The sequence below is a fragment of the Eucalyptus grandis genome, chromosome 8 (assembly GCF_016545825.1).
Source record: "Eucalyptus grandis isolate ANBG69807.140 chromosome 8, ASM1654582v1, whole genome shotgun sequence".
NCBI classification, from domain to species: Eukaryota; Viridiplantae; Streptophyta; class Magnoliopsida; order Myrtales; family Myrtaceae; genus Eucalyptus; species Eucalyptus grandis.
In genome coordinates this window covers 39,672,057-39,734,829 of record NC_052619.1, presented here as the reverse complement: position 1 = coordinate 39,734,829, position 62,773 = coordinate 39,672,057, and the positions used below count along the sequence as shown (strand labels likewise).

Genomic DNA, 62,773 nt, shown 5'->3' with positions numbered 1-62,773 from the left:
GCAAGTCGCAGGTTGCTGCGCGGCGAAGGCGAGTCCGGCGAGGCGGCATCAGGCTCCGAGCGGTGGTGCGAGTGGAATTGGATGGCGGAATGGCGATCGGCAGCTATGTCTGCACGAAGAAGAAGATGAACAGCTCCCCTTCTTTTCTCTTTTTTTTTTTTTTGTTTTCTCTCTCTCTCCCTCTCTCACGTCACTCTCCCTCTGCCCCTGTACTTTTTGCTGGAGGCTTTTTACTTTTTCAACCGGAAGAGAAATCCTCTTGCTCCCCCTTTCACTTGACTTTTGTGTTTTTTCCTCAAAAACTGAAACTCTCTTCTATGTTTTCTCTTCAATTTGCTATTTTTTGGACGAACAATGAAGAGAAGCTCCCCTCCTCTTGATTCTGAAGCCTCACATTTTATAGTGAAAGCGCTCAAAGTTGTTTCTGCAAGCGAGATATTCACTCAACGACTCCAACAACAAAGTGGCTCCAAAATCACACGGTAGAGTTTTTGAATTCAAAATTATTATTATTTTTTAAAATTTCCCTCTAATCAAAGATTATCTTCTATTTCTATTTTCTAAATTTAAATGAGGTGTCAACACTCTGATTAAATTCTCATATTTTCAATTTGTCTAATCAAAATCTTTTACTTTCACGGGTATTTTAATTAAGTCCTTTTGATACCAAATCCAACTAATTTCATTTTTTGTGGCCATCGGATGATGCAAATTGTGGTTTTGTGAACGTATGTGGAAAAATTTAGCAAATGTAGGTAACACGAGTATGATGTGGATGAATTTTAGCCATTATCGACTCTCACATGGACGTCTACTCTGAAAAAAAAATTTATGCATGTTACGCTACGGCGTCGTCCAAGGGCCACGTCCATTGGACTTGGGCAGACTTGGCGGTCGAAGGATTTGATCAGAAAGTTTGTGAAAATTAAAGGATTTAATTAGACAAATAGAAAACATAGAAGTTTAATTAAAAGAAGCGTAAATATGGAAATGAAGAATGAATTTTTGACTCCTTTTTTCCCAACCCAGGAAAATATCTACAGTCTACAATTCAGATGTCGACCCCGTGGGGCCTAATTCACGCACCGACTCTTATTAAACTCCATCTTCACGCCTGTGTCTTCTCCGTCTCTCTTACTCATGAGCTCGATGCAAAGAGCCAATGTTCATACGTAATTACACAAGCGTACACGAAACGCTGTCACCTCCCTCTTCTTCTTCACTTCTTGTGTTTTGAAAACAGAGCAAGAGCAGCGCTTTAGCAGACACCATCATCATCCATGGATGGAGGAGATATATACAGAGCGGGCAACAGCCTGCGCGCGACCAGCTCCACCGCGTGGACGAACCATGCATTGTTGGCGGATGTGTTCTCGAGATCTTCGCGCGATGAGGATGACGATGAGGAAGCTCTGAGATGGGCTGCTCTTGAGAGACTCTCTTGTAGAAAATTATTCACATAAACAACTAATCAATCAAGAAAAAACGGATCCATTTATAATTGTAAAATACCGAGATCAATAAATATGATGGAATTAAAGCGTACATGTTTGAGCCATTATTTCTTTTAAAGAAAAGTAGATCAATCTAATAATTCGTGATCTATCGGAATGTCATATCTTTCTCTCTATGACATTTTTCAGTATAGCAGCTTTCAATGGGATTAAAGTAATTGATAGGTATAATTTACCCTTTTATAGGCTAAAAATGGAACCTAATAAACCTTAATCAATAACCTGTCAATTGGGCCCTTCCCATTACGGGTTTTAGTTAAATACAATTACCTACATTTCACTACTTAACTAGGTCTATTATCAATAGATGCCGATACCCCATTTTAATCAGATCATTATAGGGTTCAACAAATATTAGAATATCCATTAACCCGATTATTTAAAATAGAAAATCAATTAATTAATATAAGTCCATATATAGGAAATTTCCAATATCCCTACCTTCGAGTGTCTCCAGAAAGGGATTCTGATGGTCGGCGATAGTGCTAACCAAATCAATATCTGGAACCTGGGCTTTCATAATAGGAAGAGATTGCTTGAGAGGTTATTGAGGGTCACTGAGGAGGACAGCGAGGGCTTCTTGCTGAAGCTCCGGAACCGCATTGACAGGTACAGTCTCTGTTTGCTCTGTTTTTGGAGCCTCTATTTGTGGATTTTATGAGTAAAAAGAAAAATGTTTACCAAATTTGCCACGTTCCATAATGGTGGGAATCGTTCATTCATGATTCATGTATGTTTGTCTTTTTCGCCGTAAAGTTGTTCCGGTATTGTCAAGATGTAATTAATTAATTTATTATTTGTTTTATGTTTGAATAATTGTGGTTTTGATGAGTGGTTGGAGAGTTGGAATCCATCTTCCTACGATTGAAGTCAGATTTGAGCAATTGAACGTGGCGGCAGAGAGCTTTGCCCACCGTGGTCGTACGAGTGTTCCCGTTCTTTGTCCAAAATGCGTTTAACATGTTGGGGGGGAAAGGCTAGGAACGTCAAAGTCAGATCAAGATTTTATTTCTGGTCCTTTTTTTCCGCGTCCTCCTGGAAGTTGCACATGGCACAGTTACCGGCACCTTTCGCGTTTCTGGCGTGATCCTCGGAGTGCTGTCGTATTTGCAGATGACGTCATGCATGAGGATTGGCACTCTCGTCCATGGAACCTTCCTCACCACGTGTGCTGTCCCTAGCGAATTTGGTTCTTTAGCCAGGCAAATTGGCTTTAATATGGTTATTTTAGAACTCCTGCACTAAGTTGTTAATTTCAATTTTATTACATAGGCATCCTTTTTTTCAGTCTCATCGGTACCATTTTATTTGATTAAGGCTCAATTTATTTCATGAAAAACTTTTCTAAAAAAATGAATGATTTTAAAAACATTTTTTAAAAAATGATCGTTTATATCACTTGCAAAATGAATATATTAAAATCATTTTCATTATTCACTACAATATTTAGGCAAAAGAATTGTTGATGATGAAAATATTTTTCATTAACTAGCTATTTTAAGTAATAAAAGTAATCATTTTTAGGAAAATATTTTCTACATTATTCATTTTTCACAAAACAAAATAGTCTAATTAACCATTTATTTTAATTTTCTTATCACCAATAGAATATAATATGATCTTTGTTGTGCTTTAGTCCAAATTATTTTCTATAACAACATAGATGGTTCCACTAGTTATAAGAATAGTTTGAGCTTCTTGATGTATCAATGCACCATTGTAGGTGTCTAAAACCTTTTTGCGCTACTTGGTCGATGGACACTAATCAAAGGCAGCCATGAATTGTTAAAAGTGTTGAACACATTAGAGGACGCGAAAACGATATTTGCTACAGGGATTGGATAAGAAGATGTAATTCAAAGACTATTTCAGGTGTTCATGTATCTACAGATGACGACATGCACTACGTTTCGCACCATTGTCCAAAGAACCTCCCTAGCCACTAGCGCCATTAAGGGTCTGTTTGATAACGCTTCTATTCTAGAGAATAATTTTTTTTTTAAAGAGTCTCTTTTTATTTCTATGCTTCGAAACAATTTCTTAGTAAAAGAATGCGTTTGGTAACTATACAAAATTTCTATTTTCAGAAAGAAAAAAAGAATAAGAATGAGTATAGTATGATTCACAAATATTTTTATAATGTAAAATTTCTTTTAATTTTTTTCTTATTCTTCCTTACCGTCGTCGCCCATTGCCCCTCGCTATCACTTGTCGCCAACGGTCGCTATCGCTGGCTACCGACCCCTGTCGCTGCTTGCTACCACTAACCACTGCCGTCAATTGGTTACGGTTGCGGCGGTGGTAGTCATTAGTGGCAAGAGATGGCAAGCAGTAGCGGTTGTCAATAGTAGGTGATGACGGTCGACGGTTTATGGTAGTAGTTGGTGGTGGTCAACGATTGGCAATGACAATTGGCGATTGTCGGCTAGGGTCAGCCGACGATGGTTGGCCCGCCGGCGATTGGCAAGGAGTGGCAATCAGTGGTGGTTGGTTAACGACAAGCAGTAGCGGGGGGTGGCGGCCGACAAAGAAGAAGAAAAGAAGAAAAGAGAAGAAAGAAAAGAGAAAATAACTTATTTCTAGAAATTGTTCCCGATAATAAGAAGTTACTTCTTCTTCTTTTTTTCCATTTCAAATCTATTTCCTAACCACTTTTTTATTTCGGGGAGTTAAAAAATTAATTGACATTACCAAACGGAGTTCTTTTTTTCTTTTTGTTTTTTTTTTTTTGTTTTGGGGAACAAAAAAATAGAATTTGGGAGAAACATAAATGCTTACCAAATGGAGCCTAAAACAACGCAATAACATCATGCCAATGCTGGGAAAACCAAATACTTCTATAATTTGATATGTCAATCATTTCCAATCTCATTTTTAGAGGAAATAAAAATGAGTTTTTTTTTTTTCATTTTGGAATTAAATTTCCAAGAAATGAATATTTCATATTCTCCACCTATGTGTGTGTGTGTGTGTTTTTTTTTTTTTTTTTGCCTCTTTCCACGTAATTAAAATTGCTTCCTTCTTTGATAACTTATTGTTGCACCAATTGGATGGTTAAGATTTGTTTCTTTCTCTTGCTTATAATTTCTACTCAAAACCGTATACTTTCACGAGTAATTTAATCAAGTCCCTCTAACACAAAACCCAAAAATTCCAGATGCCGCCTCACTGGGGCCCAATACTCGCTCAGTCTCTCTATATAAACTCCATTTTCACGCCTGTGTCTACCCCGTCTCTCTCTTACTTATGTGCTCGATGCAAAGAGCCAATTTTCATACGTAATTACACAAGCGCACATCAGCATTAAACAGGACACTAAACGTAATCACCTCCATCATCTTCTTCTTCTTCTTCTTCTTCTTCTTCTTCACTTCTTGTGTTTTGAAAATAGAGCAAGAGCAGCACTTTAGCAGACACCATCATCATCTGTGGATGGAGATATATACAAAGCGGGCAACAACCTGCATGCGACTAGCTCCACCACGTGGACGAACCATGCATTGATGGCGGATGTGTTCTCAAGATCTTCGTTTGATGAGGATGACGACGAGGAAGCTCTTAGATGGCCTGCTCTTGAGAGACTCCCCTATAGAAAATTATTCACATAAACAGCTAATCAATCAAGAAGAAACAAATCCATTTATAATTGTAAAACATCGAGATCAATAAATACGGCGGAATTAAAGCGTACATGTTTGAGCCATTGCTTCTCTTGAAGAAAAGTAGATCAATCTGATAATTAATGATATATCGGAATACCATATCTTCCTCTCTATGACATATTTTAGTATAGCAACTTTTAATGGGATTAAAGCAACTGATAGATATAATCTACAATTTTATAGGCTAGAAATGGAACCTAATAAACCCTAATCAATAGCTTGTCAATGAGCCATTCCCATTACGGGTTTCAATTAAACACAATTGCCTACATTTTACTGTTTAACTAGGTCTATTATCAATAGATGCCGATACCCAATTTAATCAAATAATTATAGGGTTCAACAAATATTAGAATATCCATTAACCCGATTATTTAAAATAGAAAATCAATTAATTAATATAAGCCCATATTATAGGAAATTTCCAACATCCCCACCTTTAAGCGTCTCCAGAAAGGGGATTCTGACGGCTGGCGGCAATGCTAACCAAATCGATATCTGGAACCTGGGCTTTCATGATAGGAAGAAATTGCTTGAGAGGTTATTGAGGGTCACTAAGGAGGACAGCGAGGGCTTCTTGCTAAAGCTCCGGAACCGCATTGACAGGTACGGTCTCTATTTGCTCTGTTTTTGGAGCCTCTGTTTGTGGGTTTTATGAGTAAAAAGGAAAATGTTTACCAAATTTGCCACGTTTCTTGGCACGGAGTCTGTTTGATTCCCGAGAAAAATCTTTACCAAGCAAAATCCTCATCATGCCAATGAAAATTTTGTCATCTAGAATGGTGGGAATTGTTCATTCATGATTCATGCATGTTTGTCTTTTTCGCGGTAAAGTTGTCCCGGTACTATCAAGATGTAATTAATTAATTTATTATTTATTTTAGGCCTGAATAATTGTGGTTTTTGGTGAGTCTGTTTGGAGAGTTAGAATTGATCTTCCTACAATTGAAGTCAGATTTGAGCATTTGAACGTGGGGGCGGAGAGCTTTGCCCACCGTGGTCGTACGAGTGTTCCCGTTCTTTGTCCAAAATGCGTTTAACATGTTGGGGGGGAAAGGCTAGGAACGTCAAAGTCAGATCAAGATTTTATTTCTGGTCCTTTTTTTCCGCGTCCTCCTGGAAGTTGCACTTGGCACAGTTACCGAGCACCTTTCGCGTTTCTGGCGTGATCCTCGGAGTGCTGTCGTATTTGCAGATGACGTCATGCATGAGGATTGGCACTCTCGTCCATGGAACCTTCCTCACCACGTGTGCTGTCCCTAGCGAATTTGCTTCTTTAGCAAGGCAAATTGGCTTTAGTATGGTTATTTTAGAACTCCTGTTCTAAGTTGTTAATTTCAATTTTATTACATAGGCATCCTATTTTTCAGTCTCATTGATACCATTTTATTCGTTTAAGGCTCAATTTACTTCACAAAAAACCTTTCTAAAAAAATGAATGATTTTAAAAACATTTTTTAAAGAATGATCGTCTATATTACTTGCAAAATGAATATATTAAAATATTTTCATTATTCACTACAATATTTAGGCAAAAGAATTATTGATGATGAAAATATTTTTCATTAAATAGCTATTTTAAGTAATAAAAGTAATCATTTTTAGGAAAATATGTTCTAAATTATTCATTTTTCACAAAACAAAAATAGTCTAATTAACCATTTATTTTAATTTTCTTATTACCAATAGAATATAAGATGATCTTTGTTGTGCTTACTCTGGTCCAAATCATTTTCTATAACAGCATAGATGGTTCCACTAGTTATAAGAATAGTTTGAACTTCTTGATGTATCAATGCACCATTGTAGGTGTCTAAAACCTTTTTGCGCTACTTGGTCGGTGGACACTAATCAAAGGCAGCCATGAATTGTTAAAAGTGTTGAACACATTATAGGCCGCCAAAATGATCTTTGCTACAGGGATCGGATAAGAAGATGTAAGTCAAAGAATACTTCAAGTGTTCATGTATCTACAAATGACGACATGCACTACGCTTCGCACCATTGTCCAAAAAACCTCCCCAGCTACTAGCGTCATTAAGGGTCCGTTTGATAACGTTTCTATTCTAGACAATAAATTATTTTTTTTTAAACAGTCTCGATTTTTTTTTTTTTTGTGACCCGAGAGCCCTGTACAGCCGGCAATCGGCGAGTAAACCTAGGGGAACACGTAAGCGGGAGGATCCACCACCCCCGGCGTCCCACTTAAGACCCCAAATGACTGTGAGGAGATTCGAACGCCTCCCATTCGTGAGGGGGAGAGAGTCCAAACCATGGCAGTCATCAAGGCGGTGGTTAAAAAAGTCTCTTTTTATTTATATTTTTCGAAACAATTTCTCAGTAAAAGAATGCGTTTGATAACTATACAAAATTTCTATTTTTGGAATGAAAAAAGAATAAGAATGAGTATGGTATGATCCACAAATATTTTTGTAACGTAAAATTTCTTTTAATTTTTTTCTTATTCTTCCTTACCATCGTTGCTCATTGCCACCCGTTGTCGCTTGTTGCCAACGGTCACTATTGTTGGCCATTGATTGTTGTCGCTGCCTGCTGCCACTAACCACCGTCGTCAATTGGTTGTGGTTGCGGCGGTGACGGTCATTGGCAGCGAGCGTTGGCAAGCAATAGCGGCTGTCATTAACGGGCGATGACGGTCGATAGTTTACGGTAGTAGTTGGCGGCGGTCAATGATTGGCAGCGACAATTGGCAATTGTCAGCTAGGGTTGGCCGACAATGGTCAGCCCGCTGTCGAGCGGCGAGGAGTGGCAGTCAGTAGTGGTTGGTTAACGACAAGCAATAGCGAGGGGTGGCGACCGACAAAGAAGAAGAAAAGAAGAAAAGAGAAAATTACTTATTTCTAGAAATTGTTCCCGATAATAAGAAGTTACTTTTTTTTTTTTCATTCCAAATCTATTCCTTAACCACTTTTCGATTCCGGAGAGTAAAAAAATTAATTGACGTTACCAAATAGAGTTTTTTTTTTTTTTTTTGATTTTGTGGAACAAAAAAAATAGAATTTGGGAGAAACATAAACGCTTACCAAATGGAGCCTAAAACGACGCAATAACATCATGCCAATGCTGGCAAAACCAAATACTTCTATAATTTGATATGTCAATCATTTCCAAACTCATTTTTATTTTTATTTTTTGCATTTTGGAATTAAATTTCCAAGAAATGAATATTTCATTTTCTCTATCTGTACGTTTTTTTTTTTTTTTTTTTGCCTCTTTCCTCTTAATTAAAATTGCTTCCTTCTTTGATAACTTATTGTTGCACCAATTGGATGGTCAAGATTTGTTTCTTTCTCTTGCTTATAATTTCTACTCAAATCCATATACTTTCACGAGTAATTTAATCAAGTCCCTCTAACACAAAACCCAGCTAATTTTAGTTGACGTGTGTGATACAAATAAAAGGCGAATCTCCATGTGGATTTATGTGGAAAAATTAAGCATATGTAGGCAGCATGAGTATAATACGGAAGAATTTTGGCCAATATAGACTCTCACATGGACATCCACCCTGAAAATTTTTTATGCGTGTTGCGCTAAGACGTTGTCCAAGGGTCACGTCCATTGGACTTGGGTAGACTGGGCGGTCCAAGGATTCGATTAGAAGATTTGTGAAAATTAAAGGATTTAATTGTATAAATAGAAAATATAGAGGTTCAATTGAAAAAAAAAAAGCGTAAATATTGAAATGAAGAATGAATTTTTAGCTTCTTTTTTCCCAACCCAGGAAAATTTCTATAGAGTCAAAAATTCCAGATGCCGCCCCACTGGGCCCAATACTCGCTCAGTCTCTCTATATAAACTCCATTTTCACGCCCGTGTCTACCCCGTCTCTCTCTTACTTATGTGCTCGATGCAAAGAGCCAATTTTCATACGTAATTACACAAGCGCACATCAGCATTAAACAGGACACTAAACGCTGTCACCTCCCTACTCCTCCTTCTCTTCTTCTTCTTCTTCTTCTTCTTCTTCACTTCTTGTGTTTTGAAAACAGAGCAAGAGCAGCGCTTTAGCAGACACCATCATCATCCATGGATGGAGGAGATATATACAGAGCGGGCAACAGCCTGCGCTCGACCAGCTCCACCACGTGGAGGAACCAGGTATCGATGGGGGATGCGTTCTCGAGGTCTTCGCACGATGAGGATGACGAGGAAGCTCTGAGATGGGCTGCTCTCGAGAAACTCCCTACCTTCAAGCGTCTCCAGAAAGGGATTCTGACGGCCAGCGGCGGTGCTAACCAAATCGATATCTGGACTCTGGGCTTTCATGACAGGAAGAGGTTGCTTGAGAGGTTATTGAGGGTCACTGAGGAGGACAACGAGGGCTTCTTGCTGAAGCTCCGGAACCGCATTGACAGGTACGATCTCTGTTTGCTCTGTCTTTGGAACCTCTGTTTGTGGGTTTTCTGAGTAAAAAAGAAAATGTTTACCAAATTTGCCACGTTTCTTGGCATGGAGTCTGTTTGATTCCCGACAAAAATCTTTACCAAGGAAAATCCTTATCATGCCCCTGAAAATTTTGTCGTCCAGAATGGTGTGAATCGTTCCTTCATTATTCATGCATGTTTTGTCTTTTTCGCGGTAAAGTTGTCCTAGTACTGTCAAGATGTAATTAATTAATTTATTATAGGCTTAAATATTTGTGGTTTTTGACGAGTCTGGTTGCAGAGTTGGAATTGATGTTCCTACAATTGAAGTCAGATTCGAGCATTAGAATGTGGAGGCAGAGGCTCATGAAGGAAGCAGAGCTTTGCCCACCGTCATTAATTTCTGCACTAGTATTCTAGAGGTAAGCTAGCAACCACCTAAATATGTGGAATATAAAAGCCAAAATGGCAGCTCCATTTTTGTTAGGATCCTAATTCATTGATATGGACTTCAATATGTGATTTTTATGGCCTTGGCTCTCTCACCTCGATAGCTATCCATTGAAGTGTGAAGAGAGCCCAAGACCATATAAACCACGCATCAAAGCCCATACAATATATGTGAGATTTGAGCTCATCTCTTGCAATTAGGATCATAACGATCAACCATGCTCCACAATTGCAGTGCATAGAAAGGGTTAGCTTTTGTACTAGCACTTTAGCTAGTCTCGGGCAAACACTACAATCCTTGTGTCACCACCAGTGCCACTCAGTTGCAATTGGGAGAGATGACAAATGGCTTTTGTATCCATTGATATTGACTTTAGGATAATTAGAGCCTAGAAGCAAGCTATTGAAGGCGGGGATCCTAGCAAAATATAGACCACACATCCAAAGTCCTATACTATTGAGTCAAACAATTTGCAATAAAGATCATTTGACTAAAATGATATTCAATAAATTGATTGGATGTTATGATTGGTTTCTTCATTTAACCTTTACTTTTCTTTTTGTTTCTTTCTACCCCCAAAGAGCTTCTTGAATTTTCTTCACGTACTTCCCAGTAGAAAGAAGCACTTGACCATCCTTCAAGATGTTAGTGGGATCATCAAACCTGGCAGGTGAGCAAATCAAACCAACTCAAACATCAATTCTTCAAGCCTCCAAATTCAACTAAACTGAACTTAATTTTATTTCAGCATGAGTGATTTGGTTCCATCTCCAAGCTAGGTGCTGTATTCAATGCATTAGACTTCGTGTGATTAATCAAAGGTCCTAGCTAGAAATTGTCACATTCTAGTTGGAAAGAAGTTTTCAACATGTTGATTGGATTTGTCCTTTTTCCTTTATCACAATGGTGGAAAATTAGCTTTACTTTTATTTTCCGGCAAGTTTCTTCTCATTTGGGTGGACAATTTTGCAGGATGACTTTGCTTCTAGGTCCACCTAGTTCAGGAAAGACCACGCTCTTGTTAGCTTTGGCCGGAAAGCTTGATCCTAAACTAAAGGTTAACGAAAGTCAACTTTCATCAAATTTAAGCCCTCCTTTTGTTATACATCAAAATATCATCCAATTATATTGAAAGAGAGAAGATTCTTCCTCAGACGACAGGAAGGGTAACTTACAATGGACATGTCATGAATGAGTTTGTGCCCGAAAGAACCGTGGCTTACATAAGTCAACACGATCTTCACATAGGAGAAATGACCGTTAGAGAAACTTTGGCCTTCTCTGCAAGATGTCAGGGAGTTGGATCACAATACGGTTAGCAAATTTGATACTTTCCTATTTTATGATGTCATATTTGAGTTTGACTTGGACAATTTTTCTTTTTCGAATAAAAAATTATGATTCCTTTGGCAGCATCTGCATATATGTTGTCAGAGTTGTCAAGAAGAGAGAAAGCAGCAAATATAAAATCAGATCCCGATATCGATATCTTCATGAAGGTAATTAAACAAGGAGAGGTTGGAGTTGTTTTTCATTTTTTTCAATTAAAGAAAGGAGATGAATTAAGTAATCCATAAGAAGAAACTGACGATGAAGTAATGGTTTTGAGTTGGACTCCAGCAAGCATTTTTTTTTATGTTTTTTAATTCTTAGACCAACCGAGGTGTCTGGTTTTTCTAATGCAATGGATCTAATTCCACAGGCAGCAGTAACAGAAGGTCAAGAGGCTAATGTCGTCACTGATTATATCCTCAAGGTAACTATGACAAAAATTACCACAAAATCATGCAAGCACTTGGTAGGTAGCAGAACTTTAATACACATGTTTTCTCCACAGATTTTAGGGTTGGAAGTATGTGCTGATGCGATGGTCGGAGATGAAATGTTGAGGGGTATTTCTGGAGGACAACGGAAGCGTGTGACCACAAGTTAGAACTAGAAGCATATCAAACTTTTAGTAAGTGAAAATGTTCAATTCTCTGACCTGTAATTTCTAGGTGAGATGCTGGTGGGGCCTGCCGAGGTATTTTTCATGGATGAGATATCAACTGGGCTCGATAGCTCGACAACATACCAAATTGTCAACTCCTTGAAACAATTTATTCGCATTCTTGATGGAACGGCAGTTATCTCTCTCCTCCAACCAGCTCCGGAGACTTATGATCTGTTTGACGACATTCTTCTCCTATCTGATGGTCAAATCGTGTACCAGGGTCCACGTGAACTCGTCCTAGATTTCTTTGAATCCATGGGATTCAAATGCCCTACGAGGAAGGGTGTTGCTGATTTCTTGCAGGAAGTATGTAAAAATATGAAGATTTTATTTCAACAACTTTTGTGAGATGAAAGAGACTCTCTATAGGAAGTGTCTTGCAATAACGTTATTGTTGACACCTAAATTTTGGCGATCTATTTAGTCATTTATTGCATAAAAAAATTAGGGTTAATTTTATCCTGAAAAAAATTTAATTGCATAGCTACATTTAGTTTGCATATTTTGCATTTTATTTATTGGACCGGTGGCGGATGGGTCGAATTGGTGTTTTTGAATTTTAAATTAATAGGCCGGGCTAGGCCCATGAAAGGATAAAATTAACCCAAACCCGTCGTTATTTTTAATTGATTATCTTGCGAAAAATTAAGATTTGATGCGATATTATGGTTTTTGAAAATTAAAAAAAAATCACATTGTAATCTTATTTTTTATCAATAGATGATGAAATCGGGGGAGAATATTTTTTAGATAAGGATTTTTGTGATCAAGAGGTTATAAGCAATATTCGGGAGATGAAAATATTTTTAAAAAAAGATCCTGTTTTGCGTTGCCTATAAAAGGATACGTACGGATCAATCGTGGGGGGCCTTCTCTGGGGGAGAAAAATTCAGAAAAGAAAAGAGAAGGAGAAGAAAATTTTTCTGCAGAAAGTGCAAAAGGAAAAAAACTGCAGAAAAAAAGAAAGAAAAAAAGTCAGAACATGGGAGAGAGAGTGAGAGAGAAAGGAGAAAAGTAAAAAACAGTAAAGGTTGATTTGACCTTTACTGTTCATCACCTTCCCCAAATCCGCTGCAACTCGCGGAGACCCGACGTCGGAGCTCCGACGAAGCCCGCCGCTCCTGACCTTGCCGAGCGCCACCTGTCACTGCACCACCGCCGCTCTTGGCCTCGCCCGCGCCTACGACGTCCGCAGCTCCGCCGCCACGCCTCAGCCCGTGCCTCGTCGCCGTTGCTGCTCACGCTTGCCGACCCACGACGCCGGAACTGAACGCCGAGTCGCTACACACCCGTGGGACAACACCGCTGCGACCCGCAACCCCGCTGTTCGCCGGCCACCGACGCCGCGCCCTCCTGTTGCCGCGCCGCCCGGTCCCGCGCCAATACTCCGACGCCGGCTGCCCACGTTGCTGCTCCAACGTACCCCGACGCCGGCTGTCTCCTTCGCCCGTGCCACCCCGTCTCGCCCGACTCGTGACCGCCAGTGCTCGCTGCCGCCCTTGCCGGAGTTCCCCTTCGCCGGACCGATTTTTTTTTTTTTTTTCAGGGCCCTACTCTATTCCTACTCTACACTCACTCGCAGACTTGTGTCTTGCCTCTTGCAGGGCGTGGGACCGATTGACCCGCTGCCCTTGGAGACCCACGGTTACAAGCAGGAAAAGAAAACAAAAAAGAAAAGAAAAGGGAAATTAGGTAGTTTTATTCTTTTTCTATTTACTTTATTTTATTTATTTCTTTTAAGTTCAGGAGTGATCTTTATTTTATGGATTTTGTAGGCATTATCCACAGGATATTCCCTAGAATTATTGTAATTACTAATTTGATCCGTAAGATCTCGGATCATTTTTTTTATTATAATAATTTCTGGGATTTGTCGATAGTATTTTAAGTGTTGAATCAATATAACTATTAATTTGATCCGTAAGAATTCGGATCAGATTTTAGTTATTTTGAACTCTTTGTTGTGGTAATTAGGGTTAGGATAATCGTTAATTTGACCTGTGAGACAACAGGTTATTTTTTCGGTTATTTTGATCCTTTATATGATTGCATATCTTGATTGTTTAGATTTACTGTTTAGTTGATAATGGCTTGTTTTAGAGAATCATTAAAAAAATCTAAAAAAATATTTGAATTAGGATTCAGTTTGTTTTAGAATATTTCTTGTTATCTTGCATAGCTAGGATAGGGATTTTAGTTCAAAAAAATAAAAAAATGCATTTATTTAGGACTTTAGTTGCATGTTTAATTACGTGGCAATTTTAAATTTTGAATTTTAAATAAAAAATAAAAGATAAAAAATATCATGCATATGTCATTAGGGCTTGCTCCGCACGTCATTGCATATTAGATCAATTACATGTTAGATTAAGATAATATCTTAGTTTAAATTAGGATTTAATGTGACTTAATCCTTAGTTTAAGTTAGATTGAATTTTAATCTAGATAGATTATTTTCGCATTTTTAAATAGAAATATCAAATGCACGTCATTTAGTTTTTATTAGGTTCATTTAATTAGAACTTCCTCGTCATTAGACTAAATCATTTAATAAATGTCACATGATATATAACTCGCGTGCTAAATTATATGCGGCATGTCATCTCAGTTTAAATAATTTTGTATGTCATTACATCGCATTGCATGTCATTAGAATTAGGTCATTTAGATTGCATTTAATTATTGCATTTCTTCATGTCATATAGTTTAGGTCATGCTGCCATGTCATATTAGATTATTAACATGCATTGCATAAGTCATGATTTTCATTAAATAAAGTGAAAACAAAAATTGAGTAATTGCTTGTTAATTAGAAATCATATCTAGGGCTGCTGATGTGAATTCTAATTTAACAATGCAGATGCTTTCGTTGCTCCTAGGTATGTTTTGCAATATTTAATTGTTTTCTTGAGTGTTAAATTGGTGGTATGCGCACATGTATGATCACCTCGCATGTTAGGAAGTTAGTTTAAAATCAATTCAATTGCCAAACATTTTGAAAATAAAAAGAATGGTACCGAAAGGGCATTAGAGAAATCTAATGTAATCAAGTCCCCGTACCCTTAGTCTCTGGTTCGTAGGAGTAAAGTAATTATCCTATTATTTTACTTAGGTGTCTAATCGACCTACCATAAACTGATTAGTGGCGACTCCTAAATAAAATCAATTTGCATGTTAAGAATTCAAATCTAAGTCGCGAATTGGTATGGGCTTGGGAGAGCCCGAGTTAAGTTTAGGCTTAACAATCCATTAGCCAAACCATAGGTGGCTCACCCCGAAAAATTGGGTCGCGAGGTATTTTTTACCTTTCGATAGGTAACATCAAGAAAAGATCAGCATCAGTATTGGGTACGCAAAGATGAGCCTTACACTTTTGTCACGGTTCGGGAATTTGCGGAGGCATTCCAATCATTTCATGTGGGAAGAAAGCTCGGGGAAGAACTTTCCACTCCATTTGATAAGAGCAAGAACCACCCAGCCGCTTTGACTACCAAAAGATTTGGTGTTGGAATGAAGGATTTGCTTAAAGCTTGCATTTTAAGAGAGTACTTGCTTATGAAAAGGAACTCATTTGTCTACATCTTCAAGGTCACTCAGGTAAATATCTACTTCATGCTCTTTCAGTTCGTTTTAGCCATGAATTGTCTGCTATACTTAAACTGACGTGACTTGTTTATTAGCTCACAATTATGGCGTTTATTTCGATGACCCTATTCTTACGGACTAAGATGCATCGGGATACTGTAACTGATGGAGGAATTTAAATTGGTGCCTCGTTCTTCACCGTGATCACGATCGTGTTCAATGGAATGGCAGAGCTTTCAATGACTATAGCCAAGCTCCCAATTTTCTACAAGCAAAGAGACCTCCTCTTCTATCCTGCATGGGCATATGCTCTACCATCCTGGATTCTAAAAATCCCTATCACATTTGTGGAGGTTGCAGTTTGGGTGTTCATCACCTACTACGTCATTGGATATGATCCAAATGTTGGAAGGTAAGAACTATGATTATTCTTCAGTGGTAAGATGGAAACTCTAATCTTCTTGTTTTGATTGAGACATTCTACTGTTTATATTGTGTTGTAGGTTGTTCAAGCAGTATCTTTTGCTTGCGGCCATTAGTCAGATGGCCTCTGGATTGTTTCGATTGACCGCGGCACTTGGGAGAAACTTGATCATTGCCAACACATTCGGGTCATTTGTTATGCTCGTACTCTTTGCATTGGGCGGAGTTGTTCTTTCCCGAGGTACTACGAATACTAGAGTTCAGCTTCTTTTTCTCAAGTACTAATCTTGATTTCTTTGAATTGTAGAGGACGTAAAGAAATGGTGGATATGGGGATATTGGACATCTCCTTTAATGTATGGGCAGAACGCCATAGTCGTCAATGAACTTTTAGGATCGAATTGGAATAAGGTAAAGTCTTGTAAATGCTTAATGCCACTATTATGACCTTTCATAGATATAAATCTCTAATTGACTAATTCCTCGCGTTATTCCTTATGATAGATTCCCCCAAATTCAAGTTCAAACGAATCCCTAGGAATTCAAGTTTTGAAGTCTCGTGGGTTCTTTACTGAAGCATATTGGTATTGGATAGGACTTGGGGCATTGTTTGGGTTCATCATCCTCTTCAACTTTGGGTTTACGGTGGCTCTCGCTCTTCTTAATCGTAAGTGCTTTTTGCTTTTCTTCTTGTTGAAGTTTCTATCAACAAGAGCTTGCCATCTCAAGCTTCATGTGAATGCAGCCTTTGGCAAATCCCACTCAGTAAAATCAGATGATCCTGAGGGCAACAAGAACGTTGATAGAATAGAAGGATCAATTCAGTTGCAATCTCGAGGCTCTACTCTGAGAAATGGATCTGGTATGAAGTCCTAGTAGTTGGTATCTTTTCATTTTCTATGATTTAGCAGTAGTCAAGACCTCAAAGGGGTGAACAAAAGGCTTTGGTCCATTAGGGGCTCATGTTACTTCTTTGCCTATCTTTTCTATTGGGTCTTGTAGGGAGGTCATCCAAGCCTGAGACAGCTGTTGCCGCCAATACGAAAAGAGGAATGGTGCCCCCATTTGAGCAGCACTCAATTACTTTCGATGAAATAACTTATTCAGTTGATATGCCACGGGTAATTATCTTAAGTTATGAAAATTTTGAAGATAATACTTCATTGATATATCATCATAATAAATCATAAGTGTTAAAGCTCAAATGTTCATCCAAAGTATGAGTAAGCGTTTGTTGTTATCTTGTCAGGAAATGAAGAATCAAGGTGCTCCAGAGGATAGATTGGTGCTCTTGAAAGGTGTAAGTGGTTCTTTTAGGCCAGGCGTTCTTACTGCTCTAATGGGCATTAGCGGTGCTGGTAAAACTACTCTAATGGATGTGTTGGCTGGGAGAAAAACTGGAGGATACATCAAGGGCAACATAACAATTTCTGGGTATCCAAAGAATCAAGATACATTTGCTCGGATTTCTGGATATTGTGAACAAAACGATATCCATTCACCTCATGTCACTGTCTATGAGTCCTTAATTTACTCGGCATGGCTGCGTTTGCCCCCTGGCATGGACGACCAAACCAGAAAGGTTTGCTTCTAATACCACAATATATTTCTACCAGGATTGCCTTCTTAACTTAAATCAAATTGTGGAAGTGCTTGCTGCTTTCTTGGCTCTGTAGTTTAATTGAGGATCAATTTAATTCAAATCACTTATAAGGGACAAAAATGTTGTAGCTGTTTGTTGAGGAAGTTATGGAACTTGTGGAGCTAAATCCGCTGAGACAAGCCTTGGTTGGTTTGCCTGGTGTGGATGGTCTATCCATCGAACAACGCAAAAGGCTGACCATTGCAGTTGAACTAGTCTCAAACCCCTCCATCATTTTCATGGACGAACCTACCTCAGGGCTTGATGCAAGAGCTGCTGCTATTGTCATGAGAACAGTTAGGAATACAGTGGACACGGGGAGAACAGTCGTATGCACAATTCACCAACCAAGCATTGATATATTTGAAGCTTTCGATGAGGTGAGTTATGTCAGTCAACACATTCAAAATACGAAAGGTCTGTTTGTAGCACACTTAAACTTAGAAGATATGCATTTTCACTTGCTCTGCAGCTTTTCTTAATGAAGCGAGGGGGACAGGAGATATATGTCGGCCCTTTGGGTCGTCATTCTTCTCATCTAATAGAGTATTTTGAGGTACAGAATGTTTCACTCATATAATATGGCTTCAATTGTACTTTTCTTTCCCTACGTGAATCACCATGGTATCTTCAAAATGAAGGGAATCCTAGGAGTTAGTAAAATCAAAGATGGCTATAATCCAGCAACTTGGATGCTCGAAGTTACAAGCCCAGCACAAGAACTCGCTTTAGGTGTCGATTTTTCTGATCTATACAAGAACTCAGATTTGTACAGGTGGGTTCATCGTATATATTAAGGTCCATCTTTAAGTCTTGCCATTAACTTGTCAGATGTCGATGGGAAAACGCATTTTTGTGATTTTCAGGAGAAACAAGGCTTTGATTGAAGAGTTGAGCATACCTCCTCCAAATTCTAAGGACCTCTATTTCCCGACTAAGTATTCTCAGTCAACTTTCATCCAATTGATGGCTTGCTTATGGAAGCAACGTTGGTCTTACTGGCGGAATCCGCCGTACACGGCTGTTCGGTTCCTCTTCACCCTCATCATTGCCTTAATGTTTGGGACTATGTTTTGGGACCTCGGCTCTAAAACGTAAGTTCTGCCTAGAGTGTCAATATCTACCTCGTTCATTCTCGAAGTTGTGTGTTTCTAAATGTTAAGTTCGCAGGACCCGGAGTCAAGATTTGATGAATGCAATGGGATCTATGTGTTGGAGAAATCTCTCTAGAGTGTTTTGAAGCCGACAAAACATTTCTATCAGTCTAGTCTGGAAGCTGTGCAGACCCTTATACTTAGAGTCTAAAGACTTTCAAATCACCAGACTCAGCACACAAGACTCAAGACTCAAGACTCAAGACTATTCTCATTGACAATTTCTAATCTAGTGACGAAAGCGATCTAGAGCTAAAGTGTTTGATTAAGGATTTGGTCTTATCGACTGGAGAAGATCTCTTGGCTGGATTTGATACAACGGATTAATTATTCGAAATTAAGATCATTTGAAGATCCGATGATTGACGAAATATTCTTGGAAGGTTCTATTCTTGGAAACCAAGATCCTGATTGTATGGGCAAACATGATTGATGGGCTATTGACATGTTCCTTTAATAGCTCGAATGACCTTCTTAATTGATTCTGTCCAACGGGAAAATTTGAAGAATTTCTTTGGTAAGTGCCAACGGATATGATGGCATAAAAGAGTATAAAAAGAAGACGTTCCAGTTATTCTAGTAAGTGCTCGATAGAGAAATTCCAGAGACTGAAGCTCCTTGATTATTAATCGATTCATATTGAGCGAAATTGTACACACAAAGAGAGTCTATACTTAGTGATACCTTGAGAGAGTGTGGTAGATCTTCTACACCAAGAAATCAAGGAAGAACAGTGCTGTAATATCTATTTGTTCATAGTGGAAACCAGCCAGTGGGCTATCAGTGCAGAAGAGTAGACGTAGGCTTGAAATAAGCCGAACCACTATAAACCTCGTGTTCAATTTTCTCTTCCCTACTCTCAATCTTACTTTGATCGTTGTTTGTTTATTGACGAGGAAAAATTGTCTCATTTCTATCAACTGTCTAGTATTGTGCGATTATCATTAGAAATTACTCGTTATACCTATTCAGCCCCCCTCTAGGTACTTATACTAGTCATATCAATTGGTATCAGAGCTCGTGTACTCACTTTATTTGAAGTGTTTTACTTCAGAGTAAAAGATCCATGGCTAGTATGCTAGCTCCAGGGCTGGTGGAAGGTCAAAGCAATACCAGACCTCCTTACTTTGATGGAAAGGACTACAACATCTGGAAAAACAAAATGAAAGCATTTCTTCGATCAAAGGATCCTTTGGAATGGGATGTTGTAGAAAAAGGAATCACTCCTAAAGTTGCATTCGTCTCAGAAAGAGGGAAAGAAACTGTTGAGACCAGCGGAATGTCTCAGGAAGAGATAATCAAGAGACAAACTCTTGATTCAAAAGCTATATATTCTTTATATTGTGCCTTGTCACCTACTGAATATAATAGAATATCTTCTTGTGTTACAGCAAAAGAAGTCTGGAATAGGTTACATATCACCTATGAAGGAACTGATCGAGTAAAAGAGACCAGAATCAACATCCTTCTCGATCAATATGAAGCTTTCAAAATGAGACATGGAGAATCTATAACCGACATGTTTAGTCGTTTTTACGAAATTGTAAATGGTCTTGAAAATCAAGGACAACCAATTTCTGATCCCATGAAGGTAAACAAGCTACTACGTGGACTCTCCAAGGATTGGAATCACATAAATACTTCAATAAGAGAGATGCAAAGAATCATGCCACTATCTCGTCGATGAGCTGGTTGGAACTCTTCGCCTTATGAAGTGAAACGAATTAACGAAGACAAAGATCCAAAAGGTAAGAAATCCATTGCATTAAAATCAAATGATGATTCTGATGCTACAAATTCTGAAGATGATATGGACGATGAGGAGCTTGCTCTCATGATAAGAAGATTCAGAAAGCTGAATAGAAAAGGAAGAAGATTCAACTCAAAGAAACAAAGCTTTCAAAGACAAATGCATCAAGTCTCGTTGATGATGATGAATCAAACAAAGATATAGTTTGCTTTGAATGTAAGAAAAGGGACACATCGTACCCAACTGTCCCCTTCTAAAGAAGAAGAAAGGAAAAGCTGAAAAGCCTCAAAAGGCTCTCAAAGCTGAAACCTGGAGTGATACAGAATGTGAAGGAAGTGATGATGAATATGCCAATTTGTATCTGATGGCACAATCAAACTCAAACTCAAACTCTGAATCAGACTCAGATAGTGAATTTAAGGTAAGTAATTTTAAAATTCCTGTCAAGATTTCTAAATATATTGATGAGTTGTGTTTTAGTCTTAAGACTTCTCTTAAAAGGATTTCCGAACTTAAAAAAGAAAACGCTATTCTAAAACGATAGGAAAATGTGTTGAAAGAAAGAGTTAAATGTTTAGAGATAAATGTTTCTACTCTTAAAGAAAGTAAAGAAAATCTTTTGAAAGAAAATGCTCTTTTCAAAATTGACTCATCAAATATTTCAAAGAAATTTTCAATAGGGTCCGAGAAACTTGAAAAATTCTTTCAACTCAAAGACCTTATTTCAATAAGTCTGGTTTAGGTATGATCATGAAACTATTCCCTTGATTGATTTTCCTAAAATAAAAGAAAGAATCAAGCAAAGACCCTCAAGAGAGGCCTACAAAAATCATTTCAAGAAGGTTTTTGTTAAGTCTGTAGGTCGAAATGCTCTTAGGTGTTCAAAATGCAATAGCCCGGATCACTTTGAAAAAGAGTGTCCTATGGTTTGGAAACCCGTTAAGAAAACATGGGCTAATACTGTTTATCTTACTAACACTAATGGACCCAAGAAAATATGAGTACCAAAGAAAACTTGAGACTCTCTTTTAAATGCAGGTCTCCATCAAAGAAAAGGTAAAGTGATATCTGGACAGTGGATGCTCAAGACATATGATAAGAGACTCGAATTGCTTTATAAAGCTCGTTCAAGTAAATGGTGGAAAAGTTTCATTTGGTGGAAACAGCAAAGGAAGAATTGTGAGATTTGGAACTGTGAAAATTGGAAATCTCACAATAAGTAATGTTTCCATAGTAGAATGACTCAATTATAATCTTCTCAAAGATAAGCCAACTATGCGATACTTTGGTTTTAAGATCTTCTTTCAAGAAGGAATATGTTCTGGAATCGCAAAGACTCTACTCGCCTTTTTATGGGTCGAAGGCATGGAAATATCTATCTTTTGGATATGAAACCGGATGAATCGCAATGCTTAATTTCAATTCAAGACGAAGCAAGCTTGTGGCACAGAAAGCTTGGTCACATCAATATGAAGCAGATAGTCAAAATCTCATCAAAGCAGCATGTTCGTGGTTTACCCAATTTATCATACCAAAAGTCTGATCTATGCACTCCATGTATATTGAGAAAGCAGGTAAGAAATTCATTTAAGCCAATAAATTATGTCTCTACTAATCATGTACTGTAGCTGCTGCATATGGATCTCTTCGGTCCAACCAGAACCCAGAGCATTGGAGGTAAGAAATATTGCCTAGTAATCGTGGACGATTACTCCCGATTTACTTAGGTATATTTTCTTGCAAGTAAGTCTGAAACCTTCTCGTATTTTGAAAAATTTGCTAAAAAGGTTCAAAATGAAAAATGATATGTTCTAGAGAAAACTCCTTATGAGTTATTCAAAGGTAAGAAGCCTATTGTTTTGTACTTTCATGTGTTTGGTTGCAAATGCTTTATTTTGAAAAATGCAAAAGATCGAGTTGGTAAGTTTGAAGAAAGATCAAATGAAGGCATCTTCCTTGGATATTCTACATTAAGCAAAGCCTACAGAGTCTATAACAAGAAGAGTCAATTAGTGGAGGAATCAATGAATGTCAAATTTCAAGATTCAATGCAAAATGAATCCAGTCAGACTCAACATGAAGAATTTGAACCTGCTCCAAACTCTTCAACTCTTCAAAGCTTACATCTCAAGAAGCATCTTAGACTCTGGAAGACCAGCATCAAGTTGTTCGTGAAGATTCAAGTAAAGAAAGAGATCATCAATCAGACAAATCAACTAGTAACTGGAAGCATAAGTCCAGTCATCCCAAAGATCTCATTATTGGCGAAATTAATGAAGGAATTCGCACCAGATCCAAAAGGCGTGAAGAGTCTAGTGCTATGGCACTTGTTTTTGAAATAGAACCCAAAAGCATAGAAGAAGCGTTATCAGATGAAAGCTGGATTGAAGCTATGCAAGAAGAGCTCAGGCAATTTAGTATCAATGATGTTTGGGAATTGACTCCTAAACCAAAAGGTAAATCTGTTATTGGAGCTAAATGGGTTTTCAGGAACAAGATGAATGAGAAAGGAAAAGTCGTAAGAAACAAAGCAAGACTCGTGGCCAAGGGATATACACAAGAATAGGGGATAGACTATGATGAGACCTACGCTCCAAAGAGCAAGGTCGAAGCTATTCGATTATTGCTTGCTTTTGCTTGTTATAAAAATTTCAGGTTATTCCAAATGGACGTCAAAAGTGCCTTCCTGAATGGATTTATCCATGAGGAAGTTTATGTGGAACAACCACCAGGGTTTGAAGACCCAAAGAAACCAAACTCAGTCTTCAGACTGAAAAAGGCATTGTATGGTTTAAAGCAAGCACCTCGAGCTTGGTACGACAGACTAAGTAAGTTTTTAATACAAAATGGTTTTGTCAAAGGTAAAGTAGATACTACTCTATTTATCAAAAAGGAAAACAAAAGCTTTCTACTCGTTCAAATATATGTGGATGATATTATTTTTGGATCCTCTAATGAAAGTGTGTGTAAGAAATTCTCTAAGTCTATGCAGGATGAGTTTGAAATGAGTATGATGGGAGAGTTAACCTTCTTTCTTGGTCTTCAAGTAAAACAATTGAAGGAAGGAACTTTTATTCATCAAGAAAAATATGCTAATGATCTTGTCAAAAGGTTTAGACTGGAAAAGTGCAAAAAGACCGACATACCAATGTCAAGTTCTTTGAAGATAGACAAAGATGAAGAAGGGAAGAAAGTTGATCAAAAGCTGTACAGGAGTATTATCGGTTCACTTCTTTATCTTACGCCTCTAGACCCGACATTTTGTTAAGTGTGTGCATCTCGTGCTAGGTTTCAATCGACCCTAGAGAATCTCATCTCAAGTCTTTGCGAAACGAATTATTAAATACATTGCTTCATCTTCAAGCATCGGTCTTTGGTATCCTAAGAAGGGAGACTTTAATCTTCTTGGATATTCGACGCGATCTAGCCGGTTGCAGAGTTGATAGAAAGAGCACCTTGGGAACTTGCCAATTGCTTGGGAACAGGACAGTGTCTTGGTTTTCAAGGAAACAAAACACTATGGCCCTCTCTACAACAGAAGCAGAGTATGTAGCTCTTGGAAGTTGTTGTTCGCAAATTCGTGGATAAAACAACAGCTACAAGACTTTGGAATTGAAGACTCATGCACCGAGATTAGATGTGACAAAGACACCAACGCAATCAATCTTACTAAAAATCCAATCCTTCACTCAATGGCAAAGCATATAGAGATTTGCCATCACTTCATTAGAGATCATGTACAAAATGGAGAAATCTCGATTCAATTTGTTGAGTCAAAGAGCCAACTAGCGGATATATTCACAAAGCCTTTGGAGAAGAATCAATTCGACATCATCCGTTCCAGACTCAACATTTTGAAGCTTGAGGAAATCAAAGTCTAGAGACTCTCAGACTCTCAGACTCAATCATTCACGGCTATAGACTGTAAGTTGCTTTAATATTCAATCTCGAAAATGTATGATCATTCGTTCAGTTATATTTTATTTATCTTTAATTTCCAAGAAAAACGGAATCTTGTCTTTTCAAAAAGATAACCTCTATTAAAAAGGCAGTTATCGTTTTTAAAAAGGGACGACTGTTCACTTTCCTTTGTGTTGATTGGGTTTTTCCTTTTCTTAACTGGGTTATATACAGTAAGTTGTCTTCTTCGCTTAACTCCAAAACCCTAAAAAGGCATTCTCCTCCCAATCCTGTCTCGATTTCGTGTTCATCTTTGAGAAAGTTGTCATCTTTTCTTGGGAAAGCGAGTCAAGGAATCTTTCAATGACAAGAAACAATGTCTTATTCTAGAAGGTCTTCAAGAATCGCAAGCAGGGGACCACAGAGAATGAGGGAGGGTCCTACCCATTTCAATCTCACCGATGAAGAAGAGTTACCAAGACAGCAACATAGCCCGATTCATTCTCAGCCACGTCAATCTCCATTATCTACCCCCACAGAGTGTGGATCAACTACCACAGGAAGAAATAATCTAGGAAGCAGATTCTGTAAGAGTCCAAAAACCCTATTTCATTTATAAGCTCTACCGTGCTTTGAAAAGCATAGGTACACCACTGAACTATGTGGATGACTTCCTTAAAGACAAAGGGTATAAAAATGAGTATATTTTTTTGCGACGGATGGAGGATTTAGGAATTGCTTCCAAAGGAAAGGCTGAGGAAGCACTTACGAACATTCCAAGTGACCCTCGTGTAGGGGGTTTAATCCAACTGACGGGAATGACGATGATAAACTGTTTAGAGAATTCCAACCCAGGATGGGTGTTGCTGCGAAAGTGAAGGGAAAAAGAACGGAGTTGTTCAAATCAAAGGAACAGGAGGATCTGTTCTTCAAATTGTTGAAACGGGGGGTAATAAAGCCCAGGAGCGTTGATTTTGATTTTCTGGATGCCATCAATGTAAACTTGAAGGAGAAGTTCAATCTGTTTCAACTAGAGCAATTTTGCTCTGACACCACAGATGACTATGCACAATTGACAGCATATTTCTATTCGAATCTTAGCTTTTTAGATGTGAATAGAATATCCTTCAGTGTTCGAGACCAAGACTATGAGGTAGATGTGGACATGTTGGCAGACATAATTGGAGTTGAAATAGGACGATATCAACCGATCAAGGTTTCAATCGCTCATACCACACTGGAACTTGTCAAAGACAGGAGTACAGAAGGAAGAGTTACCTACACAAGAATGAATGCCATCAACATCTTACTACACAAAATCGTGATCAACTGTCTCAGGCCAAAATCAACATCCAAGACAGACATGTCTAATTCTGAGGCGAAATTGATGTACGCGATCAATTCAGGGAAGAAGTTCTCTCTTCCTCACACCATTCTCTTCCACATGTACAGAGCAATGGTGAAGGATAAGGGCCAGTTGCCTTACTCAGGTCTTGTGACTAAGATCTTCAGACACTTGAACATTGAACCTCCACAGACTCTTTGTGTTCGACCATGCAACAAAATGGTGGTGGGTTTGAAAATGCTGACAAAAATGCATCTGAAAGAACTTGATAAGGCAATGGAGAAGTTCAAAGTGAAAACTCCAGTTAAATCTCATCCAATCTCTTTTGCGTCGAAAAGGAAAGGGAAGGAGCCCATGGGTGCTCCATCCAAAAAGAAAAGAGCTCTAATCTTAGAGGATGAAGATGAAGAGGATGAACTCACTATCTCTCGCCTTGGCATCGAAAGACTCGGTCGTTCTGTATCCGAATCAATGGAACGACAGGAGAAAGGAAAAGAAGCAGAGGAACAAGAACAGAGAGAAGCAGAGGAGAAAGAAGAGAAAGAAAAGGAGAAGAGGAGAAAGAAGTTGAAGAAGAAGAAGAAGCAATCAAAGAAAAGTCTGCAAATGAAGCCGGAGAAAAAGCAATCAAGATTCTACTGAGCATGACCATCACTCTTCCCCAAATGAGGCCTTAGAAACAGGGGGAGATGACGAGCAAGGAAGGACTACACCATTTCCTGATCACAGTGAAGGTGTGAGTCGCTTGCAAGCAAATCCAGAAGATATTTAGGCTTCTCAAATGCCTGAAGAAGGACATGACACCTCAACGCCAAATTTGCGCGATTACACCGAAGTTCCATCGTCTGCCTTCACTCCATCTGATAGAGCAAATGCCAGCACGTAGACGGACAATACCGCAGATTTTCGTCGTATCCTTGATCTTCTTCTGGCAATGCAGGGTCAAATATATGCTTTGGAATGTGAACTTCAAGTCCTGAAGAATTTTGGACAAGCGTCTTCTGTTACCCCGTCGGATCAAATGCAAGACCTCGCTCTTCAAGTTCAAGCAAATGCCAAAGGAGTAGAGGTGGCACGTCTAAGGGAAGACTTGAAGAGGCTGGAAGGTGTCGTACAGTCGATGGGAGATTTCCAGATTGTGGGCGTTTCCAAGCAGACTTGACTTTTTCTCACCTTTTTAATGATGACAAAAAGGGGGAGAATTGCCAGCTTTGAACTGAACTGAACTTTGATTTATTTTGAATTTGTTTTTATTTCAGTTTGTTTGGATATCTATTTTTGAGTATGACTTGGGTGTGGTGGACTTGGTGAATTTGACTGACTTGAGTGTGTGGATTTGAAATTGACTGTTGCATTATTTATATCAAGTGTTATTGTATGGCTTTACTCATGAAAGACTAACCTATTTTCTGTGGATGCAGAGTCTAGTTGAGTTATTAATCTTTATGAGATATCCATACTGCTTGAGTAATGTTTTTGCAGGTCAAAGTTGTTCAAATCTATAGGAAAGTTTTGTCACCATCAAAAAATGGGAGATTGTTGGAGAAATCTCTCTAGAGTGTTTTGAAGCTGACAAAACGTTTCTATCAGCCTCTAGTCTGAAGCTGTGCAGACCCTTGTACTTAGAGTCCAAGACTTTCAAATCACCGAGACTCAAGACACAAGACTCAAGACTCAAGACTATTCTCATTGACAGTTTCTAATCCAGTGACGAAAGCGATCCAGAGCTAAAGTGTTTGATTAAGGATTTGGTCTTATCAACTGGAGAAGATCTCTTGGCTGAATTTGATATAACGGATTAATTATTCGAAATTAAGATCATTTGAAGATCCGATGATTGACGAAATATTCTTGGAATGTTCTATTCTTGGAAACCAAGATCCTGATTGTATGGGCGAACAGGATTGATGGACTATCGACATGTTCCTTTAATAGCTCGAATGACCTTCTTAATTGATTCTGTCCAACGGGAAGATTGGAAGAATTCATTTGGTAAGTGCCAACGGATATGATGGCATAAAGGAGTATAAAAAGAAGACGTTCCAGTTATTCAAATAAGTGCTCGATAGAGAAATTCCAGAGTTTGAAGCTCATTGATTATTAGTCGATTCATATTGAGCGAAATTGTACACATAAAGAGGGTCTATACTTAGTGATACCTTGAGAGAGTGTGGTAGATCTTCTACACCAAGAAATCAAGAAAGAACAGTGCTGTAATATCTCTTTGTTCATAGTGGAAACCAGCCAGGTGGCTGTCGGTGCGTAAGAGTGGACGTAGGCTTGAAATAAGCCGAACCACTATAAACCTCGTGTTCAATTTTCTCTTCCCTACTCTCAGTCTTACTTTGATCGTTGTTTGTTTATTGACGAGGAAAAATTGTCTCATTTCTATCAACTGTCTAGTATTGTGCGATTATCATTAGAAATTACTCGTTATACCTATTCAGCCCCCTCTAGGTACTTATACTAGTCATATCACTATGTATGCGGCTCTTGTCTTCCTTGGGGTCCAAAATGCAGCTTCTGTGCAACCAGTTGTTGCAGTGGAGAGAACGGTTTTCTATAGAGAGCGAGCTGCAGGGATGTACTCGGCCCCACCATATGCGTTAGCACAGGTAAAATTGCTTCCAAATGATTTCGGGTACACTTATTCTAAATGGTGTTATGTATGAATCAAAACTAGAAAGTTACTTATGAGATTCATCTTTATTTTCTAGGTTCTAATTGAAGTCCCTTATGTCCTCGTGCAAGCTATATCATATGGTATCATAGTTTATGCAATGATTGGATTCAAATGGACCGTTGCAAAATTTTTCTGGTATCTATTCTTCATGTTCTTCACGTTGTTGTATTTCACATACTATGGTATGATGGCCGTGAGCATGACCCCAAACCACCACATCGCTTCCATCGTCTCTTTTGCATTCTATGCCATATGGAACCTCTTTTCAGGTTTCATCGTGCCAAGGACTGTAAGTTCTATAGCAACCTATTGATTTTCATGTTTATGCTAATTTTGTTGTCAATATCAAGTGTGATGCCTTATTTGTGAACATCCTCATGACTACTTTTTAAACAGAGGATACCTATCTGGTGGAGATGGTACTACTGGGCGTGCCCCATTTCTTGGACTTTATATGGATTGGTGGTCTCTCAATTCGGCGATTTGACAAATACGCTTGAAGACACTGGGGACACAGTGGAAGAATACATGAGAGATTACTTTGGTTATCGACACGATTTTTTGGGCGCGATTGCCGCAGCAATGATAGGATTCACAATGCTTTTCGCATTCGTTTTCGCCATTTCCATCAAGATACTCAATTTCCAGAGGCGGTAAACTTCAGTATCGCCTTGATCGGCAAAACAAATGTGTTTCTCTATTAGAAAAGGATATCTAATTACTATAGCAAGTATATGTATTTTTTTTGCTTTTCTATCAACTCTCTACATCCTTTCGATCATATGGATCTTTCCTAGGAGACCGATTAAATTGGGAATTATCTTGCAGCAAAAGAACATTCTTATGCAATATTGTCTTCCATCTGTGTACATGGTCTGCAGATGCTTCAAGCATATGTATTGTTGGGCCTCCACTTAGGCCCAAGAAATTTTGTATGTTCATTTAAGGTGTGCATGGCAATGTTTTTATTCGAGGAAACTATTTCCTTTCTGAAATAATTCTTTTAGGAGTAAAATAAGGTGTTTGGTAACTATACAAAATTTATATTATTTGAATAGAAAAAAATAGAAATGTGTTTGGTACAATTTATAAATTATTGTATTTATTCGTTTTTATTTCATACTCACGGATCATTGACCGCCGCATGACTTGTCATGCCTCGATCCTCAAGTGCATGCCCATCCCTCAATGGTCAATAAAATTTTGCGTCTTCCCAGGATGAGTCGCTGACCCTTTCATTTTATTGCACATGTAAAAGCCAGAATAATAAATTCCTTGACAATAACCATCTCGAGATAAAAAAGCAGAATAACAGATTTACAAACAAAACATGTTTTTATAAACATACTGAGTCATGTACAAAAGTCTATAATCAAAAGACTTCAAAAGACTAGTTCTAAAAAAGAGATTGTCCTATCTGACCTACACCTTGGATCCTCTCAGCTTGGTTCTAGACCCTCCACTCTACGCCTTGAAAAGAAATGAGCTCACGACTGGGTGAGATATAAATCTTAGCGAGTTCACGCTTTAAACCCCAATTAAGAGGGTAATATGCTCAGAGGTGTCCTAACCACACAATTACACAACCATAGAGACTTATCTCGCCTCAGATTCACCCTGTAGGTCAGTACAGTTCATATCACAGACAGCATGAAAAGCATGAGCAGCAATCAAGCTCAATTAATTGAAACACCACACTCAAAATTCAAACAAGCATAGAGGTCCTAATTATAGGGCTAAATTGTTATGACACGTCCCACATCGTGCCACATAATTTTGTCCATAATTTGACAATTAATCATGCGTTCCTAGTTTTTGATCTCGGTATATAGCACGACTTATTATCTGTTCGGCGGTCTTCTACCGTTGCCATGCGTTGTCTCACCCCATTGAGCATGGCTAAGTCTTTATCAAACGACTTTCCCGAAGGAGTAAGGGTCCAGAATCTACTACAACTGGCTTCCCGTTGTCTAAGGGCGTCCTATATAGGGGTAACGTCCATCTTAACAGCCTAGAACAGTTTATCTTAACCGATGCACGACCATTCAATCTCGTCCCTAGACACCATGCATTGCACTCAAATACCTCAATTAAAATGGTGAACCTGTCATATTTTCTTCGTATTAGAAATACACGGTAAATTAGTCAAGTGTGGATACACGGTTAGATCAAATCAAAAAAATTGATAGTCCATTATTTAAAATCCCACTATCTTATATAGTATATAAAACTATTTTCAGTGTTAAAACCCGACACCTATGATTTTCTGAATAAATATCAAAATCCACAAATTTTGTAATAATTAACCAAAATTCCAATCAGCACTCAATTTGCACAAATTAATACTCAATTGCATAAACTTAACACACCATTGCAATCAGCATGAAATTCCGGTCACCGGCTATCCGAATCGAATTTCCAAAAAATAATAAATAATTAAATAATTATCAAAATTAATTAAATAATTCAATTAAATACCAAAAATACTAACTTAGGCTGGAAAAACCTAATTAAATACCGAAACAAGTCCGCAAAATTCCTAAACCAATCTAGATAAATAATACAACTTACCTAGTCTTTAATTATGCTATTCTAACCATCTAACATGTATAATTAACTAATTAAATCATTATTCTAATCTAACTAACCACCTAATCCATAATTAACTTAAACTAAACACCCCTTAAACGTCATGAGCATCTTAAGTAGAGTTTAGTGCATAAACTCACCAGTTTAGTGCAAAAACCAGTTCATTGTGACAGCGACGCGATGGCAGCTAAAACTTGGGCTTGTGGCGGCGCCAACGAAGGCTCGAGAGGGCCCGAAAATGGCCTGAGATTTGTTCTTGAATCGAGCTGGAACAAAATTGGGCTGAAGCAAGCTGCGCGTGACTAAAGACAAGCTAAGATGTGCGGGCTGAGCTTGCGGACTATTGGGCTCGGGGAATGTCGCTGGAACGAAGCTACTGTAGGGGCTACGGATAGTGAAATGAAGATGGACGAAGGAGAGGAGCTGCTTCGATGGGGCTTGCGAGTCAACAACGGGGAGAATTCTGCCAGAGTTTGACTCGGTGAGACTTCTCGTGGGCAGGGCAGCGGATGAAGAGAAACAGTGGTGGGATGAACGTTGGCAGTGGGGTAGCACATAAGAGAAATGGAGGGTCAGTGGAGAGGGACGATCAATAGGGGAGCAGATGCTGGGATGAGCTGGCATGGCAGAGAGAGGGAAATTCGGTGGAAGAGCTACTGTAGGGGGAAGTTTGATTGTGGGCTGAGTAGAGCTAGCACTGGCAATTCGGCATAAGCTGAGGGGAGTTTGATGAGGGGAAACAGAGAGCGTGGGCTGCAAAGGAATGTGCAGAGAATGAAAATAAAACAGAAACTGCGAAGGGGGAAGTCGATGAAGATGGCGTGCACGGGAGAGAGACCGAAGGAGGGAAGTAGCTGGCGAGGCTTGCTAGAGAAGCCGCGGTGAGGGAGAGTCAAAGCAAAATATCCCCTTAATTAATTGCTTGGTCCCCCCTATTACTTTCTTGTATTTTTAATCCCCCAAAAAAACAATTTGGTACCAAATGTTGCACCCCCCATGCCTAACTTTGAATTTATTCAATTTGGACTTCAATTTCATCCCCAATCTCTCCAATTTGAGGTCCAATTTTGATGATGAAGAAGTCCATATAATTTCCACAAGTCCCCTTCGCCAAATAGCTTGATAAGAAGGCCAAAAATCCCTACAATTTGTCCCATCCAAATTTTCATTATTTTCCTAATCGTCCGAATTGATTTTTTGTAAAAATCTCAAACTCGCTGAAAATTCTTCAGAGGATGAGTCGACATTCCTAAAATAAATCATGATATGATAGAACTTTCAATTTCTGAAATTGAGTTCAAATTTGCAGTTAATTTCAATCTGGCACGATTTTAGCATGACCTAACCTACCGGGTAGCTTTTAAAAATTTTTAGTGCAATTGACCCGTGGTCGATTATTTTTGAGTCACATTATACATCTTCGACATAGTTGCGACTCTCAGTTGTTGTAGAAATCTCAAAATTTCAAATACGGGCACATGGTGCAGAAATTACAGAAGAATCGGTCTAGTGCTGTTTAACAGAAATTTTGTAATTTGGTGGAATCAACCACACACTAATCACATATCTTAGTTAAATCGACCTATCTATAATCTCTGATCAATTTTGATGGTGCCGTAATGATCATTGCAGATGAGCACGATCGAGCAATCGATTCTTTGATCGAATTATCAAGTTTATTGCATTAAAATTCCTTATTAGCTTCCCTAGATAGTCTAGCTATCTCATGAGTGATTAGTTTAGAGAATAACACTATAGGTGCGTCGATGAAATGCCTAACTCATTAAATTGAAAACATAACCTAAAATTTAGAATGTCACATGACTGCTGCCTCTGTTGTAGGATTGCCGACCAACATCACCAACCGCTGCCGCAAGACCGTCGTTCATAGCCCATTGGTTGTTGCCCCCTCCTGCGGCCACCCGTTTGCTTGGCGATCGATGGTGACGGTTGGTGGTCCAACGGTAAGTAGTGGTCATGCGGTGTCGGGCAATGGTAGACGGCAACGACAGGCTGCCGACAGTTGGGTGATAGCGACGACAGTCAAGCGGCAATAAAGGTAGTTGGTGGCGATCGTTGGCTGGTGGGTTGTGGGTGGCGATGACCGTCCCCAATAGTTGGGCGGTGCCGGAGGTTGGCATCGATGATGGTTGGTTGCCGACGGTTGGCTTACAGTGGTTGCAAGTGGTCAGAGGTGGCTGGCAGTGGGTAGGCAGTTGGCGGTGGTCGCAACAAGGAAGAAGAATAAAAGAAAAATAGAAAAGAAAAAAAAGACTTATTTCTAGAAATTGTTCCTGGGAATAAGAAGCTACTTTTTTTTGTTTCTTATTTCTATTCCAAATCTATTTTCCAGCTACTTTTCTACTCTGAGGAATAGAAAAATAAGTTTGGCATTACCAAATCGGAAGAAATAGAAACATTACCATACGGGCCCTTAATAGTGGGCATGGCGAGACTTTTAGCCCAGTGCTTGACCTAACATATCTAAATCTTCCTATTGACCTGATCTACTCACAGCACTCAAAACAAAATTTTACTAGTTTTTAATTGACACGTGTCACTCTTATTATTTTCGGGCCACACAGATCCTTCTTTTTCTATATGATATGATTTCTTTAATTATTTTTTTTTCTTTTCACTAATAGAATATATGTCCTCTTTACCATAGTTTTTTTTTTTTTAATATACCTTTGTTTGAATTCATCAGCATGCACAAAAATTTCGTGTTTTCATGTTACAAGACAATTGAGTTCTACATCAGAGAAAATTGATAACAATACATGTATATACAAGAAAGAGATCTAAAATGTGTGATATATTATGTAGTATTAATAGTGGGGTGATCGATTTTAGGATGGGCCGTTTCCCACTATAGAATCCAAAACTGGGAACTAGCCTACCGATTCGTGGACCCACTCGAGTTCCAGTCAAGTACAGTAACCGAATAGGTCCACTAGTTTATTTATTAAGAACGAATCCATATTTATCTGCGTTGACACCACAATTATATTAGGAAACATATTCAAACAAACTATGTTTCACAACTTCTCATGCGTGATTTTTCTCTCTTCATATATATTAGCCAAAGGACAATGGATTTTTCTCTCTTCATATACATTTTGGGTTGTTGGAAATGCACTTGAACCCTGCATCAGTTTCGGTTATGAAAATTGGGGCTTTAGATTTCACAAGGTATTTGGCAAGTACCTCACGATTGTCATACCAGCAAGGCTATAATAACTTTTGAGAAGCTGTTTCACACAGTTTTGGGGTATTTCAATTATAAAATATGTATTACCAAACATAAAAGTTATGACACTTCATAAAATAGTTACGACATAACATAGTTATAGTTTAGCTACAATTAGACCAAACGAGCTTCTAGAGAGACATGAGAAAGATTAATAAAAAGTTTGAATCTATAATAGAATCATGGTATAAAACGAGAGTTAAGTGGACTCAATTGAATTGCCCATTTGTCTATCTATTAGCATATAACATATTATTATTGTTATATGTTTTTTTACTAATGCAAGAGCATGAGCATAGAATTTTGGATACCTAGAGATTGCAAGAAGGATATTAGAAATGTTGAAAGTTGTGTATGGCGGTTACTTTAGTGCCAAAGTAGAGAAAAAAACAATTAGTTAAGTACCTCTAGCAAGAAATTTTGGCCAGAAATTACGTGACTTTTATAATTAAAAATTTAATGTGACTTGGCATTTTTAAAAAATCAGTCCATGTGGACTTTTTTGGCTACTATCCAATGAAGAAGAAGATAAAATATTGGCATTTTTTTTCATCTCTCTCCTCCATTACCCTTTGTAAGCTTGCTTTCTACAACAATGGTATCAGTCGTCTCCCTCACTTGAATGCCTATGGTCCCTCTTGCTTGAAAAACCTATCTAGTCACTAAAATGATTGCACATATGATCTTGAAATGGCCAATGGCCTCTAGTTCAAATGTTGTAAAAGAAGTTAAGTCAAAATACAACTAGAAAGAAAGTAATTTTATTATTGATTGATTTTGAATCTAAATATGAAAGATTCAAAAATGAGATTCTTAATCATTTTTTGTAAAATTTACAATACCAAAGTCAAATTGAAGCTAAAATAAGATGATTTTTGAGTCTTTACATTTTTTTTAAAAATTTTGGTCAAAGAGTTGACTACTAACTTATCATTAAAAGGTTAATTTTATGATCAAAACTTTGATTTTTTTTTTTTTTGGGAAAACTATAGTGGTTAAAGTGAAATTATGACCAATTGGAAACTTTTTTCAACAAAAAGCTAAATTTTGACCTTGGGTTGACTTTTAATTAAATAGTTGATCAAAAAGTCAACTCAAAAGTCAAAATTTTGACTTTTTGGCCTTTTAATGAAAATGACTAGAAAATTATTTACAAATGAAGAGCCAATGAAAAAAAAAATAATGAAAATGACATTTTTGACCAAGAAACGAGTTTTGTTGTAATTGAAAGCCCTAATCTCGAGATTTACCTTGTCTAACACATCGATAAAAATCAGGTATCAACACCTATCATATAGACCATGAGCCTATCCCTTAAGTGATTGACAGGTGTCCTAAGTGGGGCCTAGTTTTTAGTGTCCTTTTCGTCACTAACTCTCTCTTTACTCTCTTGGTCCTCTTCGCTCTGGAGCTTTTGGTGCAAAAGCTTCTTCATTCCTATCCACTTTTCATCGAGTGTATCTTAGGTAAAATGATCAGCCATAGACCCCCAATTATTGGATCTAATTTGTCGTGAAAAGTAAGAAATTCCAGACCAACAATAACACGAAAGTGATGACATTGACGACAAAAACAAGTGCAAGGGACTCCTAAAGTGCACCAAAAAATTGTCCTAGGATGAGTCTGAGTTAGTCTTGAAGTATGCAATCATAAAGATGGAGGTCATGAACGTAGGCTATTTTGTGTGTGACTACTGGCTTGTTAGGTGATGAACAAAGTGCTGGATTTAGGGTGTTCTTATGATATGATTTATCAAATTGCAGATGGTGGTGGAATTTTGATTGGGAATAATGCAACATGCAAAGTTTTGGGAATATGCATAGATTGGATTTGAATGCACGATGGACTAGTACGTACACTGAAAGACATGGGGACATGTATTGGAGCGAAAAAAGAACCTATTTTTTTTGGGAGGGGGGACCACACGATAACATTAGGTGTAAGCACATTGAAGGTGAACTACTAAAGATTTTCGTGTGATGTGATAATGATAAAGGGGAAGTAAATTCTCTCTATCATCTACTATGAAAAACCATGACAAGAGCTATTACAATTTCATTAGGTGAGTTAGACAAATACCTAACTCAATTATAACATATATGGTTGGGGCACATAAGCGAGGCAGATTCGATGATGTTGAGCAAGAGGACAATGCTAAAGGATTAGAATATAGGAAAGTTGAATTTGTGTAAGCACTACATTTTTGGGAAGCGACACTAGATTAAATTCAGCACAACTATTCATTTGATTAAGCAACCGATTGAATGCATTCGTTCAAACAATTGGGAAACATCTTTGGTTCCTTCAAAAGGAGATGCTCGATATATACCGACGTTCATTAACGACCATTCAAGGAAGGTGTGGGTATACTTCATGAAGTACAAATCTAATGTATTAAATTGATTCAAGAAGTTTAAGGTAGTGATTAAGAAGCAGGCAAATAAACAAACCAACTGTCATAGAATCGATGATGACATGGAGTTTTGTAGTAAAGATATTATTGAACTCTACCATAGAGAGGGGGGGATATGAGACATTGCACAATGCCTAGAACACCACAGCCAAATGACATTGCAGAATGAACAAACAAAAATTTAACTTGAGCAAGCTCAATGCATGTTTTCGCATACAAGTCTAGGCAAGGAATTTTGGGCTATAGTTTTGGAATCGTTGCCTTGTTAATCAATCTCTATCATTTGCTATCATTTGGAAGACTTTGGATTACAAGTATTCTATGTATGCTTATGTAGGTGATGGTAAGCTTGAGCCGATGAAGAAAAAGTTCATATTTCTAGGTTATGCATGTAGTGTGAAAGTCTATCAACCGTGATGCATTGATCCAAGATCACTCTATTTTCTAGCTAACAAAGACATGATCTCTTACAAGAAAGCTATGCTTTGATAGAGGAGTCTTGAGATACCAATGGTAGAGCAAAGAAATCACAGTGTTGGTAGTGAGTTGGAGGTTCAAGTGGAGACTCTAGAGACCTCAGAGGCAACGGAGGTTGGGACTACAAATGAGGCTACAGCTCCTAAAATCAGTGATACGAAATAAATAGTAGACTCAACAGACATTATAGTAGCAGATAGACAAAGAAGGCAAATCAAGCCATCGATAAGTTATAGTTACATAGATAATGCTTATGAATATAAAGATGAAAGAGTAAGAAGAGAAATCGAACAACAAAATGTAATCACTATCCACGAAGTTCCGTAAATGAAAAATAAAATATATTTCGATGTCCTAAGGCTAAGCCTGAGCTTGTTTTTTCTTCCAAGTGGGTGGAAATTGGAAAGCCTTTTTAAATTTGTCAACTCTCAAGAGTTTGTAGAGACTTGATTACGAGTCGGTAAATATGGACGGTGTCGTGGCTTTAATCCTCGGCTTTGGAGGTGGAGGTATGGTGACTAACCTGAAATATCAACCAGATTTGCGATCGCATTCAAAATACACAAAGCATGGCCACTTGAAAGAAAGTCAATCCATATGGCAACTTGAGTCGAGTTTGCAGGAAAGCATGCTCGAGCAGTAGGGCTTTCTTCAAGAGCAGAGTCACAGGAGATCCTTTCCCTTGGGGTCCAGTTCTGCAAAAGGGCACTGTTAGAGAGAGCTGCGTGACCATATAGACGGAAAAGCTACATCTTTGTAAGGACTTTTAAGAAGTGAAGCAATTGTATATCGATTAAACTCATTAACCTATAGCATTTGGAGAACTCCATCCCTCCCAGAATAAAGGACTTTCTCTATTAGTGTGTTCCCCTTTTTGGAGATAAGGTTGAAGAATAGCCTGAGCATTCGGATGATCCCACATCAGCATCTTCCACATTTCTTCATCTTCCACCCAAATATGCGGAAGCTCCTCACTTTCACGCAATTGCAGTTGCAAAGGAATCCCCTTCAGTTCTGAGCAATTGTCCACAATCAAATATATCATGGAATCGCAGCTTATTGGGACTTCGCATATGCTCTTCAGCTGGGGTAGATTGCCTAGCACCAACTTCTCCAGCTTTGGGAGAGAAATTGAAGAAGGCTGGAAGGACGATACTTTGAAGATTTCGAAGATGGAGCAGCCACTCATGCGGAAACAGCTTTCTCATGTTACCACAACATTCTACCCTAAGAGATTGGAGAGAAATATCTTCAACTAGCAAGTATGGTGGAGGACCTCCGATTATCTCCTCCATCTTCTCACAATATCTAACTTTGATTCTTTTCAGAGTAGGGAAGTGGGGGCATCCACTCAGATTCCACCGCTCTCTTCATTTTATTACATTCCTCAATAGAAATCTGTTCCAGACTAGGGAAAAATGGGAGTGGATGCGGTGGTGGGGATGTAACTGCTGCTATTATCCCCACCTCAGTCCATATATTTCAATACTTCGTAGATGCGGAAGGTTGGATTTAGACCCATGACCAAAGAGATACTTCAGTTTCGGACATCTACATATTTGCAAAACCCTAAGCCTCGGGAAGAGGAGAGGGGTAGGGGGTAGGGGGTAGGGGTAGGGGTAGGGGTGGGGCTGGGAGTCACGACTATCGATTACTTCTTCATCTCTTCCTCCACAGAGAACCTCCGAGTTTCCCCATTCTTCTATTGCTAGATGCTTTAGGCATTCAAGTGGACCGATGCCGACAAATTTGTTATATAGTCACATTTTCTCATTCTCATTTCTTGCGCATCTCGGGAATCAAAATAAAAATGCCAGTGCATTCGCCTCCTACGCTCACAATGGCATGACCCCAGTCCCAAATGATGACTCCCTCCCCAAATTCCTCAAATTCCCAAATCGAGTATGATCACTTACTTCCGCAATAAACTTTGTTTTTTCTAGATGCACGTTGAGGTCGTAATAGCGAGGGTTATTACTCCGCTCAATAGCACTCACACACTTGTTGAAATCATCCACATTTTTAAGGTAGCATCTAGATGTCTCCAATGCCTCCAATTTTGTAATGTCTTCTTTATTTACCACCAAAAATTTAAGATATTGCAAGTTTAATAAATGGTCCAACATTCCTTTGGGCAATCTCTCAATACGTGTTTCAATAAGGTCAAGGTATCTCAAGTTCACCAACTTTTCCAGACCCTCAAGGGCTTCAAGACTCCTACAGTTTTTAGCGTCCAACTTTCTTAAAGATGTGAGCTTCCCTAGATAAGGAATATGGCGCAATTCCATACAATATCGAAGCAATAATGCCCTCAAGTTTACCAAGTCTGAGATGGAATTTGGAAGTTCTGTCATATTATGTCCACTCAAATTTAGAACCTTTAGCTCGCATAAATTTTTGAAGAAGGAATTAGGGATGACCACATCATGTGACAAGCCATAATCTAATAGAAGAGTTGATAGCTTAGGGCAATTTGGTGACAAGTTCAACGAAAATTCGCTAATGTTATTTTTCATTAGAGACACTTTCTCCAAAGCATCAGTCCAATATTCCTCATGTGGAATCCTCTTCAATCCCTTTCCCGATTTTACAATCGAAGTCGCACTCATGATGTGCAATGCCATGTCTCTAATCAAATCGTGCATCTTCATCCTTTTCCCATAAACACTCCATGGACTATCATAATATTCCAATAGACAAACATTTTCCAATTTGTTCATTATGGTGAGGCCTCTATCATATTGTTCCTTCCTTGTATTCAATTCACCAATCAATCTTTGGTCGATAAAGAATTCTACCAACTCAAACTTATGAATCAATTCATCTTCTGGATAAAGTGCACAAGATAAGAAGCATTGTTGCACATTGGGATTACCAAGGCGATCATAACTGAATTTCAGATTCATTAACACCTTCTTCTCCATATTTGTTTGTCCTATACTTGATTCTTTCAATTTCACCAAGGAATCCCTCCATTCAAACACATCAGTCACTCCTCGCATGGTTCTTGCCATCGTGATGACTCCAATCGGCAAGCCAGTACATTCTTTAACAATGGACTTCACAATTGCTTCAGTTTCCAAATTAAGTGGCATTTAAGGTCCAAGCTCCTCCAAAAACAAACTCTCGGCCTCTTTTTGAGATAGAGGATCGATTTTTGTCTTTTCTTGACATTGCATCTGGCGGCACACATCAAAGGATCGAGTGATTAAGACGAACTTAAATCCATGTGCTCTAACATGGATCCCACCTCTTCAAGATCAAGATGTTCCCACACATCATCAAGAATCAATACACAATTCTTCTTTTGTCGCAATCTAAATTTCAGGTGTATCATCTAAAATTAGGCTAATGGACTACTAAATCTAAACCTAGCTCGGGCTCTTCCAAACTCATACCAATTCGCGACTTAGGTTCAAGTTCTTAACATACAATTGATTTTTCAATTAGGAGTCGCAATTAATCTATTTTTTGGTTGGTCGATTAGAAACCCAAGCAAAGTAACGGGTGATTTACTTTACTCCTACGAATGAGTTCGGTGACTTGGTTATGCTAGATTTCTCTAACGCCATTTCGCTACTTTCTCTTTTATTTTGAAAAATGTTTGGCCGGTAGCTTGAATTGATTTTAAATCTATTTTCTTGACATGCGAGGCGACTATGCGGGTGCACAAATCATCAATTTAACAGCCGGATAAAAAGCAACGAATAAATTGCAAAACTAACCTCAGGGCAACGAAAGCATTTACATTGTTAGATCAGAATTTATATCAACCCCTAGATATGATTTCTAATTAACATGCAATCATTCAATTTTTGTTTTCACTGATTTAATGAGAATATAATCCATATGCAGTGTAATGCTTCTAATTTAACATGAAATGATATGACATAATAGTATAGCCTGAACTATATGAATGATTAAAGTAATTTTTTTTTTTTTATGTTTTCTTAATGAACATGCAATAATTAAATATGCAATCTAAATTAACCAAAATTACCTAATCTTAATGATGAGCAATTTCCAATCAAATGAACCTAATAACAATCACTAAATGACGTATATTTCATGAACCTAATTCTATATGACATGCACATGAATCTATCCTAGAAAATTAAACTAATTTATTCTAAGGCATTTTTGTATTTTTTATGAAATTCAAAATTAGAAAAATGTGAAAATTATCTAGCTAGATTAAGATTCTATCCCACTTATATTAAGGGTTAAGTCAGGCTAAACCCTAATTTAAGCAAGATATTATCTTAATTTATCAATCTCTAACCTAAGATGCGGTCTATCTAACAAGATTAATCTAAACGTCTTAATTCTACATGACATATGCATGATGAATTTTTTGTTGCTTTTTTTTTTTATATTAATTTTGAAATTTAAAATTGCCACATAATTAAACATGCAACTTAAATTAAACAAAAACTAACATCCTAAATGAATGCAACTATCGGGGGTTCGCGCCGTGGCCACCTTCCAACTTGGAAGGGAGAGGGTGGTGGGTCAAATCCCTACATTCTCGGGAGGTTGGAGGTGGGGACGATTTTATTTCGGGAGTGTGTTTCGACTCTCACGCCACGCAGAGCGGGGGCAAAGTGTCTGAGAGTGAGTGTTAGAGTAGAGACTAGAGTGTGGCCACACAAAAAAAAAAAAAAAAATGAATGCACTTTTTGGATTTTTTTATTTTTAAAAATTTGAAATAAAAATCTCTATTCTAAATATGCAAGATAATAAGAAATATTCTAAAATAAACATAATCCTAACTCAAATATTTTTGGATTTTTCCTTTAAATAAAATAAGATTGATTCAACCAACATGATAAAGAAATCAAATTAGATAGGATCGATATCTACAAATTGACGAACCATATCTCGCGCATGAAATCGGATTGCGAGTCAGATTTCGGACGTGAATATCAAACTATCAATCCCCAAATTTCAAAGCAATTTCATGTCAAGAGTTTCAATCTTACATTAAGGAACCATTATACTAAAAAAATAAAATTAAAACGAAATAAAGTTAATAGAAAGAAAAACTACCTAATTTGCTTTTCTTTTTTCCTTTTGTTTTTTTTTTTCGTTTTTCCTTTCCAAGCAAAGCAGCAACGTGGTGATTGTTGGCGTTCCGGTGAGGGGTGGCGGCGGGCGTTGGAGCTCCGGGGAGGGTGGATCGGCAGACGGGTGGAGCAGCGGGCAGCAGAGACCGGTGGAGCAGGGGCGCTCGGGCAAAGCAGTCGGCGTTCGGGCACCAGCGAGGGGGTGAGCAGGGGCGTCGGGTCGCGGCGTCGACTGGCGGGAAGAAGCTCGGCGTCCAAGGGCGTCGCGGGTCAGTAAGGCGGTGGCTTTGTCGGACTGGCGAAGCTTCAGCGTCGGCGGGCAGAGGTTCGGAGGTGCGGCGAGGCGGCAGCGACGGCGGATGCGGTGACGGAGCTTGTGGGTAAGGCGGTGCTCCGGTGTCGCGGATCGGGCAAAGACTGAGCGACGGTGACAGGGGCGGAGCTTCAGCTTGCAGCAGCAGGCTGGGCAGTGGCGGAGCAGGGAGAGGCAGAGTGGCGACGCCGAGATCTCGCGGGCTACGGGTGTTGCGGGAGGAAGGCGAGCACGGTTGGGATCGGCGCGGCTTCAGCAAGCGTCGACGAGAGGGCTGGAACGTCGAGCAGAGGCAGCGGCGCAGCAGCGAGTCGTTGCTGGTGCTGTGGGTAGGGCCGGCAGGTGTCGGTTCGGCAGGGGTTGTGTCGCGGCAAAGGGAGAGCGTAAGCGGATGGGTGGTGCGCGACGGGGCTGCGCGTAGGTGCGGCGGAGACCGGCACAGCGGAAACCGGCAGGCGGAACGGCGAGAGGAGACGCGAGGAAGATGATGAACAGTAGCCCTTTTCCTTTTCGTTTTTTTCTTGACCTCACGTCTCCCTCACCTGTCTCTCTCTCTTCTTTTCCTCCCTCGAAGACCGGCCGAACGTCCCTTATTCCTTTCCTCTCTTTTTGACTTTTTTGACTTTTTCTGTTCTTGTTTTTTTCCTTCCACCTCAAACGAAGAGAAGCCCCCTTATGGGGCCGTATGTGTCAATACGTGTGGCCCTCCCCTTCTTTCCTTGACCAAGCGATATGTTATAGTGTGATCTCATCACGGAAAGAAAATTTCTGCGCGAAATCTCTAATGACCATGCAATTTCTCTCATTTTGAGGCAAAAACTATATCATTCAATCTATTCTCCAAATACAATATTCCTATTTGATTATTTTGATGTTTCCTCTAAAATCTTCCAATCTTCTACGAAATATATCATGAAATGTATATATCGCATAAATATATGAAATGTTTACTGAATATTGGAAGGATATTACGAATCTTTTCCAGAAATATTAAATAAGTCAATTGTCGGTCATTAGAAAATAACAGGCTTGGGTCAATTTGCTCTCTTCGGAGGCCTAGCCCAACTCATCAAATTAAAGTTCTGAACTATCAAATCAAACCTATCCATCACCGGCCCACTGTAAATGCAAATTAAAAATAAATTTACCTAAAATTAGATATTATGCAATTAACTCTTTTTCAAGGATAAAATCAACCTCTAATTTTTTATATGATAAATGATAAAACAGATCGCCAAAATTTAGGTGTCAACATCTTTCTTTCTAAATGCTCCGACAACATCGCTGCTCATTTCTTCTCATCCTCATCCTCCATAATGCCCATTTTAATGCCTTCCCAATATCACTCTGCAACTTATAAATGCTGAAATCATTGGACACAGTGATAAAAAACCACATTTTCGAAGGTTGCATCTTCAAGAAGTCTATTATGTATGTGCATCATAATAGTTGTCTTCCCAACACCACCCATTCCATAAATACCCAATTTGCATCCATGATTCTTTGTAAGATGGTCCCAAATCAACTCAATGTTCCTATGAATCGCTTCACCTGTTAACTTTCGTTCCAAAAGTTTGACTCCTTTGGCATCTCTCTCTTCTATGAGCAGTGTTTGTGGAAGCGTTTTTCCCATGAGTTCTTCCACTTCTCTCGTCAATGTCTCCACCTGTTCCTTTGGTGGCAAAGTTTCCGCATTGGCTTGGCCAATTATTTGAAAACTATTTCTTGTTCTTTCTGTCTCTTTCAGCCATCTCTCAACCAATAGCCTCGGTTTCTTCCGAATTGAGGAAGCAGCAGACTCTATCTCCATCTGCTCCTTTATGACAGCTTCTTTGTCGTCGAGTTCCTTCACTTTTCTTTTCAGGTTTCTTATCATTTCATCGTTGGCATAGATACTCCGTAAGTTCATGGTTGGAGAACACCTGTTCATATCTATTTTATAGAAAACATATGTTAGACTTCAATGAAATAATCTGGGGATATTTAAGGATCTAACGGAACCATAGTAACAATGTAGATTAATCCATACACACCTTGTGATGATGACGGGCCGGTTGTATTTGTTGCTGCCTTTGGAACTTGCGAATCATCGATTGTCGCCTCAACAATGGGAGGGTCACTTGTATGCCGTGATGCAATTGAGGCATCTATGTCCATTGGAGTTTGCAATTGAGAGTGCTGATTGCTACCTTGCAAGCAATGTGAATTACCTGCTACAGGTAATTGATTATACTGGAATGACGATACCCCTGCTGGAAATTCATTGGCATTTGAGATTGAATAGAACATTGCGGTTGCCATAGCAAATTAAAAGGAGACCGTACTTCTTCCGGTAAAGCCATCATTGAACATGATGTGCCTTCACCTGCGTGTTATTCATCAAAATTAGGGTACAGTTAATTGGAACATGGGAGAATGCCGATTATAGTTAGTTTACCGGATCCAGTGGGTCTGGTGGACACTTGCAACACATTCGATGCACTGTTATTATGTTAAACACCCAATTAAGGAAATGTTGTAATTCCCAATGCACCGTCTCTCTTGTATTATGTATAATCAATGCATTGAAAAAAAATTTCTCATCAAGTATACTTAACAAGTGTAACAGGCACTTAGTTAACAAGACTCATTTATATAGATCAATAATTTTATACCTTCTGATGCCCTTGGGCCTATCATATTTATGATGTCCCATGGAGTCTGTAGAACTGACTCGACAATAAGAGGTCCATGGAAAAGTAGTGATGTAATAGGTGGCACTAGATCGATGCCATATCCGCACTGGCTGTCGCTTTGAAGTGGTTGACTAGAATGCTGGGGAGTGCTTATTGTGGCCATGTTACTGAATTGAAGATCCGATGCAATGGGACCAAGCAAAATGGAGCCCCGTAACTCATTTAAAATGTTATCATGGAGCTAATAGTCTAGTGAAGGCAATGGGGCACCTGGATTCTGTTGTGCATCTGATGTCCCAATGTAAAAAGACTCGATAAAAGAAGTCAACAGTCCATTAGGGAAGGTTGAATTTGGCAGGGGAGGTGCACTTTGGTGACTCGTTGCCCCATCGAATGGGGGGTTTGCGATGTCGGCCACCCTCATCTCATGTCCCATCTCTTGGGAGAATTACCAAAAAAGTCATAAACATATTGCAATTGTGCCAATTCAGTCCTAAACTTTTTTTTTTTGCCAATTTAGTTGTAAACCTTTTACAATTGTGCCAATTCAGTCCATCCAGCCAAAATTGGCTAGCCGGCACTAATGTAGACGCCGGCCGGCCAGAGAATGATTTTTTAATAATTTTTTTCGATTTTTTTTTAAATTTTTTGAAATTTTTTTCCTATCTTCTTCTTCCTCTGGCTAGCGTCGACCGGCCGGCCAAAGGCAAGGGCCGGCGAGGTCAGCGTCGCCGGCCACTAGCGAGCTTGAGTCTATAGATCATCTGTTCTTTGAATGTCATACTTCAGCGACACTTGCATTTTTTTGGGCTACAAGATGTAACATTCCGTGGCGAAATAGGTCCTGGATGGACAACCTTCTTTGGCTTATGAAGTACCTCTCGAGAAAGGAATTCTTCCATTCCTTGTCTCGGTTTTCTTTTGGGGCTTTGTGCCATATTATTTGGAAGAAAAGGAATGATGTCATCTTCCGTGGTGAAGCTGTGGTTATCTCGGCGTTAAAGAACCATCTTATTAAGGTTGTCAAGGACAAAGCTCGACTTACAAGAATGCGCCCAACTCATACAAGAATAGAAGACTTAAGAGATGTTGGGGTTTTGATACTTCTGTTTTTGAGCCTACGTAGGTGGGTTCTAGCCATTGCGACTCCTTCAAGGTTTCCCCTTTTGGCGTGGGTTGGTTTGTTTTGCTGGCAGATGCGGTCCGGCGATTGCTTGCTCCTCGCCGTGCTGCCATTCTTGCTAGGGTTTTTTTTTTTTTTGCCTTTTGTTTTGGTTGTTTTGCTTTTGTTGATTAGGTCCACTTGTTTTGCAGTCCTCCTTGTTTTTCTTCAGCTCAATTCCACTCGTCTTGACTTGTTGTCTTTATGAGTGTAAGTTTTTGGTGTCGAACTCTCTTGTATAGTTTGGTTCTTAGCTTAATATATTCTTACCTTATAAAAAAAAATAATTTCCGAGTAAAATAAAGTGTTTGGTAATCATACAAAATTTATATTCTTGGAATATAAAAATAATAGAAATGCATTTGGTAAAAATTTAAATTTTTGTATTTATTTATTTTTTCTTCTTACTCACGGACGCCAACTGCCACCGCACGATCGCCGCACGACTCCTTCAAGGTTTCCCCTTTTGGCGGTGGGTTGGTTCATTTTTGCTGGCAGATGCGATCGGCAATTGCTTGCTCTGCGTTGCTCCGGCCCTATTGACGATCGCCACACGACCGCTGCACGATCGCTGCACGACCGCCGCACGACCGCCGTAATTAATGCTTTGAAAAAAAAATTTCTTATCAAGTATACTTAACAAGTGTAACAGGCACTTAGTCAACAAGACTCATTTATATAGATCAATAATTTTATACCTTCTAATGCCCTTGGGCCTATCATATTTATGATGTCCCATGGAGTCTGTGGAACTGACTCGACAATAAGAGGTCCATGGAAAAGTAGTGATGTAATAGGTGGCACTAGATCGATGCCATATCCGCACTGGCTGTCGCTTTGAAGTGGTTGACCAGAATGCTGGGGAGTGCTGATTGTGGCCATGTTACTGAATTGAAGATCCGATGCAATGGGACCAAGCAAAATGGAGCCCCGTAACTCATTTAAAATGTTATCATGGAGCTGATAGTCTAGTGAAGGCAATGGGGCACTTGGATTCTGTTGTGCATCTGATGTCCCAATGTAAAAAGACTCGATAAAAGAAGTCAACAGTCCATTAGGGAAGGTTGAATTTGGCAGGGGAGGTGCACTTTGGTGACTCGTTGCCCCATCGAATGGGGGGTTTGCGATGTCGGCCACCCTCATCTCATGTCCCATCTCTTGGGAGAATTACCCAAAAAGTCATAAACATATTGCAATTGTGCCAATTCAGTCCTAACGTGTGTATCGTGAGAAAAAAAGATTTATTATATTCTTCATAGCAAAACATGTTGTGCTTTTTAACTGAAGTGGTGACATTGGCAGCAACCATCCAAACGTGTGTATCGCAGCAACCATCTAGTCATTGGCAGACAGGACGTGATCTAGATATCTTACAGCAATCCAATCAATCACAGCAGAGCTGTGACACTGAATCAGATGACTTGTTACGCCAGCAGCTTTCAATGGATGAGTTCGCTTTACTTCCTCTTGAGTCAAATCATCCACCACAGCTTTTTGATCAATCAGTTCAAGGCAACGGACAACAGCATCTGAGCGCATCGTCATCCTTACCCGATGAGGTGGCTGAAGAGCAGAGCAGAGAAGCCCACAGGCAATCCTCCATGGAACCACAGTCAAGTGAGCCTTGATCCTTGTAGCACCTCCACAATGCTCCTGTTCGCAGAAGTTACACCTCCACTTGCCAATATTTTCGTTTAGCAACGCCGCGTACTTCCAAAATGGATCCTTTTCTTTAGGCTCCCCGCCATCAATATCCTATAAGAAGTAATCCAGTTATATAAGGATGCTCAATCGGAGATTCTTTATTCGATTCTTACAAAACAGAGCCAATGCCAAGCAAAAGCATAGAACATTTAAAAACAGACAGGATCGATTTAAAAAAAAATGCATATAGAAAAATAAAGGATTCTTAAATTATGTTAAAAGTTAGCTGACCAGGTATATTTGAAGTCGTTGCAAAATCCTAGAATCCTCCTAATAGAACCAAACTGCCGGAGTTATGCACGCCCAAAGTACAAAGATCTCTCTCCTTATTTTACTGGAAACAAAAGCAAAAATAGAGAGATACCCTAGATCTACACAGTAAATTAATAGAAGAAAATTAAATCATACTTATCCTGCCGGGGGGTCGATGGCGACGGTAGGCGGTCGTGCGACGGTCGTGCGGCGGTCGTGCGGCGGTCGTGCGGCGGTCGTGCGACGGTCGTGCGGCAGTCGTGCGATGGCGGTTGGCGGTCCGTGAGTAAGAAGAAAAAAATAAATAAATACAACAATTTAAATTTTTACCAAACGTATTTCTATTCTTTTTATATTCCAAGATATAAATTTTGTATGATTACCAAACACTTTATTTTACTCGGAAATTGTTTTTTTTTTTTTTTTAAATAAGGTAAGAATATATTAAGCTAAGAACCAAACTATACAAGAGGGTTCGACGCCAAAAACTTACACTCATAAAGACAACAAATCAGGACAAGTGGAATGGAGCTGAAGAAAAACAAGGAGGACCGCAAAACAAGCGGACCTAACCAACAAAAGCAAAACAGCCAAAACAAAAGGCAAAAAAACCCTAGCAAGAGTGGCAGCACGGCAGCAAGAGGGCCAGAGCAACGTAGGAGCAAGCAATCGCCAGACCGCATCTGCCAGCAAAACGAACCAACCCACTGCCAAAAGGGGAAACCTCGAAGGAGTCGCAATGGCTAGAACCCACCTACGTAAGCTAAAAAATAGAAGTATCAAAACCCCCAACAACTTTGAAGTCTTCTATTCTTGTATGAGTTGGGCACAATCTTGTAAGTTAGAGTTTTGTCCTTGACAACCTTAATAAGATGGTTCTTTAATGCCGAGATAACCACAGCTTCACCACAGAAGATGACATCATTCCTTTTCTTCCAAATAATATGGCACAAAGCCCCAAAAGAAAACTGAGACAAGGAATGGAAGAATTCCTTTCTCGAGAGATACTTCATAAGCCAAAGAAGGTTGTCCATCTAGGACCTATTTCGCCACTGAATGTTACATCTTGTAGCCTAAAAAAAAATGCAAGTGTCACCGAAGTATGACATTCAAAGAACAGATGATCTATAGAATCAGGCTTATCATTACAAAAAGCACAACAAGTGTAGTCGATTCTACCATGAGACGGAGGCAAGCTTGGGTAGGTAAACGATTTTTAGTAATAAGCCAAAGATGGAATTGATACCTAGGAGCAATAACATTGTTCCAAGCAAAGGAGGCCCAAGGAACTAGGCTTCTCTTTCTCCTCAAAATTTGCCAAGCCGATGCAATTGAAAAAACACCGAAGGAATCACATTTTCAAGAAAACCTATCCCAACTCAAGGAGAGAGCCGGAAGGGCTATACCCCAGCAATCCAAAAGGGATTTGAAACTATGACCCAATGGATGGAAGAGGTCGGCGACAATCGAGTATTTCTGGAGACTAGAGGCATCAATAAGAGATTTTGGGTTTCACCTACTCCTTCTGTCTGCTCTTGGGCGTGGAAAAAGATCATGCAATTGAGGAAGGAATTTCGGTTGTCCTTTGTTTGGAAAATTGATAATGGATTGTTGGTGTCTTTACTCGGAAATTGTTTTTTTTTTTTTTTTGGTATCCAGGGAATCTCTGTGCGCTGCTTCGTGGCGAAGTAAACCTGGAGGAGCAGGTGAGTCACCACCACCCTTGCTGCTCCGAGTAAGTCGTGGGTTCTTTTCTCGCAAGGCGAGACGGCGCAGGATTCAAACTCCGAACCTCTCCCGAAAGGAACCTACGCTCAACCACTATGCCGCCACCACGGGTGGTTACTCGGAAATTGTTCCTAAAGTAGAAATAGAAAAAAAAAACTATTTCTGAATAAAATAGTTTTCCAGAATAGAAACGTTATCATGCGCACCCTAATTGAACACTGAGATAAGGACGAGGGGACATGGTCGGGCCATGCGGAACCGAAAGTAGGGAAAGCTGAAAAAGACTTGAAATAAAAGAAGAGCGCAAGTGGAACTGTCGGTGGGCTTCGGTGGATTGCTCTGATGAGGAGAAGAACGTGGTCAGGAAGGACACGGTAGCGGAGAAATTGCAGCAAACCCTCATGATGAATGACCATATCTTCAGCAAAGATTTAGTGTGAAAAGCAAAAGGTGAAAAGCAGGAAATCTCGGTCGGAGGGAGGCTGCTTTTAGTCGAGACTCCCCGGCGAAGCATTCACACCATCATGACCCGGTCCTTACGTATAGAGCTAGTCGGCAAGAAAGGAAAACGGGAGACATCAGCTAGAAACACATTACATGTTTTAGTTATAAGTTAAAAATTTATCAGAAAGAATTCCTGTTTTCCTAGAATGTCAAGTCAGATTCTAATCTAATTATTCCATTTTCTGTTTAGCATTTCGATTGAGTGAGATTCTATCTATTCCATTTAGTTAGATCGTATTTTGAATTGTCACGTAAATGATGCAATTGTAAATTAAATTAGGTAAATTTTTTTTAGTGATGATATAACAAAGTAATAGATTGATGGATTCCTCTGCTTCATCAAGAGACGTCTCATTGCTGCGGTCAAAATTGCTGCATCGCTATTGTGATTGTTATAGAGAATGACTATTAAAATCACGTCATCTGCCGTGAATTGAATTTGATCACCTGGGTTTTCTTGTTGGGAGTGCTTCCATTCTATTAAAGTTTCTTATCATCGATACTTATGACCAAATCTTAGAAAATCAACGAGTTCTTGCTTGAGTTTTTGTTTTCATTTTCCTGCCACGTTGGTGCAAGCTCCTGTTCAAACAAGGATAGTCAGTCCGTTGATGACTTGAGTTTAGCGAACTTGATCGGTCGACGATGGTGCTCAATGTCATCGTACACCAATTAGTCTTCATTAAGGGTTTGGGTAGAGAACCACAAAAAAAAAAAAAAAAAAAAAAAAAAAAAAAAAACAGCTGGAAAAGAAGAGAGAGTTGTACGAAAGAAAAGGGGAGAACAAAGGGACAAAAGAGAAAAGGCACTATTCCCTAATTGGTTAATTAACCCCCAGCGATTTATCATTATCTCATTTTACGTTTGGAGTTGACTCCGATAAACGGGATAGTTTAAGGACCTGTCTAGGTCTGAACTATTCAGACATTAGAGGTACAAAAAATCTGAAAGAGAAAAGGCAATTTCTTGGAGGTGAGAGCTAATTTCGCATCTGCTGTTTGTCTGGTCTAATCTTCATTGTTCGCCTTCGACGGATTCCTCCTGCTAGTTCAGCATTCCATCCCAGCTAGTGCGACTGCCCCCTCTCTCGGCGCCTAGTAAGTCCCTTTTCCCGAATCGTTTATGGCGAATTGCGGGTAGGGTTTATCGGGCTACTCTGGTTTGTTTCATTCTACTGGGATTGATGGACTCAGGGTTGTGCTGCTGAGATCTTGTTATTGGCTAGTGCTCCAGTGAATGACCAGAATCTTGGAACCTCGAATCCATTTGTTGTGTCTGGTAGTGGCGATGCGCAACCCCTTCAAGCTCTGGCTGCTGCTAGAACTCGTAGTAAGGGTAGGTCGCGCTTGAAACGTCCTCAGCTAAGAAGAGAGGCTTGTAAGGCAAACCCTCGCACTTGGGTTGCAGTTGTGAAGATCATGGCTAAAGGGTACGAGCTGGAATATACCCCTTCGACTTTCGGGAACAACAAACGGTCATTGTTATGACAGAGCAAGATTTACAAGCGGCAGATCCTAAGCTACACGACTGCTTATTGGGTTACTTTCTTGGGCGACGCATCCCATTTAAAGTTGTTGAGGAGGCTCTAAAAAAAGCTTGGGACCAAACCTATTTGAGATCATGTCCAATGGACAAGGATCCTTCCTTCTCCATATCTCGGACAGGGACTTTAGGCGGAAACTTCTTGAAGGCGGCCCTATAACCGTTGCTAGAATTCTTCTAGCTCTGCAGCAATGGACCCTTGGTTTGGAGCTCAAGAAAGCCGTTCAGCTTTCAGTGTCAGTATGGGTGAAGCTAACGAAGTTGCCCTACTCTTTCTGGTTAGCACAATCCATTTGTAAAGTGGCTAGTGCTTTGGGGAAACCATTATAAGTGGATCATCGAACTGAACAATTGAAGGCAATGTCGTTTGCGCGGGTCTGCGTTGAGATAACTGCTGATCAACCTTTGTGTGACTCAATTGAGCTAGAACATGAAGGAGAAACCATTGAGGTTGGAGTTGAATATGAATGGAGGCCAGTTGCCTGCTCGAGTTGCGGAATTTTTGGTCACAAGTGCCCTCCATCTATGGAAAAACCTTCTGCTCATGCCTCAGAAGCACAACCTTTGGTCTCTACATCCGGAGTTCGTCCTGTTCTTGTTGCGATACGCTTCTTCCCTCTCCGCTAGATACTGCCCCTGCTCAGCAAGTGGTGGTTGAGGCCTCTTTGGCCCCTGTTTTACCTTTGGCTACACCACAGATGCCGTTGCCTGTAGTCCCTGATCCCATCAGCATCCTTCTTGTTGGACCGTCTGGTTCGGGTGAAAGATAAGATTATAGCCCCGGTGACTTTGCCTCAGGACTCTTTTGATCCTATTCTTGCTGATTTGGGTTGGAAGAAGGTCAAGAATAAGAAGAAAAGGCAGTCTCCAGCCAAGGATGAAGCTTCCTTCAGTCTTGCCCCGCCCAATGAAGGGGGGCAATTCTTGAAACCGAAGTCCCCTCTACTGTTGAACCTAGCTACTGTGGTAAGCTCCAAGCCTCTGAAAATCTCCTCTTAGGTTACTATTAGAGCTAACCAAGGGCGATCCCAGCAAAAGTCAGGTCTCTCATCCCCTGTTGGCTCTCACCATAATTCGGATGTGGATGAGATTTGTAGTGTGAGTAGATTGGTTGCTCTAAGTGATGATGATCTGCTCTCAGATAGACCCCTGTCCTCAAAAGGCCCGAGTTCTCCTAAGGTGGTTATAAGCATTTAGGACCAACTTTTGTTACTTCCACCGGACCCTCCTACACCGCTCCCTTCGGCTGTTCCTAAGGCGACTTCTACTAGTCGCAAGGCCTCCAAGAGGAGGTAAGTCCCTGTTCCCCCTCCTAATGTTTTTTGGCTTCTAGAATATAAGAGGCATGTTGAATCCCATCAGACGTGCGGAAATTAGAAAGTTTGTTTCTTCAAACAAGTTGTGTCTAGTAGGGCTTTTTGAGACTAAAGTTCTTGAATCGCTTTTTGATTCCATATCTTTTACCTTGCTAAGAGGATGGAAGTGGGTTGCCAACTATGATTGTGCCCCGCGTGGTAGAATTTGGCTCGGGTGGAACTTGGATTTTGCAAATTTTGATCTTATCTCTACTAGTGCTCAGGCTATTCATGGCCGCTTCAAGCTTATCACCGGCAATACCTCCTGCTGCATTTCGATGGTGTATGGAGAGCACACTTTTGTCAAACACAGGTGGACAATAGTTAGAACTCTCCAGTGATTTTTCTAAAGGCTCGCCTCAAATCGCTTAACCAATAAGCTTTCTCGGACATCTCTATTAGAACTACTGAAGTTAGAGAAGCTCTTCGGTCTACTCAGGTTGGTCTCCAATCTGACCCTAATAATGTTGATCTTGTAGAACTTGAAAGATGCTAGCGGCATATTTTCATAGACCTTCGTGGTCAAGAAGAATCCTTTTATCGCCAGAAATCAAGAGTTAAATGGCTTAAGGAGGGAGATCGCAACACACAATTTTTCCACAATTCTATGAAGGCAAGACACCTCACCAATCAAATCCTCTCTATTAAGGACTCCTCTGGCTCTGTCATTTCTGATCCAACTCGAGTGTCGCAGGTTTTTGTCTCTTTTTTCTCGGATCTATTATCCCCACATGCTACCTTTGTCAAGCCGTCCCTGGAAGACTTGCAGTAGGTTATTCGCAGCCCACTCTCGGATGCCCAGGTTTGCTCCATCGCTGCACCTGTCTCGGACTCTAAGATTAAAGACACCCTTTTTTCTCTTCCAAGAGGTAAAGCTCCGAGCCCTGACGGCTTCACTACTGAATTTTATAAAAACAATTGGAGAATTGTTGGACCTTTGGTGATTCAGGCTGTGAAGGACTTTTTTTCCTCGAGTCGTCTCCTGAAAGAAGTTAATGCTACAATTCTGGCGTTAATACCTAAGGTACCTAATGCTTGTGAGGTTACTGATTTTAGACCTATTGTGTGCTGCAATACTATTTATAAGGTCATTATAAAAATCTTGGCAAATCGGATTGCTATGGTTCTAAACAGTATTAGTAATCCTGCTCAGAACGCCTTTGTCAGAGGTAGGAGGATTAGAGACAACATTTTATTGGCACAGGAGCTATTTGCAGGTTTTCACTTTGATCCTTATCTTCCCAAATGTTCCGTTAAAGTTGACTTTCGCAAAGCTTATGATACTGTGGATTGGGATTTCTTGGAGTTAACCCTTCTAGCCTTCCGTTTTCCGGAGTGGTTTATTAAACCGGTCATGGTTTGCGTTCGCACGCCTATGTTCTCTATCTCTATCAATGGGGAGCTTCACGGCTTCTTTGCTAGTGGCAGAGGCATCCGGCAAGGAGACCTGATGTCTCCTTATCTATTTACCCTTGTGATGGAAGTTTTTTCGGACATCATTAATCTGAGGACCTCCGTCAAAGATTTCAAGTTTTTCTGGAGATGTAAATCTACAAGACTCTCCCATCTCTTTTTCGCTGACCACGACTTCTTGTTCTATCGTGCGGATTGGAAGTTGGCGGTGATGCTTAAAAGGAGCCTTAGACACGTTCTCCTCCTGGAGCGGTCTTGTACTGAACAGAAACAAAAGTGATGTTTTCCTATCGGGGGGCTCCTCTTCCCTTCAGAGGAATATTCTATCTGCATTTGGTTTTCAAGAAGGCAAACTCCCTATTCGGTATCTAGGGGTTCCTATCATCTCTTCTAGATTGACCAAGACCGATTGCACTGAGTTGATCAACCATATTACAGCAAGAGTCCAATCTTGGGCTCATCAGTTTCTCTCTTTTGCGGGGAGACTCCAACTTATAAGGTCCGTTCTCCATTCCATTCAGGCGTTTTGGGCCAGTATCTTTTCTTTACCTATTGATGTTCTTCTAAATATTGAGCGCATCTTGAGACAATTTCTTTGGAAATGTTCTACCCTGGGAAAAGGTAGGGCCAAAGTCTCGTGGTTAGATATTTGCATGCCAAAATCTGAGAGCGGCTTGGCTTTTAGAAACCTTAAAGATTGCAATAGAGCTTCATTGCTCAAATACATTTGGTTCCTGTTTACTGATAAGGAGTCACTCTGGTGTCATTGGATTCGCTCGAATTTCTTAAAGAGAGTGAATTTCTGGATTTCTCCTCAACCAACCTTATGCTCGTGGGCTTGGAAAAAAATCTTGCAGCTTAGGCCCTACTTTCGCCGGTCGTTTCGCTGGAAAATTGGCAACGGAATGCAGAAATCTGTGGCATGATAATTGGCTTCCGTGTGGTCCTTTGGACGCAATTGTTTCTTCCATTGTAATGGAGGACTCGGGTTTATCTAAGAAGGCAGCTGTCTCTGAATTGTACACTTCTGCCCCGGCCTTTAAATCTCGCCTGGAAAGTGGGGGCTTCTCCTTGCTGACGCTTTCTAATGATCGTGACCGGTTCCTTTGGTGCAGGTGATTCTTCGGGCCTTTTTTTCAGTTGCTTCGGCCTAGAATGTAATCGGAGTTAAAAAAAGATCGAGTTCCTTGGGCAACTCTGGTTTGGGATAATGCCTTGGTGCCGCGTTATCAATTTATGTTATGGCTTATTGCCAAGAAGCGCCTGCCAACTCAATCACTCATACTTTCTTACGGTATGATTGACTACTTGGTATGTGCCTTTTGCTCAACTCAACTGGAGTCTATTGATCACATTTTCTTTCACTGTCAAACCACTGCTACCCTGGCTTATTTCTGGGCTTCTAGGTGAACCTACCTAAGAGAATTAGACCATGGACCGAGACCTCCACTTGGGCTCTAAAGTTTTTATCGGGTAAGGATTTCTTTCACAAAATTGCTAGGTTCTCTTTTGGAGCTCTATGTTATCTAATTAGGAAGAAAAGAAATTGTATCATCTTTCGGGGTGAAACCGTTTTCGTGTCAGCTCTCAAAAATCATTTGATCAAAGTTGTCAAGGACAAAGTTCTCTCCTTCAAGAATGTGTCTCCTACCCCAAGAAATAGAAGACTTCAAAGGAACTGGGGCTTCGACCCCTTAGTCTTTTCTTGGTAGCTTTGCTTATTGTTGTTGGTGCTTGCCTTTGTACCGTCCTAGTTCTCTGGTCCCGCTTTTAAGCGTGTAGTAGAGGTTTGCTAGGTTTGGATTTGCCTCGGCCTGGGTTGTGGGCGTTTTCTTCTTTCTTTTGTTTTTCCCTTCGACTCCCTTCCACTCTTCCTGTTGCGCGGTCAGAGTGTAAGTTGGCATTGTTTCTTGTTTGTCCAAAGCATTATATTTCTTACATTTCACCCAAAAAAAGAGAGAGAGAGAGAGAGAGAGAGAAAAGGCGCATTATGGTTAGGGTGTGGTTGAAAAATGTGGAAAAGAACAAAAGAAAACGAAAACGGAGAGAAGAGTCCGATGCAGGCGAGAGTCATAAGAAAAAAAGTCGCTTAAGACCTGGTCAACTGAAAGACAATTCGAAAATCGCGAACTACCTTCCCAAGAAAATAATTGATTCTAGAGAATGAAACCGTATTATATTTGGACCTCTTTTCTCCAATGGGGATCTTCCTCTTTTTATTATCACTCGATGCACGTTATGCGTGTGGGAACATTTGGTATTTACAAATTTTAATTCAAGTCTTTGTTTATAAAATATTTGAATTATTAAATAATGAAAAGAAATTATTGATAAAAATACACAAAGTAAGAACTGTGCGTATAAATATTTATGAAGAGAGAGAGAGAAAGCTTAATTGATGTCTTAATTGATGTTGACAGTTAGCCAACAAGATTAATTTAATCCCCTTATTTCACTAGGAACGAACGCACGAGTAGAGAGATGCACTAGATCTAGACAGAGGAAATTAATAAAGGGAAATTAAATTATACTATCAGAAAAAAGAGGAAAATTATCAGGTTATCTAAGTAGGAGAACACACTTGCCAAATCGAACTTGTGCGCTTCTCTCTTACTGAAGGCGAGCTCCTCTCTGCCCGACGGCAACTTCCCCTCTCGCTGAAGGTGAGCCCTCTTCCATCCCCTTCTAGTGATTGCTCCTACAACTCTCCTCGTGAGAAATGGCTGTGGATATAGCCTCTCCACCCGATTAGCTCAACCTTCTTCCTTTTCTAGAACCCAAAATACGCAAATTAGCTTTGAAACCCTAACTTGTTTAATCCAATTTTTCTAGTGTAATCCAAAACCTGCAGAGCTCCATTCATTTCCAAACCATTCATAGCACCCAATCCTAACCCTACCTTTCTCGCCCAACCAATATTCCTCATACTGCATCTTTGTAACTTTGGTGTCCAACTCCATTCAGCCATGGAGGGCAACCATGAAAACCATCTCCAATTGTTGGCTCTTTGTAAACGGATGAGAGATTTATGGGTAGCGGATGATATCACAAAACTGAATGGCTACATCCCTGAGGTACACAAATAGGCTGGTGAGTATCTATTATATGGAAAATTGTTCTCGAAACCTAATGTTAATTTCCCAGCATTCTGGGATACAATGAAAAGGGCTTGGAAGGTAGAAGAGGTAAGGTGTGAGGTGATTGAATCAGGTTTCTTTGTATTTATCTTCAACTCGGAGGAAGAACATAAAAGAATTATGCAGACAGGCCCTTGGTCTTTTCAAGCAATCTATTAGTTCTACAGGAAGGGGACCCTACCATTCCCGAGCACTGCTATGAGTTCAAACATTGCTCCTTTTGGGTGCATCTAATGGGGCTTCCAAGAGCTGCTATGTCGGAGGATTGTATTTGCATGATTGCTGGAAAAATGGGAGAAGTAGAGGAAGTTAGAATTGATGCTTGAAATAATAGCTCTCGAAGAATTGGCAAAGCAAGAGTAAGGCTGAATCTGTTTCATCCCCTTAAAATTGGAACAATCATTCATGTGTGAGATAGAAATTGGTGGATTGACTTTAAATATGAGAGACTACCACACTATCGCTACTCATGTGGTTACATAGGCCATTATGCAAACTATTACCCAACATTTCCCTATGAAGAATCTGGACTTCCTCAAGATAAACCGGAACGTTATGGATCTTGGTTGAAAGCAGATGTGAAAACGTTCGGCCCTTGCTGGACTACCTTTTATGGGGAGATAGATCTCACCTTATCTGAAGAGGACAAGATCCCTGAGACACCGGTTATCCCTTCCACTGATGACTCAAACAACAAATCATCAACATATGGCGTCCAAGCCATTTTTCTTTATCATCCTACAATACAACCAACACCAGAATTATCAATCTCAACAAAACTTGTAGCACAGAAAAAAGGTAAATGCATCCAACAGTACTTGGAACAACCAATGGAGCATCTAATGCATGGTGCAGAGATGGGGATTCAAGGAGTAGCCAAATCTGGTACAAAAAAACAAACATCCAAAAAGATAAAACGATTCACCCCGTATGAGAGAAAGGGCAGTATGACAACCCTTGTGAACATGGACAAATTTCTGGAAACGCCAATTCAACTATGGGAAGGCGAAGTAGCAGGGGCTTTGGTGGCTAGCCCTAATAAGCCACCAAGAAAGCCATGAAGGTGCTAAGCTGGAACTGTCAAGGTTTAGGCTCTCCCTTGACAGTCCAGCACCTACGAGCCTTAGTGGCTCTCGAGAGACCTAATCTAGTTTTTCTTATGGAAACCAAAAATCAGTACCAGATGGTGGAAAACATCAAAATAAGTCTAAATTTTTTTTCTATGTTTGCTGTTAATCCTATCGAAACAGTGGGAGGCTTGGTATTACTATGGGATGACTTGGTACAACTTACTATTGAGCACAGTTGCCAAGAGTTCATTGATCTTTCATGTAGAGTGGCTGGAAATAGTTCTAAGATGCATATCTCTTTCCTACATGCATCAACTAACTTCCAAGAGAGAGTATCTCTTTGGAACCTACTTTATGCTAGACATGGATCGACAACAGCACCCTGGCTTTGTATTGGTGATTTCAATGAGGTGCTATATCATTGGGAGAAGATGGGCCGAAGATTAACGGAAATATTTCGAATGACGGCTTTTCGAGACTTTGTTGACTTATGTTCTTTGATAGATATTGAAAGCAAGGGGTGCGCATTTACGTCGACAAACAAAAGAGATGTGGAAGATTTAGTTTAAAAAAAGGCTTGATCGAGCCTTTTGCAACCTAGAATAGAGGCTCTTATTTCCTAGTGCTGAAGCCTTTGCATTTCCAGCAATAGGATCTGATCATAGTCCCATGTTATTATGTTTAAATGCAGGTGAACAGAAAAGACAAAGACTCTTCAGGTTTGAGGCTTTCTGGTTAGATCATCCAGAATGTGCAAATGTAGTAGACAAGGCTTGGAAGTCAGAGAATTGGCAGCAAAGAGTTTTGGTCCAGAAAACAAAAACGGTAACCGAGGATTTGAGAAAATGGAGCAGGGAATCTTTTTAAAATGCTTCTAAACAAATTGACCAGCTTAGAAATCAGCTCATTCAGATCACTAATAGGGCAAATCAGACAGACAGGGCAGAGGAATACAATAATATCACTAAGAAAATTAGCTCATTGTGGCACCAAGAAGAAATGTATTAGGGCATTATATCCAGAATCAACTGGTTAAAGTGGGGCGATCGGAATTCGAAATTTTTTCATGCTACAACAATTCAGAGAAGACAAAGGAATAAAATCAAGATGCTAAAGATTGAAGAGAATAGGTGGAGTCGAGAGCCTTGTGTCATTAAACAACACATAACAGCTTATTACCAAGAGTTGTATAGATCTATGGGTTCTCGGTATTATCAACCAGTTCTAGAGCATTGTTCAACTGTTGTTTCTGAGGAAATGAATGAGCTGTTAACAACACAAATTACTATGGAGGAGGTGGAGCAAGCTGTCTTCCATGGGGGCAGCAAAAGCCCTTGGATCAGACAGCTTAAATGGTCTGTTCTATCAGAGTCAGTGGGCTACTATTTAAGAAGACATATTTAATCTAGTGGATTCTTTTTTCAAAGAAGGCAGATTTGATACAGCCCTTAATGAGAACTTTATTACACTTATCCCTAAGGTTGCAAATCTTGAGAGCATAACAGAATTCAGACCCATAAGTTTGTGCAATCTTAGTTACAAAGTCATTACAAAGGTCATGGTAAATAGACTCAAACCTTGGCTCCCATCCATTATATCCCCGGAACAAAGCGCATTTGTAGGGGGCCGACAAATACAAGACAATATCTTTATTGTTCAAGAAGTCCTACATCAACTACGGGTTAGAAAGAGACGTAGAAAATTCCAAGCCGTGCTGAAGCTAGACATGCAGAAGGCTTATGATAGAGTTGAGTGGGACTCTTTATGTGATTGTATGAAGGGGATGGGTTTCAATGAGGAATGGGTGAATATGGTCAAATTTTGTATCTCCTTAGCCCACTTTCATGTGTTAATTAACGGCCAACTATCATGGATGAAACCTTAAAGGGTATCAAATTAAATCCACACTACCCTATCTTATCCCACCTATTCTTTGCAGATTATGCTATTTTCTTCTTGGATGGTACTCTCAGGGAAGCTCAGAATCTTGCAAATATTCTAAATTGTTATTGTTTTGCATTTGGTCAGTCGATCAACCTTAACAAATCTGGAGTTTTTCTTGGAGCCAGCTGTCCACAGGATTTAAAACAAAATATCGTAGCTGAACGAGGTTCATATTTTAGAAAAAACTGGGAAATATTTAGGGATACCATTCGATTAGGGTCAAACTAAAAAACAGATGTTAGATTGGATCATAGCACGGGTGGACAGAAAACTGTAGGGATGGAAATAGCAATTAATATCAAAGGCAGGGAAAGATGTGCTAATTAAAATGGTTGTTAAGGCATTACCTCAATATGCCATGAATATCTTCAAAATACCTCTATCTATATGTCGAGCGATCGAAAGGAAAATCTCAGCCTTTTGGTGGAAACAGAATGCACAACACAAAGGTATTCATTGGAAGAGTTTGGAAGTTTTGAAGAAGAGGAAGGAACAAGGAGGAATGGGGTTTAAAGATTTAGTGGAATTAAACAGAGCTATGTTGGGAAAACAAGCCTGGAGATTAGAGAAAGCCCCTAAGGCCTTGTGGAGCAAAATATTTAAAGGCCTCTACTTCCCTAACGGTAATCTATGGACTGCTACAAAAGGAGCCAGACCATCCTGGGGTTGGTAGAGTCTTTTAATAGGCCGCGATGCCCTACAACCTGATTTGAAATGGGAGGTTGGGGATGGTAAATCTATCAACTTGAGAGATGATCGTTGGTTTAATGTCAGGAAGTATTGAGGGACCGGCGAATCGAGATGATCCTAAGCTAGTGGCAAAGATCATTGACCCAACTACGCACACATGGAAAAATTAGATTATCACAGAGCTTTTTGACAGCCACATCTCAGAGGAAATTCAAGCAACCACACTCAACATATTTACCAGACCTGACCGTCTAATATGGACAGGACATAATTCAGGAGAGTATAAGATCAAAAGCGGGTATCATAAATTACGAGCAGCCAACACAAGCATAACAAAATGCCATGCATCCTCTTCATATCGGGTACCGAAACAACTCTGGACAAAAATCTGGCATCTACAGACGACACCCAGAATCAAACACTTCATGTGGAGTTTATGTAACGAAGGCCTCCCTACCAGAGCCAACCTATACCGGAGAAAAATCATACCTGAGCCGACATGCCCACTATGTAACCAACTTCCAGAGTCCTCCGAACATCTCTTTGGGCTTTGCCTATGGACAAGAAAAATTTGGCAACTATTATACCGACATGGACATTTTCCCAACCTCTATAATAAGAACAGACTGATGGGTGAGTGAATACCTCCAATCTGGCATCACAGCAAGTCAAAAAGCAATTTTTGCGACCACCCTTTGGCTAATCTGGAAAGCCCGCAATGCTTTGATCTTCCAAGGTTGGCGAAAAACACAAGAACATATCATTAATGAAGCCCTTCTCTCTCAACAACTCTACAAGAAATGGAAACCCACGAGACAAAAGCAACGAAACCAGAATGGCGTACTGGTGCCTCCAGCTCCGGGTACCTTGAAGATCAACGTTGATTGTTCTTGGCAGGACGAGAAATTTGAGGGATCCATTGCTGGAATATGCAGATGAGAGGCGGGGGTGTGTATTGGAGGTTTTGCGCAAAAATTTCGAGTTCAATCGGCTCAAATG

General features: G+C 39.6%; 3 protein-coding genes across 3 annotated transcripts; 1 reads left to right on the top strand and 2 right to left on the bottom strand.

The window, feature by feature from the left end:
* Positions 1-9,154: 9,154 nt before the first annotated feature.
* On the top strand, positions 9,155-29,184 carry LOC104417038 (pleiotropic drug resistance protein 1). The gene is given in 25 exon segments (XM_039301180.1): positions 9,155-9,555; positions 9,866-9,986; positions 10,597-10,685; positions 10,988-11,072; positions 11,170-11,329; positions 11,438-11,514; positions 11,718-11,771; positions 11,853-11,943; positions 12,013-12,314; positions 15,324-15,605; positions 15,689-16,005; positions 16,097-16,257; positions 16,324-16,427; positions 16,521-16,683; positions 16,762-16,878; positions 17,019-17,137; positions 17,266-17,598; positions 17,748-18,038; positions 18,131-18,214; positions 18,300-18,433; positions 18,525-18,752; positions 18,829-18,869; positions 28,265-28,422; positions 28,525-28,779; positions 28,887-29,184. Coding segments are annotated over 25 exon segments (4,356 nt in total). The 5' UTR covers positions 9,155-9,226; the 3' UTR covers positions 29,148-29,184.
* Positions 29,185-39,054: 9,870 nt separating this feature from the next.
* Positions 39,055-40,314, bottom strand: LOC120287215 (probable disease resistance protein At4g27220). Its single transcript, XM_039299942.1, has one exon. The coding sequence runs from the start codon at positions 40,312-40,314 to the stop codon at positions 39,055-39,057; it is 1,260 nt and encodes a 419-aa protein (XP_039155876.1).
* Positions 40,105-44,854, bottom strand: LOC104448302 (probable disease resistance protein At5g47260). Its single transcript, XM_039301179.1, has 3 exons — positions 44,632-44,854; positions 43,854-44,530; positions 40,105-40,523 (listed from the first exon to the last, which is right to left on the bottom strand). The coding sequence occupies exons 1-2, from the start codon at positions 44,753-44,755 to the stop codon at positions 43,968-43,970; spliced, it is 687 nt and encodes a 228-aa protein (XP_039157113.1). The 5' UTR covers positions 44,756-44,854; the 3' UTR covers positions 40,105-40,523; positions 43,854-43,967.
* Positions 44,855-62,773: the final 17,919 nt, after the last annotated feature.

What these genes read in the sequence shown, in the direction of transcription:
- LOC104448302 (XM_039301179.1), bottom strand. Translation starts at nt 44,755, where the DNA reads ATGGACATAGATGCCTCAATTGCATCACGGCATACAAGTGACCCTCCC. An exon ending in CGGCCCGTCATCATCACAAG is followed by an intron (nt 44,531 to 44,631) that starts GTGTGTATGGAT and finishes TCTATAAAATAG; the next exon opens with ATATGAACAGGTGTTCTCCA.
- LOC120287215 (XM_039299942.1), bottom strand. Translation starts at nt 40,314, where the DNA reads ATGCCACTTAATTTGGAAACTGAAGCAATTGTGAAGTCCATTGTTAAA.